The 69,733-nt window shown below is 48.9% G+C and overlaps 3 protein-coding genes and 2 pseudogenes across 10 annotated transcripts; 2 read left to right on the top strand and 3 right to left on the bottom strand.

The window, feature by feature from the left end:
* Nucleotides 1-399: 399 nt before the first annotated feature.
* LOC113935711 (major allergen I polypeptide chain 2-like) lies at nucleotides 400-2,685 on the bottom strand. Its single transcript, XM_027618071.2, has 3 exons — nucleotides 2,625-2,685; nucleotides 1,929-2,110; nucleotides 400-767 (listed from the first exon to the last, which is right to left on the bottom strand). Exons 1-3 carry the CDS (start codon nucleotides 2,683-2,685, stop codon nucleotides 687-689), a joined length of 324 nt encoding a protein of 107 aa, XP_027473872.1. The 3' UTR covers nucleotides 400-686.
* A 3,475-nt stretch (nucleotides 2,686-6,160) lies between these two features.
* Nucleotides 6,161-8,662, top strand: LOC113935710 (major allergen I polypeptide chain 1-like). 2 transcript variants are annotated; one of them, XM_027618069.2, is made up of 3 exons: nucleotides 6,161-6,355; nucleotides 6,494-6,681; nucleotides 7,684-8,662. In XM_027618069.2, exons 1-3 carry the CDS (start codon nucleotides 6,193-6,195, stop codon nucleotides 7,711-7,713), a joined length of 381 nt encoding a protein of 126 aa, XP_027473870.1. In that variant the 5' UTR covers nucleotides 6,161-6,192; the 3' UTR covers nucleotides 7,714-8,662. The 2 variants fall into 2 exon arrangements, with proteins under 2 accessions (XP_027473870.1, XP_027473869.1); XM_027618068.2 differs by having other exon boundaries at nucleotides 7,522-8,662.
* Nucleotides 8,663-35,349: 26,687 nt separating this feature from the next.
* Nucleotides 35,350-37,331, top strand: LOC113935429 (annotated as a pseudogene).
* Nucleotides 37,332-40,885: 3,554 nt separating this feature from the next.
* On the bottom strand, nucleotides 40,886-45,760 carry LOC113935430 (annotated as a pseudogene).
* Nucleotides 41,748-69,394, bottom strand: LOC113936244 (WT1 interacting protein). 7 transcript variants are annotated; one of them, XR_003524224.2, is made up of 9 exons: nucleotides 68,635-69,394; nucleotides 63,299-63,400; nucleotides 53,882-53,949; nucleotides 53,663-53,725; nucleotides 53,368-53,498; nucleotides 52,451-52,502; nucleotides 51,759-51,827; nucleotides 46,186-48,650; nucleotides 41,748-41,863 (listed from the first exon to the last, which is right to left on the bottom strand). XR_003524224.2 is itself a non-coding variant. In XM_027619304.2 (8 exons), the coding sequence occupies exons 1-8, from the start codon at nucleotides 69,308-69,310 to the stop codon at nucleotides 48,510-48,512; spliced, it is 1,302 nt and encodes a 433-aa protein (XP_027475105.2). In that variant the 5' UTR covers nucleotides 69,311-69,394; the 3' UTR covers nucleotides 43,195-48,509. The 7 variants fall into 7 exon arrangements, 2 of the variants coding, with proteins under 2 accessions (XP_027475105.2, XP_027475106.2); XR_003524225.2 differs by lacking the exon at nucleotides 41,748-41,863 and having other exon boundaries at nucleotides 43,196-46,554; nucleotides 46,896-48,650; XR_003524223.2 differs by lacking the exon at nucleotides 41,748-41,863 and adding an exon at nucleotides 43,998-44,054 and having other exon boundaries at nucleotides 46,033-48,650.
* Between the last annotated feature and the right edge of the window lie 339 nt (nucleotides 69,395-69,733).

Here is a 69,733-nt window from a genome sequence, read left to right as displayed (position 1 = left end):
CCACTCCCTTTCTCCCCTCCTCCTGAGCCAAGATTGCATGGCGGTCCTGGGTCCACTGGCAGAACCCAAGAACAGCAGTGGAACTGGGTGTCTCAGCAGAAAGGCCAGCCTCCTCAGAAGACATCCACCTAAGAAGCATAAAAGGGCGGATGCCCCTGGGAGACGGAGAGGACTTGTGATAAAACCACTCAGGTTATCGCCTGAGTCCACCCTCCAATGACCAGGGTGACATGTAAGGGGCTGAAGGCTCTGCAACTGTGGCAAATGCGGAGTCAGCAATAGGCTACGTGGACATTTTTATCCATCCAGAGTGGAGAATCCTGGGCTTACATATATGCTATTTAATCCACACACAGAATCCCCATTTTACAGATGAGAGAATAGCCCGAGAAAGAGGAAACTGCTCGCACCTGCTCCTGATTCGGCCTGACTCCAGTCCCCACGCTCGCAATGACCACACGTGTCACCCCCCGCCCCTTCGCCATGTCCCGGGACCTCCTGCCAGGCCTCGCACGCTCTCTGCTGAGCACACAGACATGGGGCATGCAGCGCTAAGCTGCAGTTATTTTATTACAGCCAGCCTGATAGAGACAGAAGGAGGTGAGGACAGCTATGAGCATTCCAGCTTCCGGTGTGAAGAACGGAGCAGGAGGACAGAGCTCAGATCGGGCATCTGGAGCCAAGATTCATCTCCCCAACAAGGTTATGGCATTCTTCAATGGGGCCACTGCTTCAGAGATGCATTGCTTGCCGGTGGTGATGGTCGCCTGGGAGACAGTAAGACGAGGAGGGACAGAAGACCTGAGCGCAAGGCAGAGCGATCCATCCCCTCAGGATCCCCCTGCTCCTCCTCCTCAGGGATTCAGCTCCATCCCCAGCAGGGACCTCCGGCTGGAGAGGGAGCTGCTATCCATCAGAAGAGGATGAAGATGACTCCCCAGTCGCCCCGACACAGGTGTCAGCAGGAAGTCTGAACAACCAGCGAGGGAGGCAAGGAGATCAGAAGATTCTGGAGGGTGTGATGGAGGCTACGGGTCCATGCGAAGTCTCCTGCCCCTGAGACTCGTCTGTCAGGTGTGTGGGACCTATTGCATGTGGATGCGGATGCGGTAAACAGTCTCACGGCCCTGTGCACCTATATTAATGCAAGAAATTCTGCTTCTTCATAAACCTCTCATTTTGCAGAACCAGCACTTAGGGGAAGAGAGTGGTGAGATAGACTAATCAAAACCTACATAACTGTGCAACAAGAACAATGACAGAAGAAGACGGTTCATCAGGGGATGTGCTGACCAGTCCTGGGGAGCAGGTGCCTGTAGCTAGAAGCTGCCTTGGGGGCCCCAGGCACCAAAAACTACAGAGTGCAACTTCTGGCTTTCGGCACTGAGACGATACAGATGGAAGTGGGACTCAGAGCCAAAGAACAGCCATCAAGGTGGGCAGTAAAACTGGCCGAAAACCAGAAGCCTTACAAGGCCAGGGAGTCCCTTCCTGAGAGGACAGTCGAAGGGCAGGTGGTCGGTTCCGACATTCCTAAAACAGCCGAGCACGCTCCTACACCTGCAGGAGCTGAAGTAAGGACCCTTGCTTTCCTGCCGAAAGTTAAAATTCTACTCCTGCAATGCTGGCTCCCCTAAAAATCACCTGAGTCACACACGTTCTGTGTCGCACCAATGTCAGTCCCCGATTTTCCAGCTGTAAGTAAATTGGCACGAGAGGGACACGTGCGGGAGAAGAGGCTGGATGTGCATGTGCTGTGAGGTTGCATACTCTCTGTGCTGCAGGATGGAGCAAAGTTGATGTGCTTGATTGGTTACAGCTCGCATCTGTCCGGTAGCCCCTGACTGCGCGGTCTGTTTGTACGTGCGCTATTACAATATGCTGCATGTGTGGCAGTAGGGTGGGGATGGGAAAGGACAGTAAATTACCATGACAGTCAGATCCAAGGCCTTGGCTTGGAGTCCCTTCTCATTGTAGCAATCCTGGATTTTTTCCATGGCTACTTTTTCTGGTTCAGTGACATTGACTAGATCAAGGCAGGCGTCCAGCGGTAACTTCCCTCCAGCGGCCACGGCACCAAAGATTACATAAAAAATAGGGCAAGATTTCACTGAAGACACAAACAGAAAACACCTCAACAAAAGAATCACCAGGGTAGGAGGTTCCTGTTTCCCCACCACTTGACAGGAATTCACATATCCAGGGTGTTCTGACTCACCTTCCACGGAGACCTACCCACTCCCAGGACTGCTTACATCCCAGACACAGAAACCATTTTCCAGGAGGCACTCTCAGCAGAGGGGAACAGTGTGAGGCGCCCCAGACTGCACTTTGACACATACCAGCCCGCCTGCTTCTGACCTTCCGTTAAGCCCCACTACCCCCAACAAACTCTCCCCTACTGTGTGTACAACTAAGGACCCCTCCACCTCCAAACCTCTCCCTCCAGTCCATGCCTGAAAACCTCAGGGGGTTTATGCAGGACCCCTGGGCAACGATCTTCCAGCTGCCCCCTAACTCTGTCCCTAGAAGCTACTTGGAGGTCACCATGGGGGGGGGTGAGGGAGTGAGACAGAGTGAGGCGAGGATCAGGAAGGCCATCTGTCCCTCTTTCCTACTCTCACCCATCTCGATGCCCAGCTCTTGGGTCACCAGCAAGGCCAGCACAAGCAGTGTCCCCTTCATAGTGCCAACCACTAGAATGTTCTGCTCAGGGCAGCGTTTCTGCTGCTTTTTAAACCACCAGCTCCCTGAGCCTCACCCACACCCCTCCTAGGAGCTCCAAAGGCTTGTGGGCAGGGACCTGGCACATGTGACTCCTTCAGCCCTTGGGCTGAAAGCCTTCTGGAGAGGATGTCATTTTCCTTTGCCAAAGACCAACTGGAGCTCACATTTCTAAGTGACTCCACCCTGAGCCAACTGCTCTGTTGTCCCAGTCCCAACTGTGGCCGCTGTTTCCTGCTACTCCTTCCCCCCAACCTATCCTGGCTCAAAGTGCAGTACTCTCCCAATCATAGGAGGGGTCAAGGACAAGTCTATACCACTACAGGTTGACAAAGGATCATCCAGCCTTTCCTGGGCCTAAGTTTAAGTCCTGGAGATAAGTATGGGGTGCTGGGCCCAACGAGAGCCTCTTGAACACCTTAACTGCTGCAGTCTCTGGATTGAGCACCCAAGGATGGGTGGACACCATTCTTGGGCCCTGAAGCACACCCTCCCAGGGAAGTCTCAGGATTCCAATAATGCTCCAATGTACAATCATGTCACCTGCTTCCTTCTCACCCCTTCTCACCCTTGCAAATTCCTGGGCACCTTCTGGACTCCCAGTGGGTCCAGCCTTGGCCCTGACTCGCCCCCTTCCATCAGTGAACCTGGTCCCAAGAGGAGCTTGGACTTAATAGCCCAACCAGAAACATCAGTGAGTAGCTGTGGAGTTGTACAGTGTGTCGCCCGTGTCCCCTGTGAGCTTGAGCTCTACAGACCAGAGTGCGAGGTCAACCAGAGGTGGCACTCTGTCGGCTTAAAATCCTTCAAGAGTTACTCTCAAGCTTCTACTCTAGGAAAGTGGTTTATTGGCACAAACAAGATGAGACAGTCCATGAAAATTCTAGAAGGAAGCTCCCAGTGGCCAAATCTGGAACAATTTAAGAAAGAAATGACATAGTATTAGATGATAACCCAAAGCATAAAATTATATCTGTGAGTCCATACTGATGTAAATAAATGATTTAATAAATAAGAAAATGAAGAGAGAAGAGACAGATATTCCTCACAAAAGCATTCCAAATAATACGCATAGATACTCTCTTCAGGAAGTGGAGCTTTTTGCCCTGTCCTCCTTGTGAGTGGGCTAGACTTAGCAACTCAATTCCAAAGAGTCCAGAAAGGGGAAAACCATGCAGAAACTTAGCAAACCCAACATTAATCAAATGATCAGGACTAATATAACCAGTGGTAAGACGTACTGATGTCACATATGCCACGATGTGATGTGACAATATAGCACTTCTCTTTGTAGTCTCCCCCAAAACCAAGGTCTGACCCCAGTCTAAATTATGAGAAACACAGCAGACAAAATCAGTTTGGCGGACATTCTATAACACCTGGCCAGTCTTCAAGACCATCAAGGCCATGGCAAACAAGGAAAGACTGAGAAATTGTCACAGATCAGAAGAGACTGGGGAGCCATGACAATTAATGCTGTTTAGGATATGGATTGGATTCTAGAACACAAAGAGGACATTAACGGACAAACTGGTGAAATCCAAATAAAGTTTGGAGTTTAGTTAGTAGTAGCATGCCAATGTCAGTTTCTTGGTTTTGACAAATCTTTGCAACTTTTCTGTAAGTCTAGTATTACCCCCAAATAAAAAGGTATTTAAAAAAAAAAAAAAACGACTTGCATTACTAAGGGACTGCATATACTACAAGACCTTGTCCAGAAAGTCCCCCTGACCTCAGCAAATGTCCCGGCATTCAGCGATATCTCAGATGGTTTTGTGGCGCCCAGTGGGGCTGGACGGACATCAGTGTCCTATGTCACTCCAGCACTCCAAACTCTGGCTTCATCAACTCCCAGAGCTGGGGAGAACCTGAAGGGAGTGCCTAGTGAAGGACAGCAGACATACCAACCTTGCCCAGGTGCCCCGACCACACTGAAATTCGGTCCCAGGAGAGAAAGAGCAAGCCATGTCCAATCTGGGGCATATGGTGCTCACCTTCCCAGGCTGATAAGTGCCCAAGAACCTCTGAGGGACATCCGCAGTGGCCCGAGCATGTCATGAGATGACCTCACAGGGATGGCCTCTGGGCATCATGACTGGAGCGGCTCCATGGAAGCCACCTGACAGCTGGAGCTCAGGACTCGGCACTTCTTTACCAAGAGCAGTTACCGGATGTGAATCCTTTTTGGCGTAAGGCTCTGATTGGGGTCAGAAAACTTTTGTCTTACCTTCAGCAAACTCTGTTCTGTCACAGATGACTCAGAGGAAAGGCCAGGCAGGTACCTCCAGCACGCAAGCGTAAGGGAAAATGTTCTTGGTTATTATCAACTCCGCAGAAATAGGATATTCCTCTCGTTCGTCTAACAAACATTTGTGCAGGACCCGCTACGTGTCCTTGACGTGGGGTGCAGCAGTGCACACAGCAGAGCCCTCACTCTCCCGGAGCTCGTTATACATCTGAGAGGAAGTGGAAGACATCAGCGGATGACAAAATGAAGCTGGGGAGAGCAGCAGGTGCTGTGGGGGAAGGGGCGGGGCTCTAAGGGGTCAAGCATGGGGGGAAGTCTCTCTGATAAAGTGACGTTTGAAGAGAGCTGAGCAATTAGGCCATGAATCCTGTACTTGGAGGAAGAGCATTCCAGGCAGCGGGGGCCGCTCATGCCAACGCCCTGCTGCGGGAGTACAATCTGGAACACAAAGCCCCCGACCACTGGCATGGTCAAGAAGCAGAAAGAAGACCAGTGAGGGAGGAGAGAATGGCAGGGAAAAATTCAGAGAGGCAGCAGGTCTTCGGTGGGGCACCGGGTGTACAAAGCACACAGGGCTTGTAGGCCGTAGAAGCAGCTCGGCTTTTCCTCAGATTGTACCTCTGGAAAGAGAACGGTGCGAACCGTATAGAGAAACTCAGAAGAAGAGGCTGGTCAGGGGAAAATGCTATTTCTGAGTCGGACGGAGGTACTGCCAGGCTAACCAGGTGACAGGACTTGCTCAGCATGGAGGGGAGGATTCAGGGCTCCAGAAACAGACGCAACAGACTGGCTCAAGGGAGGCCACTGAGCAGGTCAAGGACAGAGACGATGAAGGCAGGGCAGGAGCCACCAGAGAGTGGCCTTCCTTTGGCACTTACGCTATATGAGATCATTAGCTCAGCACTGGGTTTCCTGAAAAATCCCTCAGTTGGGATCAAACGGTCTTCAAGGTCACAGGTATGAGGCTGACATTGGCCATCATTCTGGAGGCCTGATTTGGGAGACTTTTTGCCCCTTTTCCCAGTCAACCTAGGAAATTTCCATTGTGAAACTTCTGGTGTCAGCTGCCACTTGGACAGAGCCCTCAGATGGGGAAGGGAGGCCAAGTTGGTGTCCTTTGTTGACTCAGGGACTTAGGATCTTGCCCATACATCCATCTCCTGCCTCCACAGCCCCCAGGCAAGTCCAAGCTGCAGCCCAGAGGGGCCTCCTGGAAAAGGATGTGTCAGGCACAGGCCCCTCCTGCCCCCTCCCCCCACCCCCAGGCCGCAGGGGGTATAAAAGGGCTCCAGGCCGGAGAGGGAGCCGCTGTGGCCTGCATCATGAAGCTGGCTGGTACTCTCGAGCTTCTCTGGGCTGCCTCGCTCCTGCTCTCGGGCCGAGGTGGGCGCCTAGGGCCACGGGTTCTCCAGGGGTTCTGACGCCTTCCTAGGGCGGTCGTGAGCCTGTCGAGGGGAGGAAGGGAGGAGCGTGACCTGGGAAGGTCTTTCGACGGAGTGTCAGCTTATCTTTGTGTTCCAGATTGTAAAATTTGCTCAGCAGTGAGTGATGATGTCACCTTGTCCCTGACGGGCACCACTGAAGCATATGTCCAAGAAGTGGCGCAATACCGAAACGAATCTATAATATTGGAAAATGCCAAAAGCCTGAAGGAGTGCGTTGATGGGAAAATGACAGTGGACGACAAGACAAATGCTGTCAATGTGCTGGTGGGTCCAGCTCTATGTGTGCCTGCCTCTGGCTCCTGTCTGGGGGCCTGCTCAGGGCGGGACAGGGCAGGGCGGGAGGGGGGGCGCCCAGTTTTCTTCTCCACCATAGACCTTCCCTGTGAATCCGGGATGAGAAAGACCTCATGGACGGGGAAGTAGAGAGGATGGTGTGGGAAAGAGTGAGCCCAGCCCTTGAGCTTTCTGGCCGGCCCTGGCTGCTCAGTGCTGCCCAGGTACCAGCCTGGGAGTCTGCAGGCCCTCCTGTGTCCTTGGCATCGCCCAGCCTCAGTTGTCAGGCCCTCAGCTCTGGCCTCCCTGACTCCAGCCTCTCCAGCACGTGAGCCTGGATCTTTAAACTGTTAGCATTGGGTCCTTCCTGTCTCCACACATGGGCTCCTTTACCTTAACTCCTCAAGTTCCCTATTCCATCCCAGCTAAGACCCTCATTTGTCTTCATTCCCTGGGTCCCAGAGATCCATTCTGTGCCTCACCTGCCAGGAGAGCAGAGGGGAGGGGAGGGGAGGGGAGAAGGCAGCTTCCACAAGCCCCCCTCTGGCCCTTCCCAGGCCTGAGATGCCCTGTGTGGAAAATCACAGCGATTCCTCTCTCTGCTGTCCCAAGAGTGGGAACAAGCTACGGCTTCAAGCAGCAAGTGTCCAAGGGGCAGCAGGAGGAAGCAGAACTGGAGACCCCCAGGTGCATCTGGAGCCCCGCCAGGACCTTCTCAGCCGCCTCTTTCCATTCTATCCACGAATGCCCCCCATCCCACTACAGTGACCCCTCTTCTTCACTCTGCTCCACTGGAGGAAGGGGCTCACCTGGGATTCTCTTGTGGTGCAGGAGATTGGGAGGAATCCACCTTTGCCTGCTCAGACCCAGAAGCCATCCTCCAAACAAACCCGCAGGCTCCTCCCCAGGAAGGGTCCAGTGAGTGTTCGGAAGAGCTTGATGTCTCTCGTACCCCTTGAGGCCTCACCAGGTTTCCTGACTTTCTCTTTGCAGAATAACATATATGCAAGTCCTTTGTGTTAACGGAGCCATCTCTTCCAGGAGCCCCAAGGATGTCACTTAACTGATCACTAACTAAGTAGTCTCAGCAGCCTACCATGTCCAGGTGTCTGAGTAAAGGATTCCAGCAATAAAAGACTTGCAATCCATGGACAGTGCTTGCTCCTTGGGCTGGGCTTTGGGGGCAGCAGGGTGTCACAGTGGGGACCTCCACTGTGCCTTCCCACTGTGGCTAGATTTGAATCTGCCAGATGTTCTTCCTCCATGGAATGCCATGGGTGGGGGGGGTGATAATTAGAAGAGCCGGGGTGGCTGAGCACTTCTGTGCCCCAGGACCCACAGGTGGCACAGGCCACCTTGCCCAGAGTGAGACCTGGCTCTTGGCCAATGGCCAGGCGCTCTGACCCCCAGGGTCTGGCTGGGGGCTGCTTCGGGGGTGGAAAACCAGCCCTGTGATAGCAGCTGGAGTCCAGGGGGCATAAGCAGGTTGTGAGGCAGAGACTCCTCCCATCACAGGTGCCCCAGGATGTGTATTCCACACTCTACCATTCTACACATGTAAAAGCTCTGGGGCTTTCATAAGGAGAGCTGGGCTCTGAGAGAGATGAGTTGGATGGGTAAAAAAAACATGGATAAAGACTCACCGCAGTCCGTGGCAAGTGCAGGGAGTAAGGGGTGCCCCATTGAAAGGTGAAAAGGTAATGAGTGACGGGCAGTTTGTTCTCACTGAGACACAGTCTCTCGACTATTGCTCACCTCCCACAGAACCCCCTGGGGACGGCTGGTACACAAGGCATCTCGAAGTTGTCCTTGTGCACTGCCTTCTTCCAACCCGTGGAATCTTTAATCTGGGGCCAGGGTAAAAAAATCAAGTGCAGGGGCTACTGGGTATTTACCCCAAAGATACAAATGTAGGGATCCGACGGGGTATGTGCACCCCAATGTTTATAGCAGCAATGTCCACAATAGCCAAACTGTGGAAAGAGCCAAGATGTCCATCGACAGATGAATGGATAAAGAAGAGGTGGTATATATACACAATGGAATATTATGCAGCCATCAAAAGGAATGAGATCTTGCCATTTGCAACGACGTGGATGGACCTGGAGGGTGTTATGCTGAGTGAAATAAGTCAATCAGAGAAAGACATGTATCATATGACCTCACTGATATGAGGAATTCTTAATCTCAGGCAACAAACTGAGGGTTGCTGGAGTGGTGGGGGGTGGGAGGGATGGGGTGGCTGGGTGATAGACATTGGGGAGGGTATGTGCTATGGTGAGCGCTGTGAATTGTGCAAGACTGTTGAATCACAGACCTGTACCTCTGAAACAAATAATGCAATATATGTTAAGAAAAAAAAAAAGAAGAGGGCGCCTGGGTGGCTCAGTTGGTTAAGCGACTACCTTCGGCTCAGGTCATGATCCTGGAGTCCCTGGATCGAGTCCTGCATCGGGCTCCCTGCTCAGCAGGGAGTCTGCTTCGCCCTCTGACCCTCCCCCCTCTCATGTGCTCTCTCTCTCTCATTCTCTCTCTCTCAAATAAATAAATAAAATCTTCAAAAAACAAAAAGAAGAAGAAGAAGATAGCAGGAGGGGAAGAATGAAGGGGAGTAAGTCGGAGGGGGAGACAAACCATGAGAGATGATGGACTCTGAAAAACAAACTGAGGGTTCTAGAGGGGAGGGGGGTGGGGGATGGGTTAGCCTGGTGATGGGTATTAAAGAGGGCACGTTCTGCGTGGAGCACTGGGTGTTATGCACAAACAATGAATCATGGAACACTACATCACAAACTAATGATGTATGGTGATTAACGTAACAATAAAAAATTTTTAAAAAATCAAGTGCAGGGGCGCCTGGGTGGCTCAGTCAGTTAAGCGTCTGCCTTCGGCTCAGGTCATGATCCCAGGGGTCTAGGATCGAGTCCCACTTCAGGCTCCCTGCTCAGCGGGGAGTCTGCTTCTCCCCTGCCCGCCCCCCCGCACTTGTGCTCTCTCTCTCTCTCAAATAAATAAAATCTTAAAAAAAAAAAAAAAGCGGGGCACCTGGGTGGCTCAGTCTTTAAGTGTCTGCCTTTGGCTCAGGCCAGGATCCTCCCTCTCCCACTCCCCCTGCTTGTGTTCCCTCTCTTCTGTCTCTCTCTCTCTCTGTCAAATAAATAAAATCTTAAAAAAAAAAAAAAACAAGTCAAGTTCAGATGCCCTTCTAAATCCTATTCTGTCTGACATCCAAACTTTGATGGCTTGAAAGGTGAATGTCAGAAACTTGAGGCTTTTGATCTCAGATTCTCACATGACCTTGCCTCTGAGATCATAAAAGCCCCGCCCCACTTGCACGTAGTCCCACCTAAGTTCACCTGAAGCTGTGGCAGATAATCCCCTCTTGGAGACATCGTCCCTCCTCAAACACCTGCATCTCCCTTCACTGTTCACTGGCCTTCCCCACCACCTGGGAGCTTGCTGAACAACTCTTAGGCTCACTCTGAGAGTGTGAAGGAGTTTATGCCCACAGGGAACCCTCAAACAATACAGATCCCAGCCTCCTCGACTCAGTTATGGAGGTGAATTCCACCCCGTCTCTGATAAGGTGCCCGGTGGTCTTGAGTCCCAGCTGCCCAGCCTTTTGGCTTTTCTCACTTTCCTGTTTCACTTCCCTGAGTTTCCTCACCTGAGCACCCTGAGATCACCTCCCAAATAAACTGCCTGCCCCCAAGTCCTCGTGTCTGGGTCTCCCTTGGTGGGAACACAAACTGACCAGGTGACCTACATCCAGCTTCCTGACCAAAAAGGAAAGGCAACCAAGTAGAGGAGAAGACGTTTGGTGAAGGCGGCAAGAGGAAAAGACTGGAAAAGCCTGAGGAGTTTCTTCCATACTGAGGCCATGAGGGGCTAGCCCATACTACATTCTTTCAAGAGAGGCACAGAAGACATAAGAATAAATCAGAAGGATATCTAACCCATTTTGGTCTAGGTGCCCAGGAAAAAAAAAAATAAAGCAAGGCCCGAGATTACTGGGGAAGCTCTAGACTAAGGGAGACACTGAAAGGAGCCCAGGAGGAATAAGGCAAAACGGGCTGCAGGCTGATCATTAAAGTCCAAGGAGACTGTGTACTACTGTCCAGTGTGGTGCACAATGTGCTCACTGCATCAGCCCAGGCTTACAAAACACCCCACCTCTCAGTAAATGCTATTAAGTGGAAAAAAAACAGTGAAAAATAAATTTCTGGTTCTCTTTTCCTTCTCATAGTCCCATGAAAAAGACAGTAAAAGAATTTAAAAGTATGAACCCACATGGACAAAAGGAATAGTACAGGGATTATCACCAGGTGGTTGAATATAACATGTTTTCAGAGAATCAGGTGCCTGGGTGGCTCAGTCGGTTAAGCCTCTGACTCTTGATTTTGGCTCAGGTCATGATCTCAGGGTCATGAGATCGAGCCCTGTGTCAGGCTCCATGCAGGGCATAGAGCCTGCTTCAGGTTCTCTCTCTCCCTCTCCCTCTGCCCATCCCGGGGTTTCTCTCTCTCTCTCCCTCTGTCTCTCAAAAAAATAAAAAATAAAAAATAAATAAAAATGACATGTCTTCAGAGAATAGAAAGCAGAGAAAGATGTGCTAACCCCAGGCAGAGAAAGCCACATCTAATAAGTAAGGGAAAAGCCAATTTTTTCTACAGAATCCCAAAGAGGTTTGGGCTTCCGAGGCGCTGGGGAGTGCAGTGGGTAAGAGTAAATAAAGCTGCAAAGCCAAAAAGAAGCAATGGGTGGGAAATTTCTATGTGGAACCACTGAAATCTCTAATCTCACTTCCCTATCCCTTTCATGCACAGAATGTCTGGATCCAGGCATTCCTTCCAAGAAAGAAGCTGGAGAGGCAGTATGATGTAATGGTTAAGAGCATGGACCCTAGAGCCACACTTCATGGGTTCAAAATTGTTTGCATTCAAAAGATCAATGATTAGAGCACCTGGGTGGCTCAGTCGGTTAAGCATCTGCCTTCGACTCAGGTCATGATCTCAGGGTCCTGGGATCAAGTCCCGCATCAGGCTCCCTGCTCAGCGGGGAGCCTGCTTCTCCCTCTCCCTCAGCTGCTCCTTCCCTTACTTGTGCTCTCTCTCTCTCTCTCTGTCAAATAAATACATAAAATCTTTAAAAGAAAAAAAAAAGAGCAAATAAAGAGTGAATGATTTTTCATGCTTGTTGACTATGACCCGAATGATGGCAATTGCTTCCTTCCCCCAGGCTCAACTCCCTACGTCTACTCACCACAGCTGCCAGAGTGAACTTTCTTAAACTTACATCTGAGCAGCCTGTTCTCCACTCAAACCCCTCAGGGATACCTGATCACCCTTCCCCAGGATGAAATGCAGACGCTTTGAAGATCGTTTGAGACCTACCTGCCTCTGGCCACTTTTCTCATCCATCACCCAAACCACCCACAGTGTTTAGAACATGACCAATAGTTTCAGGCCTCTAGGCCACAGCACATTCTGGCTCCTGCCTACACCTCCCTTCTTTACCTGAGCTGCCTGGCAAAGCCCCAGCCCATCCTGTCAGCTCCTGTTTCTCCTTCACTTCCCTCCAGCTTACTGTGGGGCATCGGTCTCTACACATCTCCCCTGGATCATGAGAACCAGTTCTCCTCTGGTTCCCTGGGCCGAGCAAAATAGCAGGGAAAGCTGAGGGAGATTTTAGGGATTTGGTTGCAACAGAGGCCCCCTCAGACCTCCCACGCCATCCAACAGCCTCCCAGGAGCTCTGGGCTAAACCTTTTGCCAGGATCCCTGCCAGCTCAGAGCTGGCCTCCTACCTCTCAATGACCCACTCTCTGGCTTTATCCAGCACTCCCAACACCTCCCTCAAGGCTCACCCACATCCTATGCATCCTACTTAAGACTCAACCTCCTGGCCCCAACCTGCCCACCTCATAGAGGTTATTTCCCCTCAAATGTTCGGGACCCCTAAGTGCTGACCTTGGCACTAGCATCTTTCTGGGATATGGCATCCTTCCTCCAGACTCATCCATTAAGCCCCCTGCCCAGGACAACCAGAAGCGACCTCCCAGAGTTCAAATCTCTCCATGTTACCAGCAACCCCTCAGAACCTCAGACTCAGGATTCTAGGCTATGGGAAAAAAACTGGCAGGAAGACCGCAAGAAGTGCTGATGTGCCTCCTCCAGTCAGCTGATTGGTTATTCACACACCGGTTGCTGATTTAGAGCACACATTGTATCCCGGAGGACATTCTACCAGCCCAGAAATGTGTCAGTGCCCAACCAGTGTACCTGAGTCTTCAAAAGACCAGGCAATCAAATCAACTGCTTCTGGTTGAGGGGGAACATAGCAAGACCAGTGACTTTAATGAACATGAGACAACTGGCATGCTTCATTTGTTGTAAAATGATGGTAAGCGAAGCATTTCCTAAGTCTAGAGATCATCTAAACTTTTATTGATCTGGTAGTCCCAGCAGTGGCCAGGGTAACAGGTGAGGCTGATACGATTCAAAGTGGTGCACAAGTGATGTTTTGTACCCACTCCTTTCTCTTTCTTCTCTCTGTCCCCACATCATCTCATAGATGTTCTTATATTAAAACACCATCTTTACGGCACTAACTCTCAATTTTATACCTCCACTCCAGATCGGAGTTCCAAACTCATAGCTAACTGCCTACTTGAAATCTCCTATTAGATGCACTCGAATATCTGTCCAAAGTCCAAAATGTAATTCCAAATTTCCCCCAAAATACCCTTTTTCCCCCTAACCATGGGAATTCTTCCCCATTGTAGTAAATGGTACCCCCAGAGCCCCTTTCCCTCACCATTCACAACAAACCTGCCAGGTCGCCTATCAAATCTCTCTCTAAAACATACCGTGTCTGTATTGTCTTCTCTCAGTAATACTCTACCACAGCCTTGGTGGAGAAAGCTCTCCCCAGATGAGGTCAAGGCAGTACCCAGCTGATAACCAGAGGCCAGCAGGGACCTCCCCAGGAGCCACTGCAGCATGGATGTGGGAATGAAAGCCAAGCGGTAAAACGTGAGCTGTGGAAGTGGAGACCAGAAGAATAGCCTAGTCTTGCTGTGAAGGGGAACAGGGTCAGTGTAATTGCCCCTCACCCCCGGGGAGGGAATAAGAGAGTCAGGGTCAACCTTTGCTCCGAAGGTTGCTAAAATTATCCCCAGTCAGAGTTAGGCCTCCGCCTCACCGTCCCACATGTATGATGCCCTCAATCACACCATCTCCCCCAAACCTGATGCAGCCTTCCTCCCCAGGCTCAGTGTGAACCCTCCACCCAAGGACCAGAGAACAGGCAAAGAAGGGGACGTATAGGGAGTAGAGCTAAGCAAAGCAGGGGCACAGAGAAACTGTGAGCAGAGCAGTGGAGGGATGGGTTCTGAATTGGCAATTTCCATGCCTCTGTCTGGCTTCAGGGACGACAGTACCTGTCTGAGACCCACAGAACCGAGGAATCTAGCCAGCACTCAGGCCCCATGGGCAGACTTGCACAGAGAATCAGAGGGAGCCTGGCTGAGCGTGCTGGAAATCTTCATCCCCTCTTGGCTCAACTCAAAGGTCACCACATTCCATAAAGTGGAATAAAAGGCAGAGAGTCTCAAGCAGGGTGACTTCCCTTGCTTCCAGCCACCGCCACCATCAGGGACCTCAGAGGTAAAGGTACAAACCCTAACCCTGGCCCAGGCACTGTCACAGAAAAGTCTGTCATCAGTCTATGTCATGCAACTGAGGTGACCTGTGTGGTGGTGAACTTCAGGCGAGTACGAGAGGGTTCCATGAGGCAGTCATGTGACCAGTCATGTGGCAGGTGTGTGATGGATGTGCATGACATGGGCAGTTGGGGACAAGCATGTGTACTGGGTGTGGGCTGATGGGACATACTTGAGCGGTTGGGCACAGACAGGTGAGTGTTTGGCAGGTACCCAAACACCACCCTCCGAGGTGCCGAAGTGCGTCAGGGCCACAATCCCCCCGGCCCTGGGAGGCCCAGAGGGGCCTCATGTCCTCAGGCAGCACCCCAGCTGTCCCGGAGGATGACCCTCCTGTCGCTGAGAACCCTCAGCTTCGGGAGGGCAGCCCAGTAGCGCTCTCCGGGACAGAGAAGGAAGGCAGACAAAAGGAGAAGAGCAAAGATCCAGCTCCCCGGGCCTGTGCTCATGGGCCTGGGCCACCCTGCAGTCCTCCCTGGTCCCACGCTTATCTGCTGCAGTCTTCCTTGTGTTTCTGTCACAAAGATGAAATCTGCCCTCAGCTCTGCCCTCAGACCTTGGCCTCTCATTCCTGCGGTCTGTTTGCAGTGCATTTCCCCCTTGGCAAGTCACTCAGACCATGTCCTATCAGGAAGAGTCCCCTACCCCGATCCTGCAGCCCCCACACCATTCAGCCCCACACCAGACCTCTCCCTCAGACACTCACAGAGTCAGCCAGACATCTCATCACAAACCCACAATTATAGTCAGGAAATCCACAGCCAAAACCAGACTGACAGTGAAGACTGGACTTGACCTTTCTCTGCAGCCTTTCCATCATAGCCAGCAGAAGAGCAAACACACCTCCCCTATTGACTGTCACCATTCTGGAATTTGGACCAATGACACAGAGCCAGAAAAAGAAGTGAGGCATATTAAGATCCTAATCCATAAAGCATCACTGCTATATAACAGCTTTTATAAATGGAAAAAAAAGTAATTATGCCCAAAGTAATCTAGAATTTGAAACCATTTCAAGTCAAAATTCTACCACATATTTATTCTCTTTTGTTATGTGATAAACTGATTCTGAAAGTTCTTTGAGAATAAACGTTTCAGAACATTCAAACCCTATACGAAAGAACTGAAGAAAGCGGCATAAATAGGAAAATCACAGGAAAGAGAGGCACACGGCCATCACATAGAAAAGATGTTCATCCTCATAAATTACCAAAAAATGCAAAATAAAGGGCACCTGGGTGGTTCAGTCGGTTAAGTGTCTGACTTCAGCCCAGGTCATGATCTCAGGGTCCTGGGATGGAGCCCCACATTGGACTTCCCGCTCAGTGGGGAGTCTGCTTCTCCCTCTCTCTCTCTGCCCCTCCCCCTGCTCATGCTCTCTCCCTCTCTCCCTCTCTCTCTCAAATAAACTCTTTAAAAAATGCAAAATAAGACATTTTCATCAAAATAGAACAGACTTTTTTTTTTTTAACTGGCAATTCCCAGGGCTGCCTTCATAGTGCTTTGCAGAAAGACAATTTTAAAGGGAAGCGATATTTACTTGTTTTCCAGTGGATGGTGAGATTCTCACATGGAAAGTGTTTGGAAACCACTACAGAGTGTTGGCTTGGCTGGAAGCATCTCTTGGAGCAGTTAATACTCCTTATCCAGTTCAGACCTTCAAGACCCCCGGGAACTGCAGGTCCTGGAATGCACGTTGAAGGGGGCAATCACAAAGTGAAGGCAGATATCTGCTTACTGCTTCACAGGCCAAGCCCCTTACCTCTCCAAGACGCCAGTCAACACCTCCTCAGAGCTAGCTATCCTGGCCTTCACTGCCAGGGTCCTGGCCACACTGAGCTAACAGGAAGGCAGCCCAAAGTAGAAACACGTCCAAGCAAAAGAACACATGGCACCATGTCAACACACCACTAGTAATAAAACCACTTACAGATGGTGGGCTAGACATCTCCACTTATGTCCTCTCCTACCAGTGACCAAACCCAATGGGGGATAAAAAAAAAATATTAAAACTGACCACCTCACATACCAAAGAGAATTAGAAGGGGCTCATTAGAGGATTTGCGATTTCAACAAAATGATGGAGAAGGAGAATAGTGGGAGAAGACCGAAGGGGGTGCTTAGCAGGACTTAAAGATAAAGTGCTCCAAAAAGGGCTAAGCACAGGGACACAGCTGACTGCTCCCACAGACTGTCATAGGGGCTGGCTGGGTGTGTCATAAATGGGGGAGTAAGTCCCCCCCCAACAGGTGTTTAAGGATCAGTTCAACATGACTGTGGAAATTATACTCAAAGAGACATATGTAATTAAAAGATTTATTATACTCACAGGAAACCAAATGGGAGAAGCATCAAGGGAACAGGCTCCACCAAGCAAGTGAAGAGTCAAGAGACACTAAGAACTCATAGCAAGAGCCTTTGAATGGCTTTGAATGATTTCAAACTACACTACAAATTACAGGAATCAAAACTATATGGTACTGGAACAAAAGCAGAATACAGGGCTCAGCAATAAACCCATGTTTAAACGGTCAATTAACCCACAGAGAGGAGGCAAGAACATACGGGGTGGAAAAGACAGTTTCTTCAACAAATGGTGTTGGGAAAACTGGACAGCTACATGTAACAGAATGAAACCAGACCACGTTCTTACACCATATACAAAAATAAACTAAAAATGGATTAAAGACTTAAATGTAAGACCTGAAACCATAAAATTCCTAGAAGAAATAATAGGCAGTAAGCTTTTTGACATCAGTCTTAGTAATATTTTGGGGGGATTTGTCTCCTCAGGTAAGAACAACAAAAGCAAAAATAAATAGGACTGAAATTAAAAAGTTTTTGCACAGTGAAGGACACCACCACCACCAACAAAAAGGCAACCTAGTGAATGGGAAAAGATATTTGCAAACGGTATATCCAATAGTGGATTAACGTCTAAAATACATAAAGAACTCATACAACTCAAGGGGGCAGCTAAGATGGCGGCATAGTTGGAGGATCCTAGGCTTGCCTTGTCCCTCAAACACAGCTAGATAATTATCAAATCATTCTGAATACTCAAGAAATCAACCTGAGAACTGACAGAACAAACTACACAACTAGAGGGAGAGAAGAGGCCACTTCAAGGAGGTAGGAAGTGCAGAGACGTGGTTTGGGGGAGAAATGGATCATGGGTGCTGTGGAGGGGAGGGAGCCCTGGTTGCAGAGAAAGGCATAAGAGAGAAGACCACGCAAGGATATGCACAAGGAGAACACTTCCCCAAAGCCATTGGCTCTGAAGAGGAGAGAGGCTGAATTTCGTCAGTTTTTGCAACCAGTGGGGCTCAAAGACTAGAATTTCAGGGGTCCCTGGGCTTGGCTGTGATAGGCCACTGAGGATGCTGCCCTACGCCTCAGCAGAGGCAAGCAAAACCCTGGGGCAGAAGGCACGAATTAAGGATTACCTAAGGGGCATGGGAAGAAACTGTACTTTTTGGAGAACATCTGTGAGAGGTGGCATTGCCTCTCCGGTGACAAAAGAACCAGCAGGTGCCATTTCCCTCCCCTGCCCCTCAGCATCGGTGCAGACATACCTGCTGATGGCAACTAACCAGGACACTGGTGGTTTAGCCTGCTTGCTAAATCCCACATCCCTGCATCTGGCATGCCTGCCCTTCTGGGTCAAACCTGCATCAGTCCTGGAGCAGAAAGTCCCTTTCCCAGAAGACCAGTGCAGGTCCCAGCCACCCCAGGTGCCTGAAGTTTAGAACTTTAAAAGGCAGCAGGCCTGGCTAGCGTAGAGCCCAGGGCATGCTGCACTGCTCCAGGCAGGCAGGCAACCCAGAGACGGACTGGATTCAGTGATCTGAAAATGCCCGTGACGCACAAGGGGATATTACTTGCTCCTCTGAAAGCGCTTCCCCGAGAGCAGCAAGCACAGACTCCTCTCTCCAGGGACAAAGGAGCAGGCTGGTACCATTTACCTCCTCCACCGCTTAGTGTAAGCCAACATCAGTAAACAGCACTGGCTGCCTACCCTGCTTATACCAAGCCCTGCACCCTGCGCTAGGCCCCTCCCCTGGCAGACAAGCACAAGCTTCCACACGCACCATGTCTACGGACCACAGAGTTCTGCAAAGCTTCAGTTGTGGTGGAAATAGCATCAGGTCTCTTTTAGCAAGCTGCCAAGGTCCAAGCACTCCCCCCTAGAGGCAAGAAGAAACTCTGTAGGGAACCGACCTGAGGGAAAGAGCAGCTGTAACAGCTGCTGGGGGCTTGCAGCACATACCAGAGACCCTTCCTGCAGCGCCAGGCCCTCGACAGTATACAACCTCTTCTTTGTAAAGCCATTACTCTCAGGAGCAGAAACATAACAGGCGTTTCTAACACAGAGAACAAAACAGAGACCTAGACAAAATGCCAAGATGGAGGAATTCATCCCAAAACAGAGAACGAGAAAAGGTCACGGCCAGGATCTAATTGAAATAGATATAAGTAATATGTCTGATCCAATCATAAGCAACAATCATAAGGATCCTAGCTGGGCTTGAGAAAAGCATAGAAGACATCAGGGACATCCTTACCACAGAGATAAAAAAGCTGAAAACCAATCAGGCTGAAATGAAAAATATAATAACCGAGATCCCACTGACTGGATGTAATGACCACAAGAATGGAAGAAGCAGAGGGATGAATAAGTGATATAGAAGATAGAATTAGGGAAAATAATGAAGCTGCACAATAGAAAGAAAAATCTTGGATCACAAAAGTAGACTTAGGGAACTCAGTAACTCCATCAAATGTAATAACATTTGTATAATAAGAGTCCCAGAAGAAGAGAGAGATAAAGGGGCAGAAGGTTTATTTGAGGAAATTATAGCTGGGGGCACCTGGGTGGCTCAGTTGTTAAGCATCTGCCTTCAGCTCAGGTCATGATCCCAGGGTCCTGGGATCGAGCCCTGCATCGGGCTCCCTGCTCAGCAGGAAGCCTGCTTGTGTTCCCTCTCTCGCTGTGTCTCACTCTGTCAAATAAATAAATAAAATCTTAAAAAAAAAAAAAAAAATATATATATATATATATATATACACTCATGAAAATAGTTGCATATAAAAATAAAATTATAGCTGAAAACTTCCCTAATCTGGGGAAGAAAAGAGACATCCAAATCCAGGAGGCGCAGGGAACGCCCATCAAAATCAACAAAAGCTGGCCAACACCAAAACATATTGTAGTGAAATTTGCAAAAAGAAGAGATAAAGAAAAAAATCCTAAAAGCAGCAAGACAAAAGAAGTCCTTAACTTACAAGAGAAGACCAATAAGGTTAACAGCACATCTCTCCACAGAAACTTGGCAAGCCAGAAGAGAATTGCATCTTATACTCAAAGTGCTGAAAGGGAAAAATCTGCAGCCAAGAATACTCTATCCAGCAAGACTGTCATTCAAAATAGGAGAGATAAAGAGTTTCCCAGACAAATAAAAACTAAAGGAGTTCATAAGCACCAAACCAGCCGTGCAAGAAATATTAAAGGGGACTCTTGGAGTGGAAAAGAAAGACCAAAAGTGACAAGGATAGAAAGGACCAGACAAAATCTCCAGGAACAACAAAACAAGTAATAAAATGGTACTAAATACATATCTCTCCATAATCACTCTAAATGTAAATGGACTAAATGCTCAAATCAAAAGACACAGGGTGTCAGAATAGGTAAAAAAAAACAAGACCCCTCTATATGCTGCTTTCGAGAGACTCATTTGAGACCTAAAGACACCTGCAGATTGAAAGTGAGGGGATGGGGCATCTGGGTGGCTCAGTCAGTTAAGCATCTGCCTTCAGCTCAGGTCATGATCTCTGGGTCCTGGGATCGAGCCCCATGTCGGGCTCCCTGCTCAGTGGGGAGTCTGCTTCTCTCCCTCTCTCTGCCCCTTCCCACTGCTCATTCTCTCTCTCTCTCTCTCTCTCTCTCTCAAATAAATAAATAAAATTTAAAAAAAAAAAGAGGGGCGCCTGGGTGGCTCAGTCGGTTAAGCGACTGCTTTCAGCTCAAGTCATGATCCTGGAGTCCCAGGATCGAGTCCCGCATTGGGCTCCCTGCTCAGCGGGGAGTCTGCTTCTCCCTCTGACCCTTCCCCCTCTCATGTGCTTGCTCTCTCTCTCTCTCTTTCTCGCTCTCTCAAATAAATAAAATCTTAAAAAAAAAAAAAAGAAAGAAAGTGAGGGGATGAAGAACCATTTACCATGTCAATGGATGTCAAAAGAAAGCCAGAGTAGCCACACTTAGACAAACTAGACTTTTTTTTGTTAAGATTTTATCTATTTATTTGATAGAGAGAGACACAGCGAGAGAGGGAACACAAGCAGGGGGAGTGGGAGAGGGAGAAGCAGGTTTCCCCACCTCCCAAGCAGGGAGCCCAATGTGGGGCTCAATCCCAGGACCCTGGGATCATGACCTGAGCCGAAGGCAGTCGCTTAACAACTGAGCCACCCAGGCACCCCCAGACAAACTAGGTTTTAAACCAAAGACTGGGTTTAAAAATAAATACATGGAAACAAATGAAAATAAAAACATGCCAGTCCAAAACCTCTGGGATGCAGCAAAAGCAGTCCTAAGAGGGAAGTACACAGCAATACAGGCCTACCTCAAGAAGCAACAAAAATCTCAAATAAACAACCTAACCTTACATCTAAAGGAGCTAGAAAAAGAACAACAAATGAAGCCTAAAGCCGGCAGAAGAAGGGAAATAAGAAAGATTAGAATAGAAATAAGTGATATAGAAACAAACAAACAAAACCCAGTAGAACAATGAAATCAGGAGCTGGTTCTATGAAAAAAAATAATAAAATTGACAAACCCCTAGCCAGACTTACTAAAAGGAAAAGAGAAAGGATCCACATGGATAAAAATCACAAATGAGAGAGAATAACAACCAATACCCCAAATATACAAACAATTATAAGAGGATAAAATGAAAAATTATATGCCAACAAGTTGGACAATATAGAAGAAATGGATATATTCCTATAAACATATGAACTACCAAAACTGAAACAGGAAGAAATAGAAAACTTCAGCGGACTGATAACTAGCAAAGAAATTGAATCAGTAATCAAAAATCTCCCAACAAACAAAAGTCCAGGGCTAGATGGCTTAGCAGGGGAATTCTACTAATCATGTAAAGAGTTAATACCTGTGGCACCTGAGTGGCTCGGTTGGTTAAGCATCTAATTCTTGGTCTCAGCTCAGGACTTGATCTCAGGTCATCAGTTCAAGTCCCGCATTGAGCCTACTTAAAAATAAGTAAGTAAATCAATCAATAAATAAGAGTTAATACCTATTCCTCTCAAACTATTCCAAAAAATAGAAATGGAAGGAAAACTTCCAAATTCATTCTATGAGGCCAGCATTACTCTGATTTCAAAACCAGACAAAGGCTCCACTAAAAAAGAGAACTACAGGCCAAAATCCCTGATGAACATGGACGCAAAAATTCTCAACAAAATACTAGCAAACCAAATCCAACAATACTTAAAAGAATCATTCACCATGATCAAGTGGGATTTATTCCTGGGTCACAAGGGTGGTTCAATATTCAAAATCAATCAACATGATACACCACATTAATAAAAGAAAGGATAAGAACCACAAGATCCTCTCAATAGATGCAGAAAAAGCATTTGACAAAGTACAGCATCCATTCTTGGTAAAAACCCTCAACAAAGTCTGGTACTGGTACAAAAACAGACACATAGATCAATGGAACAGAACGGAAAACTCAGAAATGGACCCACAACTATATGGTCAACTAATCTTTGACAACGCAGGAAAGAATATCCAATGGGAAAAAGAGTCTCTTCAACAAATGGTGTTGGGAAAACTGGATGGCAACATGCAAAAGAATGAAACCAGACCACTTTCTTACACCATACACAAAAATAAATTCAAAATGGATTAAAGACCTAAATGTGAGACTTGAAACCATCAAAATCTTAGAGGAGAACGCAGGCAGCAACCTCTCTGATATCAGCCATAGCAATTTCTTACTAGATATGTCCCCTGAGGCAAGGGAAACAAAAGCAAAAATATACTATTGGACTTCAAGGTAAAAAGCTTCTGCACAGGGGCACCTGGGTGACTCAGGTGGTTAAGCGTGTGCCTTCGGCTCAGGTCATGATCTCCGGGTCCTGGGCTTGATTCCCACATCAGGCTCCCGGGTCAGCGGGGAGTCTGCTTCTCCCTCTCCCTCTGCCTCTCCCCCTGCTTGTGCTCTCTCTCTTAAATGAATGAATAAAATCTTAAAAAAAAAAAAAAAAAGCTTCTGCACAGCAAAGGAAACAATCAACAAAACTAAAAGGCAACTGACAGAATGGGAGAAGATATTTACAAAAGACATAACTGTTTAGTATCCAAAATCTGTAAAGAACTTTTAAAACTTGGGGTGCCTGGGTGGCTCAGTTGTTAAGCATCTGCCTTTGGCTCAGGTCATGATCCCAGATTCCTGGGATTGAGCCCCACTTCGGAATCCCTGCTCAATGAGGAGCCTGCTTCTCCCTTTCCTGCTCCCCCTGCTTGTGTTCCCTCTCTCACTGTTTCTCTCTCTGTCAAATAAATAAAGTCTTAAAAAAAAAAAACTTATAAAACTCAACACCCAAAAAATAAATAATCCAGTTGAAAAATGGGCAAAAGATATGAATAGATATCTTTCTAAAGAAGACGTACAGATGGCTAACAGACATGAAAAGATGCTCAACATCATTGATCATCAGGGAAATACAAATCAAAACCACAATGAGATATCACGTCACACCTGTCAGAATGGCTAATATTAACAACACAGGAAAAACAGATGTTGGCGAGGATGCAGGGAAAGGGGAGCCCTCTCACACTGTTGGTGGGAATGCAAACTGGTGCAGCCACTCTGGAAAACAGTATGAAGGTTCCTTAAAAAGTTAAAAATAGAGATACCCTACATTCCAGCAATTGTACTATTAGGTATTTACACAAAGGATATAGAAATACTGATTCAAAGTGATACATGCATCCCAATGTTTAAAGCAGCAATGTCCACAATAGTCCAAATGTCCATCAACTGATGAATGGATAAAGAAGATGTGGTGTATACAATGGAATATTACTCAGTCATCATTTTTTATGAGGATCAGTGTGCAATGACATGGATGTGCACTGATGTGCAATGATGTGCAATGACATGGATGGAGCTAGAGAGTATTATGCTGAGCAAAATAAGTCAATCAGAGAAATACAAATACTCTGTAGCTCCAAGCATAACTTCACTCATATGTGGAATTTAAGAAACAAAACATATGACCATAGGGAGAAAAAATAAAAGAGAGAGGCAAACGAGAAAACAGACTCTTAATTATAGAGAACAAACAGGGTCGCTGGAGGGGAGGGGAGTGGGGGGAGGGGCTAAATGGGTGATGGGTATTAAGGAGGACACTTGTGATAAGCACTGAGTATTGTAAGCGATGAATCATTAAATTTACACCTGAAACTAATATTGCATGGTCTGTTAACTAACTGGAATTTAAATAAAAACTTGACAAAGAAAAGAAAAAAGGAACTCATACAACTCAATATCAAAAAGTCCATATCTAATAATGGTCAGAGGACCTGAACACACATATTTCCAAAGAAGACATAAAGATGGCCAATAGGCCCAAGAAGAGATGCTCAACATCACTAGGCATCAGGAAAATGCAAATCAAAACCACAATGAGAGATCACCTCACCCCTATCAGAACAGCCAGTATCAAAAAGACAAGAAATAGCAACTGTTGGCAAGGATGTGGAGAAAAGGGAGCCCTCGTGCACTGTTGGTGGGATGTAAATTGATGCAGCCACTATGGAAAACAGTATGGGTTCCTCAAAAATTAAAAACAGAACTACCATACAATCTAACAATTCCTCTTGTAGGTGTTTATCCAAAGAAAACAAAAAACACTAGTCCAAAAAAAACATATGTGCCTCTATGTTTATTGCAGCATTATTTATAACAGCCAAGTTACGGTACCAACTTAAATGTCCATCAATAGACGAATGGATAAAGAAGATATGGATGGTGTGGGGACGCCTGGGTGGCTCAGTTGTTAAGTGTCTGCCTTCACGTCAGGTCATGATCCCAGGGTCCTGGGATCGAGCCCTGCATCAGGCTCCGTGCTCCACAGGAAGCCTGCTTCTCCCTCTTCCACTCCCCCTGCTTGTGTTCCCTCTCTCGCTGTCTCTCTCTCTGTCAAAAAATAAATAAAAAATCTTAAAAAAAAAGATGTGGGGTGTGTGTGTGTGTGTGTGTGTGTGTGTGTGTGTGTGTATACATAGAATATACAATATAATATTACTCATCCATAAAAAAATGAAATCTTGCCATTTGTGATAACACAGATAGACCTAGAGGGTATTATGTTAAGTAAAATAAGTCAGAAAGAGAAAGACACTGTATGATTTCACTTATATATGGAATCTAAAAAACAAAACAAAAACAAAACAGAAACAGAACCAGACTTATGGATGCAGAGAAGAAACTGATGGTTACCAGAGGGAAGGGTTTTGGGAGGATGGATGAAATAGGTGAAGGGGTTAAGAGGTACAATCTTCCAGTTATAAAATAAAACATGGGGATATAATGTACAGCAATAGGGAATATAGTCAATAATATTATAACAACTTTGTATGGTGATAGAGTAACTCGACTTATTGTGGTGGCCATTTTGTAATGTAAATCACTATCAAATCACTATATTGTACACCTGTAACTAATACAATATTGTATGTCAATTATTCTTCAATTTAAAACAATGCAGGGGAATAAAAGAATAGATTTTCATGTGTGACCAAAATTAAGTTATCAGTTTAAAATAGACTCTTATGGCATTAAGAAGTTTTATGTAAGCCTCATGGGAACCACAAAGCAAAAACGTACAGTAGTTACACAAATGAAAAAGAGAAAAGGAATGAATCATACCACTGTGGAAAATCATCAATTCACACAGGACGACAGCAAAAGAGGAAGAAAGGAAAGGAACAAAGAACTACAAAATAGACAAAAACAACTAATGAGGGGCACCTGGGTGACTCAGTTGGTTAAGCGTCCGTCTGACTCTTGGTTTCAGCACAGGTCATGGTCTCATGGGTCCTGAGATCGAGCCCTGCGACAGGCTCCACACTCAGCCAGGAATCGGCCTGAGATTCTCTCCCTCTGCCCCTCCCACTGCACACACGCGTGCTCTCTCTCTCTCTCTCTCAAATAAATCTTAAAAAAAAAAAACACACAATAAGATGGCATTAGTAAGTCCTTACTCATAATTACTACAAATGTAAGTAAATTAAATTCTCCAATCAAAAGGCATAGAGTGGCTGAATGGATTTTTTTTTTTAAAAGATACAACTAGAGGGGGCTCCTGCGTGGCTCAGTCGTTAAGCATCTGCCTTCGGCTCAGGTCATGATCCACAGGTCCTGGGATTGAGCCCCACATCGGGCTCCCTGCTCAGGGGGAAGTCTGCTTCTCCCTCTCCCGCTCCCCTTGCTTGTGTTCCCTCTCCCGCTGTGTCTCTCTCTGTCAAATAGATAAATAAAACCTTTAAAAAAAATCTTAAGATATAAAGGAAAAATAAGCCATATTGTTTTAAAAAAAGAAAGAAAGAAAGATACAACTAGAGGAGCGCCTGGGTGGCTTAGTCGGTTAATCATCTGCCTTTGTCTGGGGTCATGATCTTGGAGTCCTGGGATCTGAGCTTCCTGCTCTGTGGGGATTCTCCTTCTTCCTCTTCCTCTGCCCCTCCCCATGCTTGTGCTCACTCTCTCTCTGACAAATAGATAAAATACTTTTTTAAAAAAAGATACAACTAGATACTGCCTACAAGAGATTCAGATCAGCTTTAAGGATACACATAGGCTCAAAGTGATGGAATGGAAGAAGATATTCCAAGCAAGTAGAAACCAAAAGAAAGTAGAGGTAGCTACACTTAATACAGGTAAAAGACCTTTAGTTAAGAACTATCACAAGAGGAGCGCCTCGTGGCTCAGTCGGTTAAGCATCTGACTTCAGCTCAGGTCATGACCCCAGGGTCCTGGGATCAAGTCCCACATCAGGCTCCTGGCTCAGCAGGGAGCCTGCTTCTCCCTCTGCCTGCCACTCCCCCTGCTTGTGTTCTTTCTCTCTCTCTCTCTCTCTGATAAATAAAATCATTTTTTAAAAAATTGTCACAAGAGACAAAGAAGGTCATTATATAATGATAAAAGCATCAATTTCATCAGGAAGATTTAACAGTTGTAAATATATATTCACCCAACATCAGAGCATCTAAATATATTAAGCAGAGGGGCGCCTGGGTGGCTCAGTTGGTTAAGCGACTGCCTTCGGCTCAGGTCATGATCCTGGAGTCCCGGGATCGGGTCCCGCATCGGGCTCCCTGCTCGGCGGGGAGTCTGCTTCTCCCTCTGACCCTCTCCCCTCTCATGCTCTCTCTCTATCTCATTCTCTCTCTCAAATAAATAAAATCTTTAAAAAAATAAATAAATAAATATATTAAGCAGATACTAACAGCTCTGAAGAGAGAAATAAGCAACAATACCATAATAGTAGGGAACTTCAATACCCATTACTTTCAACAATGGGTAGATCATCTAGGCAGAAAATCAATAAAGAAACATTGGACTTGAACCATACTTTAGACCAAATGGACCTACCAGGAAATACAGGGCATTCCATCCAACCAGAAGAATACACATTCTTCCCAAGCACACACAGAACATTCTCCAGGATAGACCATATATTAGGTCACACAACAAATCTTAGCGAATTTAAGAAAATTGAATCATACCAAGTATCTTTTCTAACCACAACTGAATGAAACTAGAAATTGGTAACAGGAGGAAAGTTGGAAATTCGTGCAAATTACACAACCATCTCTGAACAACCAAAGGGCCAAGGATGAAATAAAAACAGAAGTAAAAAAATATCTTGAAACAAATGTAAATAGAAACCCAACATACCAAAACTTGTGGGATGCAGCAAAAGCAGTTCTAAGTGTGAAGTTTATAGCAATAAACACCTACATTAAGGAAAAAGAAAGATCTTGGGGCTCCTGGATAACTCAGTCGGTTAAGCATCTGCCTTTGGCTCAGGTCATGATCCCGGGGTCCTGGGATCGAGCCCCAAATTGCGGGGGGGGGGGTCCCTGCTAAGCAGGGAGTCTGCTTCTCCCTCTCTCTCTGCCCCTCCACTCCTGCTCGTGCTCTCTCTCGCTTGCTCTCTCTACAGATTGACAGCATGACTGGGAGAAGGGGCAGAGGGAGAAGCAGACTACCTGCAGGACAGGGAGCCCAGCACGGGACTCAATCCCAGGACCCTAGGATCATGACCTGAGCCAAAGACAGACACTTAACCAACTGAGCCATCCAGGCACCCTAAATAAATAAAATCTTAAAAAAAAAAAAAAAAGATCTCAAACAATCTAACTTAACACCTAAAGGAACTAGAAAAAGAACTAAGTCCAAAGTTAGCAGGAAAAGGAAGGAAATAAAGATCAGAGCAGAAAGAAATGAAATGGAAACCACAATCAATGAAATTAAGAGCTGGATTTTTGAAGCAATAAACAAAACCGACAAACCTTTTGTTAGAGCAGGACCAGGTCCCCTATGTTGAACTAGCGCACAGACCAGGTTGAAGCCGAGCCCAGCTGATCAGGATGATCATAGAAAGGCCACTGGCCATCTCTGTCAACATGCCGGGAGTGTGGCTCTTCCTGCTTATCATTCTTTTTTTTTTTGATTTTTTATTGTTATGTTAATCACCATACATTAGATCATTAGCTTTTGATGTAGTGTTCCATGATTCATTGTTTGTGCATTATACCCAGTGCTCCACGCAGAATGTGCCCTCTTTAATACCCATCACCAGGCTAACCCATCCCCCACCCCCCTCCCCTCTAGAACCCTGTTTGTTTTTCAGAGTCCATCGTCTCTCATGGTTCGTCTGCCCCTCCAACTTACTCCCCTTCATTCTTCCCCTCCTGCTATCTTCTTCTATTTTTTCCTTAACATATATTGCATTATTTGTTTCAGAGGTACAGATCTGTGATTCAACAGTCTTGCACAATTCACAGCACTCACCATAGCACATACCCTCCCCAATGTCTATCACCCAGCCACCCCATCCCTCCCAACCCCCAACACTCCAGCAACCCTCAGTTTGTTTCCTGAGATTAAGAATTCCTCATTATCAGTGAGGTCATATGATACATGTCTTTCTCTGATTGACTTATTTCACTCAGCATAACACCCTCCAGTTCCATCCACGTCGTTGCAAATGGCAAGATCTCATTCCTTTTGATGGCTGCATAATATTCCATTGTGTATATATACCACTTATTTATCCATTCATCTCTCGATGGACATCTTGACTCTTTCCACAGTTTGGCTATTGTGGACATTGCTGCTATAAACATTGGGATGCACGTAACCCTTCAGATCCCTACATTTGTATCTTTGGGGTAAATACCCAGTAGTGCAATTGCTGCGTCGTAGGGTAGCTCTATTTTCAACTGTTTGAGGAACCTCCATACTGTTTTCCAGAGTGGTTGCACCAGCTTGCATTCCCACCAACAGTGTAGGAGGGTTCCCCTTTCTCCGCATCCCCGCCAACATCTGTCGTTTCCTGACTTGTTAATTTTAGCCATTCTGACTGGTGTGTGGTGGTAGCTCACTGAGGTTTTGATTTGGATTTGCCTGAGGCCGAGTGATGTTGAGCACTTTTTCATGTGTCTGTTGGCCATTTGGATGTCTTCTTTGGAAAAATGTCTGTTCATGTCTTCTGCCCATTTCTTGATTGGATTATTTGTTCTTTGGGTGTTGAGTTGGATAAGTTCTTTATAGATTTTGGATACTAGCCCTTTATCTGATATGTCATTTGCAAATATTTTTTCCCATTCTGTCGGTTGTCTTTTGGTTTTGTGGACTGTTTCTTTTGCTGTGCAAAAGCTTTTATCTTGATGAAATCCCAATAGTTCATTTTTGCCCTGGCTTCCCTTGCCTTTGGCGATGTTTCTAGGAAGAAGTTGCTGCGGCTGAGGTCGAAGAGGTTGCTGCCTGTGTTCTCCTTTAGGATTTTGACGGACTCCTGTCTCACGTTTAGGTCTTTCAACCATTTGGAGTCTATTTTTGTGTGTGGTGTAAGGAAATGGTCCAGTTTCATTCTTCTGCATGTGGCTGTCCAATTTTCCCAACACCATTTGTTGGAAAAAGAGACTCTCTTTTTGCCTTTGGACATTCTTTCCTGCTTTGTCAAAGATTAGTTGACCATAGAGTTGAGGGTCCATTTCTGGGCTCTCTATTCTGTTCCATTGAACTATGTGTCTGTTTTTGTGCCAGTACCATACTGTCTTGATGATGACAGCTTTGTAATAGAGCTAGAAGTCCGGAATTCTGATGCCACCGGCTTTGCTTTTCTTTTTCAATATTCCTCTGGCTATTCGGGGTCTCTTCTGTTTCCACACAAATTTTAGGATTATTTGTTCCATTTCTTTGAAAAAAGTGGATGGTATTTTGACGGGGATTGCACTGAATGTGTAGATTGCTCTAGGTAGCATTGACATCTTCACAATGTTTGTTCTTCCAATCCATGAGCATGGAACGTTTTTCCATTTCTTTGTGTCTTCTTCAATTTCTTTCATGAGTATTTTATCGTTTTCTGAGTACAGATCCTTTGCCTCCTTGGTTAAATTTATTCCTAGGTATCTTATGGTTTTGGGTGCAATTGTAAATGGGATCGACTCCTTGATTTGTCTCTCTTCTGTCTTGTTGTTGGTGTATAGGAATGCCACTGATTTCTGTGCACTGATTTTATATCCTGCTACTTTACTGAATTCCTGTATGAGTTCTAGCAGTTTTGGGGTGGAGTCTTTTGGGTTTTCCACATACAGTATCATATCATCTGCAAAGAGTGAGAGTTTGACTTCCTCTTTGCCGATTTGGATGCCTTTGATTTCTTTTTGTTGTCTGATTGCTGTGGCTAGGACTTCTAATACCATGCTGAATAGCAGTGGTGAGAGTGGACATCCCTGCCGCATTCCTGATCTTAGGGGAAATGCTCTCAGCTTTTCCCCATTGAGAATGATATTCGCTGTAGGTTTTTCATAGATGGCTTTTATGATATTGAGGTATGTACCCTCTATCCCTATACTCTGAAGAGTTTTGATCAAGAAAGGATGCTGTACTTTGTCAAATGCTTTTTCTGCATCTATTGAGAGGATCATATGATTCTTGTTCTTTCTTTTGTTAATGTATTGTATCACGTTGATTGATTTGCGGATGTTGAACCAACCTTGCAGCACAGGGATAAATCCCACTTGGTCATGGTGAATAATCCTTTTAATGTACTGTTGGATCCTATTGGCTAGTATTTTGGTGAGAATTTTTGCAACCCTGTTCATCAAGGATATTGGTCTGTAATTCTTTTTGATGGGGTCCTTGTCTGGTTTTGGGATCAAGGTAATGGTGGCCTCATAAAATGAGTTTGGAAGTTTTCCTTCCATTTCTATTTTTTGGAACAGTTTCAGGAGAATAGGTATTAATTCTTCTTTAAATGTTTGGTAGAATTCCCCTGGGAAGCCATCTGGCCCCAGGCTTGTGTTTCTTGGGAGATTTTTGATGACTGCTTCAATTTCCTTAGTGGTTATAGGTCTGTTCAGGTTTTCTCTTTCTTCCTGGTTCAGTTTTGGTAGTTGATACATCTCTAGGAATGCACCCATTTCTTCCAGGTTATCTAATTTGCTGGCATAGAGTTGCTCATAATATGTTCTTATAATTGTTTGTATTTCTTTGGTGTTGGTTGTGATCTCTCCTCTTTCATTCATGATTTTGTTGATTTGGGTCATTTCTCTTTTCTTTTTGATCAGTCTGGCCAGGGGTTTATCAATCTTGTTAATTCTTTAAAGAACCAGCTCCTAGTTTCGTTGATCTGTTCTACTGTTCTTTTGGTTTCTATTTCATTGATTTCTGCTCTGATCTTTATGATTTCTCTTCTCCTGCTGGGTTTAGGCTTTATTTGCTGTTTTTTCTCTAGCTCCTTTAGGTGTAGGGTTAGGTTGTGTATTTGAGACCTTTCTTGTTTCTTCAGAAAGGCTTGTATTGCTATATACTTTCCTCTTAGGACTGCCTTTGCTGTATCCCAAAGATTTTGAACAGTTGTGTTTTCATTTTCATTGGTTTCCATGAATTTTTTTAATTCTTCTTTAATTTCCTGGTTGACCCATTCATTCTTTAGTAGGATGCTCTTTAGCCTCCATGTATTTGAGTTCTTTCCGACTTTCCTCTTGTGATTGAGTTCTAGTTTCAAAGCACTGTGGCCTGAAAATATGCAGGGAATAATCCCAATCTTTTGGTACCGGTTGAGACCTGATTTGTGACCTAGGATGTGATCAATTCTGGAGAATTTCCATGGGCATTAGAGAAGAATGTGTATTCTGTTGCTTTGGGATGGAATGTCCTGAATATGTCTGTGAAGTCCATTTGGTCCAGTGTTTCATTTAAAGTCTTTATTTCCTTGTTGATCTTTTGCTTTGATGATCTGTCCATTTCAGTCAGGGGGGTGTTAAAGTCCCCCACTATTATTGTATTGTTGCCAATGTGTTCCTTTGATTTTGTTATTAATTTCCTTATGAAATTGGCTGCTCCCATGTTAGGGGCATAGATATTTACAATTGTTAGATCTTCTTGTTGGATAGACCCTTTAAGTAGGAAATAGTGTCCTTCTTCATCTCTTATTACAGTCTTTGTTTTAAAATCTAATTTGTCTGATGTAAGGATTGCCACCCCAGCTTTCTTTTGGTGTCCATTAGCATGGTAAATGGTTTTCCACCCCCTCACGTTCAATGTGGGGGTGTCTTTGGGTCTAAAATGAGTCTCTTGCAGACAGCATATTGATGGATCTTGTTTTTTAATCCAATCTGATAGCCTGTGTCTTTTGATTGGGGCATTTAGCCCATTTACATTCAGGGAAACTATTGAAAGATATGAATTTAGTGCCATTGTATTGCCTGTAAGGTGACTGTCACTGTATATTGTCTGTGTTCCTTTCTGATCTATGCTGCTTTTAGGCTCTCTCTTTGCTTAGAGGACCCCTTTCAATATTTCTTGTAGGGCCGGTTTCGTGTTTGCAAATTCCTTTAGGTTTTGTTTGTCCTGGAAGCTTTTTCTCTCTCCTTCTATTTCAATGACAGCCTAGCTGGATATAGTATTCTTGGCTGCATATTTTTCTCGTTTAGTGCTCTGAAGATATCATGCCAGTCCTTTCTGGCCTGCCAGGTCTCTGTGGATAGGTCTGTTGCCAATCTAATGTTTCTACCACTGTAGGTTACATATCTCTTCTCCTGAGCTGCTTTCAGGATTTTCTCTTTGTCTCTGAGACTCGTTAAGTTTTACTATTAGATGTCGGGGTGTTGACCTATTTTTATTGATTTTGAGAGGGGTTCTCTGTGCCTCCTGGATTTTGAGGCCTGTTTCCTTCCCCACATTAGGGAAGTTCTCTGCTATAATTTGCTCCAATATACCTTCTGCCCCTCTCTCTCTTTCTTCTTCTTCTGGGATCCCAATTATTCTAATGTTGTTTCGTCTTATCGTATCGCTTATCTCTCGAATTCTGCCCTCGTGATCCTGTAGTTGTTTCTCTCTCTTTTTCTCAGCCTCTTTATTTTCCATCATTTGGTCTTCTATATCGCTGATTCTCTCTTCTGCCTCATTTATCCTAGCAGTTAGTGCCCCCATTTTTGATTGTGCCTCATTAATAGCTTTTTTGATTTCGACTTGGTTAGATTTTAGTTCTTTTATTTCTCCAGAAAGGGTTTCTCTAATAACTTCCATGCTTTTTTCAAGCCCAGCTAGTATCTTTAAAGTCATGATTCTGAACTCTAGGTCCGACATCGTACTAATGTCCGTATTGAGTAGGTCCCTGGCAGACGGTATTACCTCTTGTTCTTTTTGCTGAGGTGATTTTTTTCGTCTTGTCATTTTGTCCAGATGAGAATAGATGAATGAGAGAACAAAATGCTAACAGGGTAATAACGTCCCCAGCAAATATACTCTATACAAATCAGAAAAGACCTGAAACCAGGGGAAAAGAAAGGGAAAGAAAGAAAAAAGAAAGAGGAGAGAAAAAAAAGAAAAAGATAAAAACAAACAAAAACAGAGCAAAACAAAAAAAAACAGAATATGATCACTTATGATCAGGCTAGTGCATAGATCAGTGCCACACACTGGATTTTGGGCGTATTTTGTTCTGTTAGAAGAAAGTGCCTCCTAAAATTTTAAAGGAAGAAAGACTTATATATGTACAAAATAAGGGTTGATACAATGAAGGGATGGAAGATGATTGTAAAGATGAAAATTATAAAAAATTTTATAAAAGGAATTGATAAGATAAGAAGTTGTTTGAAAAAAGAAAGATTTAAAAAAAAAAAAGGAGAGAATGTGATCCGGCAGCAGACTAGAACAAAGCCATACACCAGTGATTAGGGTATATTTTGATCTGTTAGAAGAAATTGTATCTCAAAATTTTAAAGAGAGAACAACTTATATATATATGCCAAAAATAAGGGTAACTACTATGAAGGGATAAAATATGACTCTAAAAAAGAAAAATAAAGAATGTTTTTTTTTTTAAAAAAGGGATTGATAAGATGTTGGTTGAAAAAGGGAAAAAGAAAAATTCAAAAAAAGAAAAGTTAAAAAAATTAACTTTGAAAAACTAATGAATCATGGTAAAAAAAAGCCATGAATTCTATATGCAGTATTCCCCTAGCGCTGGAGTTCTCCCGTTCTCCTTGATCAGTAAACCTGGTCTTGGCTTCCTGGCTGTTCCTGCTGATCTTCTGGGGGAGGGGCCTGTTGCCGTGGTTCCCAAATGTCTTTGCCGGAGGCAGAATTGCCCCGCTCTTGTCGGTCCGGGCTAAGCAATCTGCTCGGGTTTGCTCTTGGCAACTTTTGTTCCCTGCAAGCTCTCCGTACAGCTTTGGAGGACCAGAGTGAAAATGGTGGCCTCCCAATCTCCGCCCAGAGGAGCCGAGAACTTGGGGCCCCGCTCCTCAGTACAGCCCGAGAGAAAAGCAGTCAATCACTCCCGTCTCCCCGGTCTCCGGCTGTACTCCGTGCTCACCTGGCCTGTGACCGAGTGTTTCTATCTCTGGCTCCCGACCCCGTGTGGAGTCTCCAAACCCAGCAGATCCCTGCAGTGCGCTCCCGCGCCGCTCCTCCCGGGGGGAGGGAGGGGAGTCTCCCCGGCTCTGCCGCTTGTTGGGTCCCTGCTGGAGGAGCAGTGGCCCGACTGGGCCACGGATCACAGTTTATGGCCACCCCGAGCTGAGAGCCCACACCTCGGCTCCGTCTCTGCAGCCGACTTCCCCGCTCTGATACCTGGGAGCTCTGCCGCACTCAGGCACCCCCGGTCTTTCTGTGACCCCGAGGGTCCTGAGACCACACTGTCCCGCGAGGGTTCCACCCCCTGCTTAGCCACTGGAGCGACGTCCCTCAGCAGAGCCAGCTTCTAAAAGTTCCGATTTTGTGCTCCGCTGCTCTAGCACTTGCCAGAAGCGGCGGACGGAGGCCCCCTCCCCCGCCATCTATCCTCCCGAATATCGCCTCGGATTCACTTCTCCGCACGTCCTACCTTCCAGTAAGTGGTCGCTTCTCTGTTCAGAGAGTTGTTGCTACTCTCTTCTTCGGTCTCCTGTTGAGTTCGTAGGTGTTGAGAATGGTTTGATCCCTATTCAGCTGAATTCCTGAGACCAGACGAAATCCAGGTCTCCTACTCCTCCGCCATCTTGCTCCGCCCCCCCTTCCTGCTTATCATTCTTTATCGCTAGGTGGCCATCAACCATCCTAAGAAGCAGGAATGAAAGTGGCACTTTCTCCACTCCAGGGTTCCATAACATAATCTGAAACAAGATGGAGGGCGTAAGGGGCCTTCACAGCTCACTTCATCTCTTCTACACATAACAACATCCAAAGCACCTACACCTGGATTTTTCCAAACAACTTTTATGTCTTCAGAGTCTTTCTTAACCCTACGGAACAAAAAGTTGCCACTGAGTAGAGCCCAGTATAGGGGCTGTTTTCTTTTCTACTCCCTCTCCCCCAATATAAAGATATATTTTAAAGCTTTAGCTGGAGTAAAAAAAAAAAAGAAGAAGAAAGACTCAAAATCAGAAGTGAAAGAAACAAACCCCTAACATCATACTCAATGGTGAAAAGCTAAAAGCTTTTCTTCTGAGATCAGGAACAAGACGAAGATGCCCACTCCTGTCACTTTTGTTCAACACAGTATTTAAAGTCCCAGCCAGAGCAATCAGGCAAGAAAAAGAAATCATAGGCATCCAAATAAGAAAGAAGTAAAACTGTCACTATTTGCAGATGACATATACGGAAAACCCTATACACTCCTCCAAAACACAAAAATGATCAACAAATTCAGTAAAGTTGCAGGATACAAAAGAAATGTACCAAATCTGTTGTGTTTCTATACACTAATAAACAGAAAGAGAAATTAAAAATCCATTTATAATTGTATCAAAAGGAATAAGATAAATAGGAATAAATTTAACCAAAGTAATGAAAGACTAGCACACTGAAAACTAAACGAAATTGAAGAAAACACAAATAAATGGAAAGATACCCTGTGTTCATGGTTCAGAAGAATATTGTTAAAATGTCCATTCTACCCAAAGCCAGTCTATATACGTTCAATCCGGTCTAGTGGCCACAGCATGGTCTCAGGGCTGATGAGGCAACAGAGGTCACGGTGGAGGTTGGCTCAGCCTGGCATTTTGAGGAACTGCTGCACCTGAGCCAAGTCCCTCCTGTGTTTTATTTTCAGGCACCATGGGCACCATGGTATACCCAGATGAACATCGTAACGGCAGAGTTAGCCAAAGAACATCCCCAAGTGTCGTCTATAAAGTTGGAAGCTAAAGCTGTTCCTGATACATCTTTAAAAAATGAAATTAGCCCCCAACTTTCTGTTTTTCAAGAATTTTCCGAAAATTGACCAATTAGATGATGCACATACCCCAGAGTTGACCAAAAAAGTTCAGGGACATGCATCTAGGTGGTTCCTTTTGTTTTTTAATTTCTTTTACAGATTTTATTTATCTGACAGAGACAGAGAGAGCACATGAGAGCACAAGCAGGGGGAGCAGCAGGCCAAGGGAGAATCAGACTCCCCGCTGAGCAAGGAGCCCAATGTGGGATCATGACCTGAGCCGAAGGCAGATGCATAACTGACTGAGCCACCCAGGTCCCCCTAGGAGGTTCCTTTCCACCCACTGGTAATGAGCATCCTAAAGATCTCAACCTAGGCCTGAAGAAATTCACCCCTATTGCCCCTTGCATGTTGTTTATGAAAGGAATTCTTTAGGAACCATGCTGCAGTTTCAGCAAGCAGATGGCAGAAATTCTTAACAAACACAATTTTTGGTTTAGCAGTTTTGATATCCTCTCAGATGAAGAAGTTCATCAGGGCCTCAAAACGTATTCCAATTGGCCCACCTATCCCAGCTCTGTTTCTGGAGAGCTCACAGGAGGACTTGATTGAATTAAGAAGCTAGAAACATCTGAAGAACTAGATACAATTTGCCCCAAAGCTCCCAAATTAGAGAAAATAAAGCTTCTGTAATGCTCTTTATGAAAAGCAACAGGAAGCAAAATGTGGATGCAGCTAATAAATTCTGGAAATACTAAATAGTACTGGTGTTGAATATGAGATATTTGATATATTGGAGGATGAAGAATTTCAACAATTAAAAGCTCAGTCAAATTGACCCAACATATCCTCAGCTGTGAAAGAGGAACTTGTTGAACATCCGCATATTGTTAAGAAACTGAAAGAAAATTGTTCTTTACTGCTTGTACTGAAAGGAGAAAATAAATGAATGTTAAACTTGGCACCCAACTGTTGCAAAAAATATTTAATTACAGTGGAGCAGTTCATGACTTAGTCCTCAGAAATGGACTAGCAGTAGAAAAATGTTTCTTAGGGCGCCTGGGTGGCTCAGTCGGTTAAGTGTCTGCCTTCGACTCAGGTCATGATCCCAGGGTCCTGGGATTGAGCCCCGCATCGGGCTCCCTGCTCAGCGGGGAGTCTGCCTCTCCCTCTTCATCTGCCTCTCCCCCAGCTCATGCTCTCTCTCGCACACTCTCTCTCACAAAAATAAATAAATAAGATCTTTAAAAAAAAGGGAAAAAAGAAGGAAGAAAAATGCTTCTTACCCAGTTACACTTTGTGTAGTTCCAAAAGTTGTGCTAAATAAATTTGCTTTTTTCACCAAAAACAGAATGCAATAAACATCTTCAAATTCAATGTAATTAATAACTAATTAAATCTTAATCACTATCAAAATTCCAATGGCATTTTCACAGAAATAGAAAAAGCAATCCTAAAATTCATATGGAAGCACAAGAGACCTGAGCAGCCAAAGCAATCTTGAGAAAGAAAGCTGGAGGCATCACAAGTCCTGATTTCAAACTATACTACAAAGCTGTAGTGATCAAAACAGTGTGGCACTGGTATAGCCACAGACACACTGATCAATGGAACAGAACCCAAGGCCCAGAAATAAACCCATGTATGTACAGTCCACTAATACTTGACAAAGGAGCCGTGAACACTCAACAGGGAAAAGATGGTCTCTTCAACAACTAGTCTCAGGGAAATGATATTTACGTGCAAAGGAACGCAATTGGGGGCCTATCTTGTATCACTCACAAAAATTAACTCGAAATGGATTAAAGACTTAAATGTAAGACCTGAAACCATAAAAATCCTAGAAGAAAACACAGATGTTACAGAACACTCGATGTGCAACATAGGAGAGAGAAAAAAGGTCAAAATGCTGGAACCCTGAATTTGAGTTGGAAGTATCAGTATAGGGGCACCTGGGTGGCTCAGTCGGTTAAGCGTCTGCCTTTGGCTCAGGTCATGATCCTGGGGCCCAGGGATCGTGTCCCCCCATCAGGCTCCCTGCTGAGTACGGAGCCTGCTTCTCCCTCTGCTTGCTGCTCCCCTTTTTTGTGCTCTCTCTTGCTCTCTGACAAATAAATAAAATCTTTAATAAAAAAGGAAGTATTAGGGGCGCCTGGGTGGCTCAGTTGGTTGGGCGACTGCCTTCGGCTCAGGTCATGATCCTGGAGTCCAGGGATCGAGTCCCGCATTGGGGGGTCCCTGCTCGGCAGGGGGTCTGCTTCTCCCTCTGACCCTAACCCCTCTCATGTGCTCTCTCTCTCATTCTCTCTCTCAAATAAATAAGTAAAATCTTTAAAAATATACATATATATAAAGGAAGTATTAGTATAAACTCATGATGTATTTTATCCTTAAAAATGTGACATAGATGAATTCATATATAATATAGATTAGATGTAACACAGCAGAGGCAAAAAGGAAGAGGGCGAGTAAAAGTGCTATGCTCTTGAATTTGGGTTATACGTAAATTGTTACAACCACTTTGGAAAATGACTTTACAATATCTAGGAACAGGAAATATTACACATACCATACGACTCACTGGCATATAACCTAGAGAAATTCTTAAATAGATGAACCAAGATAATAGTTATAATAATGCACACAGATATGCTCTCTACAGAAGCTATCAACTAGAAAGGACCCAAATAGCCAACGACAGTATGATGGTTACATCCCTTGCGCTATGCTCATCAATGGGAGATTACCCAGCAATCAGAATTAAGGACTCCAGCCACACACAAACACATGCATGAATCTTTCAAATGTGAGACTGAGCAGAAGTAAACACAGAAGAAAGCCCACAGGGTGATTCGAGTAATAGAAGACAGTCCCAAAGCTTCAATACTAAACAATAAATTGTTTAAGGCTACCTGGTGGCAAAACAATACAGAAAAGCACAGGGGTAATTAATACATCACTCAGCAGGCTGGTTATTCCTGAGGGGGTAACTACAGGGGGGTGTGCCCGGAGCAGGGCCCATGTGGAATTCAGCTAATATATATTCTTTTTCTCAAGCTAGGAAGTAGATCCCCTGGCATGTTTTCTTTAAATTGTACTTACATGTTTTCTAGCCTCAGCATACATGATATATGTCTCAATATAAAATGAAAAAAGAGGGCGCCTGGGTGGCTCAGTTGGTTAAGCGACTGCCTTCGGCTCAGGTCATGATCCTGGAGTCCCTGGATCGAGTCCCGCATCGAGTCCCGCATCGGGCTCCCTGCTCAGCAGGGAGTCTGCTTCTCCCTCTGACCCTCCCCCCCCATGTGCTTTCTCTCTCTCTCATTCTCTCTCAAATAAATAAATAAAATCTTTAAAAAAAAAAGAAAAAAAGAAAAGGAAAACCATGACTCCAGTTGAAACTGGAGAGCAGCACGGAACTAGGGAGACTGTCAAACGTGCTTGAACATGGGGGAGGGGTCTCGAACATGCTTATGAGCCACTCCCCCGGTGACAGTGGCAAGGAGACGTGGACAAATGCAGACCCGCGAGTTTCTGTTTGAGAACGTGGGACCACAGTTCCTCTTGATGAAGACATGGGCAGGGTCTTGCCCCAGCTGTGAGTAGGACAGAGAAAGGAGACAATCAGGACCAAAGGGGGCTGAGCACAGCACCGCGGGGTGAGGGAGCGCCTGCAGCACCGGAGGAAGGGGAGAACCGCAGAACGGCCATGAGACCCAGGGGAGGACTTGCACGGAGGGCTGCTCAGAGGGCCCTGGTCCTGGAGACCCACCTGCCACAGGGACATCCAATGGACATGGTCCTAGCAGTGAGGTCTGCAGAAGGTCTGCAGCTGGCTCGATGGTCCCTTCTGAGGAGGGAGCTGACCCGGGTCAGGGACACTGCTGTGACCTCAGAGCCAGACGAATGTCTGCCTGGAACTGCCAAAGCAGGGGCCTGGAGGTCTTCGCGCATCCTGCCCCGTCTCCGGGTCTCCGGGTCGTGTGGCCTCTTCCCAGCAGGTGGTCCCAGCTGGGCAGGGGCAGGTTTTAGGACACAAGGTGGGCCCACGCATGTGCAAAGTCATACATAGCATCGCTGAAGGGACACAGACACTGTCCCACAGAGGGACCCACGTACAAACTCCAGACACGCTTTATCCTACGTTTGCCCACCTGAGCAGTAACAGCAACTTGCTTTTTTCTCAGGCTGCTGCAAACCTTTCATTACAAATAATTAACCCTCCCCATAATTTCTCAAACAGTAACAAACACCACTTCACGCCTCCAACAGAGCAGACTGGGCATTACTACATGGCTGTACATGGCAGGTTGTACTTCCGGAACCGACCCTCCAATATTTTAAAATAAAGTGGCTTTGTGGACTTTTTTTTTCTTTTCTAGTATTGTAAACATATGCTGTTTGATATTATCTGAATGGGATTCAAAACATTTATTTTTGCAAACAGAACACAAAGCTTTTGGGGCAGGCATCGAAGGAGAAAAAGGAAGTCTTGCTACAAAACTATGCCCAAGCCAGACCCCACTTAAAATCTGCCAGCATGAAGTGGAGAACTTCGGGCCACTGTTCCATCGGGGTTAGACGGGTTTGATGGCACTGAAGCCACACCGCCTCCTGGGTCTTCAATCTTGCCTTCCTGTGAGGAAGACGAAAATGGGTATCTCCCTTTCTCCACCTCCCTCTTTGATCTGCTGCACAGCACCCCAGAAAGCCACCATCACGTGGTCAGAAGTTCCAGAACAAGACAATCGCAGCAACTTCTGTTGGTCCATCAGAGGCTCCAGAATGGAATGCTTTCCTCAGGGGGCAAGTCGGTACCTCTGAAACTTCAGACCCATCTGCCCGTCCAGGGAGTAGAGCAGCAACGCCTTCCAGCCCCAAGCAGCACTGACCTCATTCTATGCCCCCAGGGACACTGGGCAGGCAACCCGGTCTAAAGGTCCCGATCGTACCAAAGTGTCCTCTGTGCCAGATGTGAAAGGCTGCACTAAAGAGGCTGGTCGTCTGCAGCTGGCCCAGCTGCACCCAGGCAGAGTGCACTCAGTTTTCCACCCTCCTTGGCTCATTGTCCACTTCCGGCTGTCGTCATTTATATGGGCTGTGTTCCCTCGGGTACCAAGCTGCCTCTGGATCCAGGATCTCGGTGCAGCCTGGGCCCTCGCAAGCTTTTCTGCCAGTCTGGCTCCTTTAGCTCTGTCTGCAGCTATTCGGTCACCCTCGTTCATTTGCTTGAAGATCGCCAACAGCGTCTGCCGTCCTGACGTGCATCTTCAGGGACATCGAGCTGGTCGAAAAGAGAATCTGTGCATTCCTCACACAGGGATGATCCACATCTCTCTGGCCCGACAGGAAGTCAAAAGGGCCCCCGGTGACCAGTCTCTGGCTCAGGTTCTCCATGGAGCCACCACCAGATGCCTCCCCAGTCAGCGCAAAGTTGTTGGCACCTTCCGTATGCGTCATGGTGGCTGGGGGATGATGAATCTGCGAGACACACCATCCTGGTGAGGTTCAATAAATGACTCCTCTCCCTAGGCAGCCCCTCCCTCCGGGGTCTCTCCTGGTTTCCCCTGGAGCTGGGAGCTCCTGGGTGGTGATGCGATCCGTTTCCGGGGCTGGCTGCTGCACTGACTCCCGAAGCTGGCGTGCCTGGTGCTGCTGGGCACCTCCAGCCCCTCCATCCTTCGGGACCTGGAGGCAGCACCCCCAGGCCAGGCTTCCCTGGTGGCACCGTGGCCTCTAGAACTGTTACCACCCCATCTTCAGCTGCTTCCCCATCCGCCAGACAACAGTAACTCACTTTTACTGAGCATTTGTTATGCACCTGTTAGTGTGCCCAGTGCTTTACGTGTACCGACCCATTCCCTTCACCAGCATCCACCAGCATCCTTGGAGCCAGATGCTGGACGAGGGGCTGGACCCAGCTGTGACTGCTGCAGTCCCACACCCTGTCGCTTCGGAGAGTGGGGTCTGGTGGGCAAGACAACCCTGGGATGCCCATGGCAGGGGGGAAACATGCTCTTACAGACATGGGCAGGGAGCTTCAAACAGGCCTCCGCATACTAAAAGAACTCTCCCTGCCCCAAGTCCCCTGCCCCTGCTGCACCTCTTCCCAATACACCTGAAAGAGCTGGCTACTCTTGATGCTTCCTCTTCCTTCCGTCCCTCAGCTCAGGGGGCTCCGGCCTACTTGTGCCCCATTGCTGCCCTGCAACAGCTTTATTCAGGTCACGATGATCTCCATCTTTCCAAAGCCCCTGCTGCAGACCCTGCCCTTTTTCTGCAAGGGTTCTCCGATGCCACCTTAATCCACCCTCCCTACCCGGCCAGCCCACCTCACCAGCCACTGCTGCTCCATCCCCCTTGCCAAGAGTTAGATGTGGGGCCCCTTCCCTTTTCTGTCTCACCCTCCTTCCCCGTGATCTCAGCAATGATTTCAAACACCTCTCAATCGCCAGCCCTGACTTCCTCCCTGAGCTCCAAACTTAAATATCCAACTGCCTGCTCCACGTGACAGACACAGTGGTGCCTGTCCTTTGCCTCCATATGGCAAAGCAGAATTTTCCATCTACACTCCCACACGGAACCTGTTCTACCACACCTTCCCCTCCAGGGAACGGGGAATACATCCACCCAGGTGCTCAGTCCAAAAGCCAGTGAGTTATTCTTTTTTTCCCCAATCAGACCAAATATAACAGTCTTTAAATACATTTTTTTTAAGGAAGGGAGAGGGACGCCTGGCTGGCTCAGTCAGGAGAGCATACAACTCTTGATCTCTCGGGGTCGTGAGTTCAAGCCGCACGTTGGGCATAGAGATTACTTTAAAATAAAATCTTTAAAAGTAAATAAATAAATAAGAAGAGCGAGAAGGAAAAAAGAAGGGGACAGGGAGGGAAGGTGGGCCCACCTCACAGCTAAATGCAAACTTTCCCCCCTGACTCAGCAGCGAGACCCCACCACTCCCAGCCAGGGCTCCTGTGGTCCTCCCCTAGGACCGTGGGGCTCCTCACCCACATGAGTGGCTCCTGACCCCCATACATGACAGGGTGGATCCCCTCTCTGCCTCCCAGTCCATGTGGTACTGGCCTGGTCAGTCTGTCTCCTCACAGACAGAGCCTTCTCTGCGCACTCGCCTCGGCCAGTGGGCCTCATCCATCACTCCCCGTAAGACCTCTTCCCCACATTGGAGGAAGGCCCCCTCCGCAGGGTCATAGTCAACCACATGGTGGGTGACAGCTGAGAGCTGAGCCGAGCTGGGAAGGCCGAGACTCGACGCCCCCATCTGGCTGCAAGGACAGCGGAGAGTGGCTGAAATCGACCCCAGGCAGAGGGCCCAGCGGAAGAGGCTTGCGGCTGGCTCAGGGGGAAGAGCGTGTTTCCCAAACAATCTGGGATTGAAGCAGGCTGAGTAAACACTGGGCCTGCTGAAATGCCCCTCCTGGACTCAAGCCCCACCCTCAGGGTCCGCAAGGCTGACCGAGGACAGGGACACGGATGGACCAGGCACTGTCACAGAGAACTGAGCCGGCTGCGTCACACAGGTGCCTGGGCAGATGCGTGCTAGCAGCTTCAGGCCCGGGAGGTGGAGTCTGTGAGACAGTTACATACCCCGTGGACAGGGCAGGTGGTGTGGCACGCGGGTGCACCTGCACAGGTGTGGAGAGGAAGTGCACTGCTGTGGGGCAACAGGAGTGACAGGTGAGCATGTGACAGGCACACCAGCACCACTGCTGGCCACTTCCTTGCCAAGTACAGATGTTTCAGGGCCACAGTCCCGCCAGCCCAGGGAGGCCCGGGGAGGGGGGCCCATGTCCCCTGCAGGACAGGAAAAGGTCAACTGTGACACCCCCACCCCCAGGCTCTGGGAGGGCAGCCCAGCAGGGCGCTCAGGGCCAGAGAAAAAAGATGGAAGGGGAGAAGGCACCCTGCCGCTCCAGCTCTGTCCCTCTTGGGTTCTCCAGGTTCCCCGGGACCCCACACCCTCCCTGGGCTCCGTCTCCAGGACCCAGGCACCTGGTGAGTGCCCACTGCCTCCGGATGGGCCTGCTACCCCAGGAGACACTGTCACACAGAATCCCTCCCCGGATGGCTCCGGAGGAGCTTCCCCACCTCCTCCTGGGCCACACCGACCCCTCCCATCTCCGAGCCCCACATCTCGGCCAGAGCATGCACCCCTCTCCCAGCCAGGAAACCCCCATGCCCACTCAGGGTGCGCAGAGCCCCAACACCCACACACCATGCACGGCCAGGTCCTCCAGAGCGGCCCTGGGTGGAAGGTCACCAGCAAACTCCCAGACCTGCCCTCAGATCCCAACCCACAGCCCTGCTAGAGCCCCTGCAGGTGGAGCCTCCTCCTACCCCCACAGCTGCTGCAGCCCTCACCCCTCCTGGGGAGCATCTGCTAACTAGAGGCGAGATGCGGGTTGAGGTGGGAGAAGCTGGTGGTGAACAAAGCCCCACGCGTCAGTCAGCACCACAGACTACCCCACTGACCCCAAGTCATTCCTTGGCCCACGTTGCTCTCCAGAATTCTGCTTCCATGGGTGTCCATGCCCTGCCCCTCCCAGGTCCCATGAACACTGCCCCAACTGCCCACCCCTTCTAGCTCCTGCAGAGCAAGCCCACAGAAGGCACTCAAGTTCCTCTGTAGCTCAGCACGCTCTCATCTTTGTTTCCTGGCCAGAGAGCAGCAGGAAACACTGACCAGGAGGGGTCAACACCATCCCCTGCTCCCTCAGGACCGTGAAGGCACCCCAAGCCCAAGACCCACTCCCAGAACCCACCATCGCAGACACCCCCACCCCAGGCCTATAGTCAAATACAGGATTTGGGCCTTTTCTGTTTGTGGGCTGGCCTCCACAGGGTCTCTGAGGCTGAGAGCCCTCCAAATCACTGGGGGCACCCCACGTTGTAGGAATGAGTGGGGAAAGGACACCAGGTTCTCTTGGCCTCATTCAATTAATTCAACCGCCCTCCCTTTCTCTCTCTCCCTCTTGCTCATTGTCTCTCAATATCCTTCTCAATCTCGCTCCCCACCATTCTCTCACTCGATCTGTCATACAATGTCTCTCTCTCTCTCACCATCTCTCCTGATCAATCTCTCATGCTCTCTCTCAAACATGCACTCACTCACAATCTTTCTCGGTATCTCAGGGATTCTCTTTCACACGCGCGCGCGCGCACACACACACACACACACACACACACTCACAGCAGGGACCCAGCACTCAAAGGTCTGTGCCTCTAGGCACCCCAGCACAAAGGCACACCTGGAAGTGTACCACCTGGGACACCTCTGCACACACCCGATGTGCAGTGTGTATAGTTATCTGTGCAAACCCCTATTCTTGGGTCTTTACATCCCACCTCCGGCTCCTCCATCGGGCAACTAAGGCTGCACTCAGATTTGCAAACCAATGTGGTAGTGGGGTCCTGAGTTGAGACCCCCAAAGGCCAGGGCAGCATGGAGACAAGAGTGAACGGCCCAGACAGATCCCGGCCTGGAGAGCACACTGTCGAGTGAGGAGACAGACAGCAGTATGACACACCAAAGTACAGCAGTGATCAAAGGCAGTTAGGTGCCAACATCCAGGGAGATATCCTAACGGCAGGTGGCTTTGGCACCCAGGGCTGGAGGGTCATCGGCAATCTACCTGGCTCAGAGTCTGGCTCTCACACCGCTCCCTCAGCCTCAACAACCATCAGGTCAGCATAACTCCTGAAAACGGACTGGAAGATGCTGCTTTGGGAAAATGAGCTTGGAGAGCAAGGACCCCAGATTCCGGGTTTTCAGTGCCGTGTGATACCTGGAAGCCTGATGTATTCCTGTGGCTGAGAGCTCAAGGATTTAACCCGGAAGGAAAGCGGATCCAGGCAGAGCCAACAGCGTGTGCAAAGGCTCTGCGGTAAAAGGGGCAGTGGCGGTCACCAGTCCTGACTGAAGCGACACAGAGCCCTGGAGCCCAGAGAAAAAGAGCCAAGTGCAGACAGAGACAAGGCCACTGCCCCCCAGGGCCACGCATTCCTTTGCCCTGACTTTCAACAATGCATGGCCCAGGAACTCGGAGTGGGCTCCACAACGTGATGACTCCCCCCACGCTGGATTAGGGAGACGCAGTAACCAGGCTGGAGCAGGTGTGGGTGGTGACCTCCATGGCTGAGAGGTCAGGGGTCATCTGCACAGCACACACAAAGGAAGAGAAAAGAGAACGGGTGAGTTTGCAGCAAGGAGAGACCAAGGGCAAAGCAGCAGCTTTGACGTCAGAAGCAAAAAGAGAGGACAACCAGAAGAAAGCTTTGCAGTAACTGGCTAGAAAGCAAAACCACCCAGCTCAGTAGTAAGAGAAAGCCAGAAACAGCCTCCCGTTCCTGAAATGTACTCTCTTGCCCCGTTGAGATCACTGCCTCCAAGAAGCCACCCTGATCTTATCAAAGTCCCCTTCTCAGAAAACACACACTTCCCCCATCCCAGGACAACCTCTGCCTTTATACAGATACTTGGTGAACACCAAACTACCCGTGTACTTGCTCCCCTCAGTCCGCCAGGGGGCCCCACAGCTCCAGGCCTCAGTCCAGCTGGCCCCCAACGGCTGCCGCTTCCTCTCCAATGAATCCCAAAAGGCAATCTGGGACAACGTTCTGTTCTGATTCCTACAGCCTTGCTTCCCCAGCTGTGATCCTACAAGCAAAGAGACCACATCTAACAGGGGAGGGCAAGAGCAGTGGCCAGGAGCAGCTTACTGGTGACTCAGGCACAAATGAACTTAAGTCAAAATATCCCACTGATGGGTTATCATGATTAGGGGTCTCTTGCCGCAGGAGCCACCCACGGGTACAAATCCAACATAAGCCATCGCTGAGAAGTCCCAGCTTCCCAATGCTGATGTGTCTTTCAGAGAAAGAAAATTAATCTGCATTTCCCCAAACCACATTTCATTAGGTCACTGCTCTTCAGACACGGACACAAAACCCCACATTATTCCGAAGTCTGAAAAGCAAACACATATTGAGATTTTAGAAGGATTTATACAAAAATAGTTAAAATACAACATTTTTACAGCCTGAAAACTAGCTATATGATCTCCCAATAGGACATTTGTGTTTCTTGTAATTTGTCTAAGAAATAACAACCGTGGGCCAAGTTTTTAGAAGAAAACTATATTCTTTTAAAGAAAATGAAAATATTCTCAAAGGAAAAACTTAATTTAAGTCAAATCATACGCTTTTGTCGTGGAGCCTGATACGCAGAGCGTTCCTGCAACAGGTGTTCGCCCTGCCACGCGGACAGGGCGCCCCCTCGTGGTCTCTCTTGACCGAGAGCCCTGTGGCTGGAATTTGCGTGAGAAGGTTCTTTTCCCAAGGCTGAAGGATGGCGAGCGGAGGGGGCCGGAGGGAGGGGTGGTCCCCAAGCCTGGAGCCAGGGATGGGGAGACCCGGGCGAGATGGTGGCTGAAAACACCCATCAGAATCCCGGTGACCAAATCCCACTGTGGCCAAAGGCAGGGCTCCTCGGCAGGCCCCCGCTCCCCAAGGGTGTCATTCTTCACCCCCTCCTGTGACCCCACCCGCACAGGACGCCCTTCCCACCCACCAAAGGCTCTTATGAGACACGCAAACACGCGTGTCCTCCGCCAACCCCCGCCTGCCAGACCCCACCCCTGCCCCTCCAGGAGAGGTCTGAGACGGGGCCCCTTCTGAACCGGGAAACGGAGGGCCAGTGAGAGGAAGGAGGAGGGCGGCCCTGCACCCCGCGCCCCTGCACGCGGTCTGGGAGCCGGCCCGAAGCCGCGGGGCGCAGGGGTCCGGGAACAGAAGGCCGGCGTGGGGCGGCGGGGTCGGGGGGTACGGGGGTGGGGGAGGCCGGGCAGGGCCGGGAAGGAAGGAAGCGGCCGGAGGAGGCACAGACGGTGAATAAATAGAAGCAGCTCCGCCGCGGGGCCGGCCCCTCGGACGACAGCTCGATGGCATGTGGGGGGTGGGGGGGGTTAGCGGGGCAGCCGCGCCTCCGGGACACGGAGCTGCGACACTGACCTGGTCACCCATCCCGCCCGGGCGCGCTCTCTCACGCACGCACACGCACACGCACGCACACGCACGCACGCGCGGCCCCCGCGGGGCTCCCCCTCCGCGCTCAGAGCTCCGTGACGTGCACGGCAGGTGAGGGAAGGGGGCCTGGCCGGAGGCGCCTCAGGTGGCAGCGGCGGCACAGCAGGTGGCCCTCCAGGGGGTAGCAGCGGCGTCCGTCCTCCCCGCTCAGCTGCAGCCCGCAGTCCTAGGGAAGAACACAGCCCCAACCCCAGAGTCAGCGAGGGGGGTTACAGGAGAGTAATGGGGTGGGGCGGATCTCTGGGGCCCCGTGCAACGTCTGAAGGACTTTGGCTTTGGGGGCGGGCGATCTGGAGCCCAGGGTCAGCCACAGCCAACCGGAAATGCCCCTTAGACTCCCAAAGGAGGCAGTGAGGAGGGAGGTAGCCGGACACCAGCCTGAAATCTGCTGGAATCTGCGGGAGGGCTGGGCAGGCCACAGGGGGCATCAGCCCAGAAATGTGGTATGGCTTTCAACAACAACCGATTAGGGCGCCGGGGTGGCTCAGTCAGTTGAGCCTCCGACTCTTGATTTTGGCTGAGGTCATGATCTCAGGGTGGTGAGATGGAGCCCCGCATATGGCTCCCGCCCAGCGGGGAGTCTGCTTGTCCCTCTCCCTCGGCTCCTCCCCCTGCTCACTCTTTCTCTCTGCAATAAATAAAATCTCAACAAACAACCGGTTATGTCTCCCCGGGGAGTGCAGATAACTAGAAAAGAGAAGCGGACCCACAGCTGAGCCGCAGAGGCTCCCACATGAAGCGGAAAGTAGAGGAAGACCTGAGCCAGAGGGATTTGAGAGGAAAATAAAAATTAGGAAAACCAAAAATGGATGGTCCTAAAGAAACAGTGAAGAGAGTCATGGAGGGAGGGTCGGCGTGCAGAAAGCCGAGAGGTCAGGACAGTGACAACTGAGAAGTGTCTCCTGGATTCTACCACACAGGGGTCACCGGTGACTGGGGGGAGGTGGGGAGGTCAGATACCTGACCCCAGCACCTTAAGAGACGGAGGAGAAAAATCGGGAGAGATCAGTAAACACGGAGTTGTGTTTTCTGTCCCGTACCTTACCGTTTTACCACTGCAGTATACTTTACAGGTGAATTGTCTCCGTGTTAACAAGTGGTGAGATTCTTACTGGACCTCAGTAAATGACTGGCAGGAAGCGGGAAGGGCAGCATGGAGGGTGCGCTGTCAGGACTGGGGCAAGGCCAACTGCCCAGCTTCTTCCTTCCTCTGCCCCCCAGCCCAAGGAGACCCCTTTGGTCACACTCTCACCACATCCAGAGCTAACCTGCTTTGACATTTGTTCCCAGAAGGCCCTGAGACCAACACCTGCCCCGCTCCACACAAGTCACATTCCAGGAATGTCCCTGTCCTGCTACCGGACCCTGACCGGGCCCCGCCGCTACCCACCACGCTCCAGAGAGGGGCCGAGCACGAAGGCCTGGAGACCCTCACTCCTGGCCAAGGGTCTCCCTGGGGACGGCAGCCCCAAGGCTCTGGCTGTGCATCACCTGAAGCTCACCTTGTACGTTGGCTCTCAGCATCAACCTTCCCTGTGCTTAGCGGTCGTCCCCAGGAAGCAGACAGGATGCTCTGTTACGTCAGAGGGGACACTGTGGCCCTTCTGTAGGCCATGTGGGCTTCTGTTCCTCCTTCCCTGGTCCCCCAGCAGGATCCCAGTTCCCACTGGGCCACCTGCCCCACCTGAGGCCACCTGGTTCCAAGCAGACCCTTGACTGCTACTGAAGATTTCTCATGGACACCGCTTTTCACTGGGGCCCGAAACCCAACGTGCTTTTCTCGGTTTCTCTCCTACCTCTGTTCACTCATTCTTGGCGCCCCCATATGGCTGCTTTGCCTCCATGCACCCCCTAAACATTGGTGTTCCTTGGGCTATCCTGAGCCCCCGCTCCTGCCCCCACAGCTCTCTCTGGAAGACTTCATTCACTCCCCTGGCTTCACCTACATGTTCATGATGAGACTCAGGTGTCCAGCCATGACAGTAACAAGGACTGAATCTCCCATCCTACCTTTAACAATGAAAAACCAGGTAAAAGATATGAAACACTGATTCTCAGACCCCAGATGACAGACAAGGCAGGTCAGTGATCTCTGAGAGAAGGGAGATTCATGAGGTGAGCCCTACAACTGCCCCAACTTACTACCTGAAGAGATTGTCCAGGCTACCCAAAGAGGGCCCATTGGTCTCCTTGCATTGAGAATCCGGGGAGGCCAAGGCAATGAGAAACCACAGGGCAGAGTATCAGAGAGGAGAGAGCTATGTGTGCCCACGACTCCCAAATTCCTACACTTGCAGCCAGTCTTTGAACTCCAGCACATCTAGCTGCCCCAAGGACAAAGTCTTTTGAGACAGCACGTCTAGCTGCCCCAGGGACATCTCCACCCAGAAGTCCCCAGTGTCCCAAATGAGAGCCTCTCTTCCTTCCACCTCTCGCCCTCACTCTTTCCCGGAGCCCTAATGGACACCTCCTAAGCCCCAAACTGCCCCATCCAGTCATGGCCCAAGTCCAGTCCCTTTTAACTACCTGACCATCACACAACTCAGTGTTCTACCCTGAACCCAAGACCACAACCTTGACTCCACCAGCCTCCTCAGGGAACCCCAGCCCCACGCCCTCTTCCTCTATTCATTCTCTGCATGGCAAAGAGCACCCTTTCCAAAATGCTCATGCCATCGTGTCATCCCTCTCGATCATTCTCCACCATCCTCAGGATAAGTCCACACGCCTCAGCTGGTATATAGCCTTATGTCCCCAGCTCCTGCCAACTTCTCATGACTCAAAACAACACAGTCACCTTTGCACCTAAGCACATTCTGCTTCCACTGCCTAGAAATGCCTTTCTTACGGCCTCCTTGGGTAACTCACTCATTTTGCAAATCTTAGCTTGGGTGTCACTGTCTCCAGAAAGCCTTCCCTGATTCTCCAAGGCCTCCTATGTACTCTGACAAGTCACCTTGATAGCAATACCAACCCTGTACAGATACTGTGCGAGCACTCATCACTGCCGTAACAGTGGGGACTCCTTATTTTTATTCTCTGTACATCCCCAGCACCCCCACACACTGTAAATCCTCAGTAAATAGGTGACTGAATGGAAAACAGGGGCTGAGAACATATCTTGGGGAGAAGGGAGAGGGCTCCCTGGGGAGGGCAGGGCGAATGGGGCAGAATCATAAAGGAGGAGGAGGGCCCACAGAACACAGAGAAAAGGAGCTCCCGGTGGAGGGGGGCTGCCCCAGCCACCAGCACTCCCCGGGGGCCCCAGGCTCACCTCACAGTGGTAACACTCCACGTGGTAGTCTCTGTCCATGGACACCACACGGATGGTGGTCTCACAGCCCTGGAGGACGAGATGGGGTTTGCACACAATCAGCACGCTGGGGGTTGAGGTGCACACACCTACACAACACGGTCTTGTCATGGCAGACGTGCATTCACGCCCACTTTGCTGCTTCCACGGGCAGGCACACGCCTGGACATCCTCCCGCAGCTACGCCTCATGACAGCACGCACACGCATCCGCGAGAGCGGTCACGTGGGTGTCACTGTGTGTACACACGTTCTTTTCCATTCTTTGCAGTCAGGAAAGACCATGGCCAGGCCTGCTTCCCCAGGCACGCCGGCTTGGGACAGAACCAGCACGTGCGGGAGACACAATGCCGAGAGAGCCGCCCCACCCAAGGATGTCTCCTGCCTGGACTGCATCCTTCCCTCGCCTGCTCCCCCCACCACCTCAGCCTGCACCGCTAACAGACCCTGGGAGCGATCCTTCTGTCCATGGGCAGTGAAGCTGAGGGCCAACTTTCTAACTCATGCAGGGATGCATGGGCACTTATGGGCCTGAGGGATATGGGACAGGAGCATCTGCTCATCCCTCCCAAGACCTGGGGCCAACCTGAGCAGAACCAGGCCGAGGCCGGGCTGGGCCAGGCACCTGATCATCTCCCAGTGAGTGGTTCCTACCTGTGCAGGGAGGATAGGACGGGCACAGGAGGCACATTTTGGTGCAAAAACCCTGGAAGAATAAAGGAAACCAGAAGTGACCAGCTGAGTGGCCAGAGGCCAAGGGCAGCAAGGCAGACCGACCCACGGTAGCCCCTTGACATGGCCCAAGCATCAGGACCCCTTTCCTTGTGTGGACACACTGGGCTGGGCGCCACCTCTGTGGTGCCTTCTTGGCCTTTTATCTGGCTCGCCAACTCACATCCACCCCATCACCTCCTCCAGGATGGCTTCAGGTTCTCCCTCCCCTCTCCCTCACACTCCCTGTGAGTTCCCTACCCCCTAATGTCCAGGTTTGGGCCTCCCCTTGCTGAGACCCCTACAAAGCCTGGCTGCACACTGAGTTCCAGGGATCTGTGCGGGGCTCCCACCCCGTGCAAGGCAGTAGCACAGGACCAGGGCTCAGAGGGCCAGGCCTGGAGACCCAGCAGGGCAGAACGATTGGCTGCTCATCACAGGGATACCAGACAGGCAGGGAAAGGATGGCCACAGAGACTCCAAGCCCCCACCCCAGGCAGAAGAGGCCCAGCCTGCCACTGGGAGCAGAGGGGCAGATGCGGGTGGGGCAGCCTGGCGAGTCCCCCGGCCCCCACTAGGAGGGGGAACATGCAGGCAAAGACAAGGAAAGTAAAGAGACGGCTGGGGGCTGAATCACGCAAGAGAGGGCTTAAGGCAGAGATCCACACCTTGCCGCAGCCACTGAGTGCACCAGGGGAGGCTGGAAGTGGCAAGGCCAAGAATGGAGAGAAGACAGACAGGCCCGTTGGAAAACTGCTTCCGGAGGAGGCAGGAGACATGGCGGGAGTCCCACCTGCCCCCCGCCCCCACACTGGCTACTCACGTGTGATGGCCCCCCCACCCCCACACTGGCTACTCACGTGTGATAGTCTCTAACGCAGTAGATGTTGTTCTCCAGGTCCACGGTGAAAGGCACCCCGTCCAGGCACTCGTTGCACACTGAGCACCGGAAACAGCCTGGGTGGTAGGACTTCCCAAGGGCCTGCAGGATCTGGGGGTGGGAGGCACTGAAGGGTCAGTGCAGATGGAAGGCTCAGCACAGCCCCCGGAAGAGGCTCTGGCTCTGAGCCCTTGGCAGGTCTGCAACAGGTGAAAGGGTGGGTCCTAAGACCACCCGTGGCAGGGGGGCTCCAGGAGGCTGGGGGAGGTTCTCACCATCTCCATGATGAGGTGTCCACACACGCTACACTTGTCAGCTGTTTGCTGGAACCCGGAGTACTGAGAGGGGACAGAGGGTCCGGAAGGTCATGTGACAAAGGGGCCCTGGCTGCCCAGCCAGCACCTGCTTCCTGGCCCCGGGCCTCCACGTGAAGCAGGAGGGTCGCCTCCCCTGCTCCCACCCATGGCGCCGGCCGGGCACCCGCTCTGACTCACCAGGAAGTCCTCCTGGCAGTAGACTTTCTCACCCACGTTGTAGAACGCCTTCCCTCGAAGCCGTCTGCCTACAAAGGACGGGGATGGAGAAGAGGGTCCGTGGGCCCCTGGAACCCGGGGATGGGGCCCCGTTTCCATTTCTCAGGACTCGCCTCCAACAGATGAGAAGCAGATCATGGGCAAATTTTAACATTTCCCTTTAATATTAGGTTATTACTGTGCTAATAATAATTTTTTTTTAATTAAACAGAACATGGGGCGCCTCGGTGGCTCAGTTGGTTAAGCGTCTGCCTTCCGCTCAGGTCGTGACCCCAGGGTCCTGGGATCGAGCCCCACATCGGGCTCCCTGCTCAGCGGGGAGCCTGCTTCTCCCTCTGCCTCTTACCCCTACTCATGCTTACTTTCTCTAGTGCTCTCTCTCTCTCTCTCTCAAGTAAATAAATAAAATCTTAGAAGAAAAACCCTACTAGAACTAATAAATGAGTTTATCAGGGTTCTAGGATAGGTGGTCAGAAGGTGAAAACCAAATATCTTTGTATATTGCAATAACAAATGATGGGAAAATGAACTTGCAATATTTAAAACTGCATTCCTAACAGCATCCCAAAAACCCTGCAAAAAACTGAGGGATAAATTTAATAAAAGACGTGTGTGACCCTCACCCTGCCAAACCAGACTTGGCTGAGAGAAATTTCGAAAGACCTCCGTAAAGAGAGCGCTGTACTACTGCTGGAAGACGGTTCTCCGCTGGGACTCTCACATTTCTGCCCATCTTACCGAGGACCGGCAGCGTTCATTCTCAATTACCTCCCCGAGGACATTTGTGAAACATGCTGCTTAGAAGACAGAGCTAGCTTATCTCCCTCTGAAGTAGAAAGCAGGTTTTGTCTGCTGTCCATTATAATACAGATAATGTATTCCTGAGAAACAAGGGACAGAGAGCTTTGCTGACTGCCCACTATAAAACATCAGGGTTCCCTAGCCTTGACATAGACCTGCTACATGTGCAGCATCCACCTGGGCCCCTCTGCATCACCCCTGTGGGACTCGAGGGCATGCAGAATGATTCAGAGGTGAAGCTCATCCTGTCTGCAGGGCTATAAGCCTCTGCCCCAGGGGGCTCGTGTCTTCAGTCAGCATCAGCGAAACAGTGGCAGATAAACATGTCAGCTTACAAGTAGGGAGAAAAATCTCAGTCCTTGACAATCATCTTCATGGCTTCAAACATCTTGATATTAATTCTCCCCAAACTGATCTAGACTTCAATGCCACACATTTAAGATCCCAGCATTCTCATTTTTTTGCGGAAACTGACATGCCAATTCTAATTTGTTTTTTCTTCTTTCAAAGCCTTGTGTTGAGGGCTGACTTCCAATTCTAAAATTTATATAAAAATACAAAGAACCTAAAATAGCCGAATAATCTTGCAAAAGATCAACAATGCTTGGAGACTTACACTACCTATCTGAAGACTTCAAATAATCAAGACTGTGTAACATTGGGGTAAGGAAAGACAGAAAGATCAGTGAAACAGAAAAGAGTGCAAAAATGGCCCATAAATATTTCAATAAACACACAAGTGGGAAAGCAAAGTCTTTTCAGCACATGGTGCTGTGACAAGTGGAGAAAAAAAAAGAAATACGAAACAAAAATGAAACTCAATTCCTCACCTCACACTACACACAAAAGTATATAATGAGGGGCACCTGGGTGGCTCAGTCGGTTATGCATCTGACTTTGGCTCAGGTCATGATCTCGGGGTCCTGAGAATGAGCCCCATGTCGGGCTCCCTGCTCAGCAGGGAGTCTGCTTGTCCCTCTCCCTCTGCCACATCCCCCCTCCCAGCTCGTGCTCTCTCTCTCACACTCTTGCGCTCAAATGAATAAATAAAATCTTTAAAAAAAAAAAGTATAATATGAAGTGGGTTATCAACCTAAACATAAAAATGAGAAACCTAAGAGGCACCTGGCTGGCTCAGTCAGTGGAGCATGTGACTTTTGATCTCCGGGTTGTGAGTTCAAGCCCCACACTGGGTACAGAGATTACTAAAAAAATAAATAAACTTAAAAATATATAGACAGATATAGATATCATTAAATATATTTTTAAATTATCTATAAGAAAATAGGGGCGGGATGCCTGGGTGGCTCAGTCAGTTAAGCGTCTGCCTTTGGCTCAGGTCATGATCCCAGCGTCCTGGGATCGAGCCCCACATCGGGCTCCCTGCTCAGCGGGAAGCCTGCTTCTCCCTCTCCCACTCCGCCTGCTTGTGTTCCCTCTCTTGCTGTCTCTCTCTGTCAAATAAATAAAATCTTAAGAAAGAAAAAGAAAGAAAGAAAGAAAGAAAAAGAAAGAAAGAAAGAAAGAAAGAAAGAAAGAAAGAAAGAAAGAAAGAAAGAAAGAAAGAAAAGAAAGAAAGAAAGAAAGAAAGAAAGAAAGAAAGAAAGAAAGAAAGAAAGAAAGAAAGAAAGAAAGAAAGAGAAAGAAAGAAAGAAGAAAGAAAAAGAAAGAAAAGAAAATTGGGGTGCCTGGGTGGCTCAGCTGGTTGTGTCCGACTCTTAATCTCAGCTCAGGTCTTGATCTCAGGGTCATGAGTTCAAGCCCCACACTGGGCTCCATGCTGGGCTTGGAGCCCACTTAAAAAAAAAAAAGTACTATGAGAAAATATTCACAAAACACACATCTGAAAAGGACTTGTACTCAGAATATATATATTCTTACAACTAAATAATAAAAGACTTAAAGTAACTCTCAATTCAAAAGCTGAGCCAAAGACCTGAACAGACTTCATAAAAGAAGATACAAATGGCCAAGAAGCAGACAAAAAGCAGCTCAACCTTATTAGTCATCAGGGAAATGCAAATTAAAACCACAAGATACCACTTCACATCCATTAGAATGGCTAAAATTAAAAAGACGAAAATGCCAATGGTTGGCAAACATGTAGAATAATACATCCCTAACATTTCTAGTGGGAGTATGAAAATGGCACAACCCCTTTGGAAAAGTATGGCAATCTCTTATGAAGTTAAACATACACTTAGCCTATGACCCAGAAATTCCACTCCTTGGAATTTACCCAAGAGAGAAATGAAAACATTTGTCCACAAATGACCCGTACGAGAATGTTCACAGCACAATCTATCAGTGTGTGCATCTACCACAACTTGTGGTAGATTCAGACAATAAAATCATACTCAGCAATAAAAAGGAGTGAGCTACTAATAATATGTGGATTAGGGGCACCTAGCTGGCGACTCTTGATCTTGGGGCTAAGTTTGAGCCCCACGTTGGGTGTAGAGATTACTTAAAAATAAAATCTGTAGGGGCGCCTGGGTGGCTCAGTTGGTTAAGCGACTGCCTTCGGCTCAGGTCATGATCCTGGAGTCCCGGGATCGAGTCCCACATCGGGCTCCTTGCTCAGCAGGGAGTCTGCTTCTCCCTCTGACCCTCTTCCCTCTCGTGCTCTCTATTTCTCATTCTCTCTCTCTCAAATAAATGGATAAAATCTTTAAAAAAAAAATAAAATAAAATCTGTAGGAGTGCCTGGGTGGCTCAGTCATTAAGCGTCTCCCTTTGGCTCCGGTCATGATCCCAGGGTCCTGGGATCGAGCCCTGCATCGGGCTCCCTGCTTGGTGGGGAGCCTGCTTCTCCCTCTCTCACTCCCCCTACTTGTGCTCTCTCTCTCTGTGTCAAATACAGAAATAAAAATTTTAAAAATAAGTAAATAAAATCATTTAAAAAAGACACAGGGACTTAAAAAAAAATAACGTTTAGCAAAAAAAAAAAAAATTCAGCCACAGAATAGTATATAATCTACAACTTCATTTATATGAAGTTCTAGGAGAGACAAAACTAATCTATGGTGGGAGAAATCAGAACATTGATTGAGCAGGTGTGATGGGAAATACTGGGCATCAACTAAAAAAGGGCAAGATTAGAGTTCCTAGGATGTTAAAATTTTTCTGTATCCTTGTTAGGGGTGTGAGATACATAAACATATACATGTATCCAAAGTCTTTGAACTACATACTTAAGATCTGTTTGCTATACCATCTGTAACCTGAACTCAGTTACACACACACACACAAAGATAAACTTGAAACATTATGTGCCACAGTAAAGAAGTGCTGGAAGATTGATGGAGACTTGCCAAAATACTCATAAGAGAAAAACAATTTTGCCCCCTATTCAAGTTTAAAACTTTTCTTACTAAAGTTTGAAAATACGCCCTGGGGAAACCCCCCTCTACACAGACCTCACCCAATTCCCGCAGACAGACCTCCACAATCAAAAATGATGAAAACGTGAAGAAACAAGGTATCACGGCCAAGAGTGAGGAGAAACAATAAACAACTGAGGCAGGACTTCAAAGACATTAGATATTAGGATTATTGGATACAGAATACGAGTATTTAATATGCTTACAAAATAAAAACAGATGTCCGAAACCTGACACTACAAAGACTTCTTGGACAGGACGTTAAAGGCGGTAACTGAAAACAAAGATAAATTGGACTTCACTAAGAATTTCTCTTCATCAGAAGACATCGTTAAGAAGGTAATGAAGCAAGAATAGGTCAGGAAAGGAATTTACAACACATATATCCAACACAGAACCCGGTATCCAAGATGCATACAGAACTCCTATAAATCAATAAAAGTCAAACAACCCAATTTAGAAATGGGCAAAAGACTTCAAAAGTCACTTTACAAACAAAGGCATTCAAATGGCCAACAGACATAAAAAGGTATATGAGCCTCCACTACTCATCAGAGAAATTCCCATTAAAATCTCATTAATAGGGGTGCCTGGGTGGCTCAGTCGTTAAGCGTCTGCCTTCGGCTCAGGTCATGATCCCGGGGTCCTGGGATCGAGTCCCGCATCGGGCTCCCTGCTCCGCGGGAAGCCTGCTTCTCCCTCTCCCACTCCCCCTGCTTGTGTTCCCTCTCTCTGTCTCTCTCTGTCAAATGAATAAATAAAATCTTAAAAAAAAAATCTCATTAATATACCACGCCACCCCCACTAGAATGGCTGAAGACTGACAATGCTTCATGCTGGCGGGAATGAGGAAAAACTGGAATTCTAATACATTGCCAATGGGATAATAAACTGCTTCGTCTACTACGGTAAAGTGCTTAGCAGCATATATTAGAGTGACTCCAGGACCCAGAAACTCCACTGCTAGAAAAGTAAGTATAGGAGCGCCTGGATGGCTCGGTATGTAGAGCATGCGACTCAATCTCAGGGTTGTGAGTTTGAGCCCCATGTTGGGTGTAGAGATTACTTAAAAATAAAATCTTAGGGGAGCCTGGGTGGCTCAGTCGTTAAGCGTCTGCCTTTGGCTCAGGTCATGATCTCAGGGTCCTGGGATCGAGCCCCACATCGGGCTCCCTGCTCAGCGGGAAGCCTGCTTCTCCCTCCTCCACTCCCCCCTGCTTGTGTTCCCTCTCTCGCTGTGTCTGTCAAAATAAATAAATAAAAAATCTTTAAAAAAATAAAATAAAATCTAAAAAAAAAGAAAAATAAGTATAAAGATCTGTCAATGGACATAGACACAATACAACAGTTTTATTTATAATCACCAAATTATGGTGATCATCAGTACAGCTTAAAAGTCATGTACTGATGACTGGAAGGGGCATAAGGTAATCTTCTGGGATGATGGAAATGTTCTGTACCTTGATCTGAATGGTGATTACATGGGCACATAGACAGGTACAAATGTATCAAGCTGTAATACACTCAAGATTAGTATGTTTTACACTCTTCATGTATTTTCAATCGTGATAAAAAGCAAGACACTATCAAAAATGTTGAGGCAGATTTGAAAAAAGGACCAAAAAGAACTTCTAGAAAAAAAAAAAAATCCAATCAATGAAATGAAAAACTCAGTGAAAGAGTTCAATAGGAGATTAAAGACAGCTGAAGAGAAAAAAAATGATCTGGATCCTGGCTTCTGGAAGACAGATCTGAGGAAATTAAACAGAATGGGAGACAGAGAAATGGATAATATGAGAGGAAGAGATTAAGAGACACAATAGAGGGGTGCCTGGGTGGCTCAGTCGGTTAAGTCAGGTCATGATCCCAGGGTCCTGGGATAGAGTCCCACATCTGGCTCTGAGCAGGGAGCCTGCTTCTCCCTTTCCCTCTGCCCCAACACCCACCCCCCGCCACGCTTATTCTCTCTCTTTCAAACAAATAAATACAATCTTTAAAAAAAAAAAGACACAAAAGAATGAGAAAGTCTAATACTCCTACCTTGAATTCTAGAAATAAATAACAGAATGGGAGAGAAGCAACTTTTGAAAATGAAATAGCTGAGATCTTCCCCAAATTGATAAAAGACCTGAATCTTCAGAGGCACCTGGGTCCAGGCTCAGTCATTTAAGCCTCTGCCTTCAGCTCAGGTCATGATCCCAGGGTCTTGGGATCAAACCCCGCATTGGGCTCCCTGCTCAATGGGGAGTCTGCTTCTCCCTCTCCCTCCCCGTTCTTGCTCTCTCTCTCAAATACATAAATGAAATCTTAAAAAAAAAAAAAGAGTCCCATGCTCTATCGACTGAGCCAGCCAGGCATGCCTACATTAATGAATTTTTTAATGTGAATCCACCCTAGGATTCTTCAAATAAACTCAACTTGGACATAATGTATTATCTTGATTAAACACTGGTGAATTCAGTTCCGGAGGAAAAAAGACGGGAATAAAATAAATAGTACCAAAAAAAAAAAAAAAAAAAATCCCAGAACTGAGGAGGCAAATCTCCAGTCCAAGAGGGCTCTGTGTGTGCCCAGCGCACCCACAATGGCTAAAAGCCTACACTAAACATAAATAAGATATCCTAAGTCAGGCTACTGCTGTATTGTACGACGTCAGAAGCACCACTGTGTTATATCTACGTAAATGGCGCCACCGTGTGCAGAACACAGCCATTTCCAGAGGCCATTATAGCCAGGATTTGTGCAACATGACAGACCTCCTCCCAAGAGCTCCCCAAAGGAAAACGTGGATCACACACACACAAACGCGAATCAGGATGGCGTCAGAATGTAGCCGCAACAGTGGCTGCTGGAAGACGAAACCATGACTTCAAAATGCTGAGGGAGAGGTGCCTGGCTGGCTTAGTCCTCGGGGAGTACGACTCTTAATCTCAGGGTTGTAGGCTCAGGCCCCATGTTGGATGTCGAGATTACTTAAAAATAAAATCTCTAAAAAAATAAAAGGTTGAGTGAAAATTGTTTCAAATTTGGAAATCTATTCCAAATCTAGTACGAGGGTAGAGTAAAGGCATTTCAGACATAGCAGAATTCAGAACACTGACCTCCCACATGCCCTTTCTTAGAGAACGATAGCAAAATCTTGTAGGCAGTGCTTCACAGCTTTGATTCCTTCCTTCTCCAAGTTGTTCAGTATCCAACCTTACCTCAGCCAACCTGGCTCATTCAAGGGAAACCTGAATCCACTCCCATTATCCATGGATGGGCTTCACTAGTATAAAGATAACTCCTCTTCCCTTATTACGGTATTATTCAGAGACTCAGGCAAGTCAGTCAATCATAGGCCTCCCCACCACTCAAGAAATTGGGTCAGGAATGGATGTGTGAGATGCTCTGGCCAATGACATACAAAAAGATATTTGCTAGGTGCTTTCTGGGAAAGAAGTTTCTAAAAACATAACTAGAAGAGATGCCCCCTCTTCCTCCAGACTAGTGGGGTATCATAGAAGTCTCAGACATTTCACCACCATAAGAGAAGTTGCCCTAAGGAAAAAGCCAAACCCAAGGGAAACCCAGCCAAGCTACTCATAGGGCCTGAGGCACTAGATCAATCCCAACCTGAAGCCAGCCCTATCTCTGCACTCCCAGTTCACTGAGCCAAAAAATATTTTCCAAGTTTAAGCCTCCTCAGCACCTTCTCTGTCATCCCCAGCAAAAAGCTTCCAGGAAATAGTGGATTCAATTCAGGGAGTATACACAGGAAGACACAGAATGGGCACTCCACAGGGGTCCAGAGGACAACCAACTCAGACTGAGTCTTCCAATGGAAATTCAGTAGGATGCCTTATATAATGGAGCCTGGGGTGGGGGAGAAGATATGATGAAACAAGCCAATACAAGGGGGAAAAAGGTTAAAAAAAGAAAAAAAAACTCCAGGAAAAGTAAAAGACTATAAGGGGGGAAAAAAGGGGGGGGGATGTAATCACAGTATAATTCTTGGCTCTGCAGTGAATTTTTAAATAGTCAAAGTAACATAAACCTGGATGACTGACTTAACTGCAATTTATGATGGGAGTACACTGAGAAAACCGAAGAAAGAGAAACGGGTAGTGTAAGAACCTGTTCCTCATCTGTCATAGCAAAAGTAAGGCCAAAAGTGACACATCCCTGCTTGCGCTAAATAAATAAATAAATAAATAAATAAATAAATAAATAAATAAATAAAATCTTAAAATTAAAGAAAAAAGAGCAACGTATGCTTGTTATGGATAGAAAGGTGTCTACTAGATCTAGAAATTGCTAAAAAAATATCAAGCGGTTGCTGCTGGTGAATGGGACCAGGAGTGGAAAAATGAGCGGTTTTTTGCTATTGCAAAAATAGCTTCTCGGGGGGCGCCTGGGTGGCTCAGTTGGTTAAGCAACTGCCTTTGGCTCAGGTCATGATCCCGGGGTCCTGGGATCGAGCCCCACATCGGGCTTCCTGCTCAGTGGGAGCTTGCTTCTCCCTTCCTCTCTGCTGCTCCCCCTGCTTGTGTTCCCTCTCACGCTGTCTCTCTCTCTCTCTCTCTCTCAATTAAACAGATAAATAAAATATTTAAAAAAAATAAAAATAGCTTCTTGGGACTACCTGACTTAACACTGTGCACGAATTACACTTCTATAAAATAAAATATTAAAATGCTTAGTGTAAATAAATGAAAGACATTTGCTTGGGGACAAAGCCTGAAGGAATGGTAGTAGAATTAAGAGTGTAGATTTATTAGGTTGGTTGGGTAACAGCTACTTTTTTCTTTTTACAACTTTGTCTACTTACATTATAACATTTATAGTTTATACTGTGTGTCAAATTGGGAGAAAACGTACATTGCAGGGAAGAGAAGTATCAGCCCCACACCCACGCAGCCAGGAGACATCAGCAGCCTGCACAGGAGGGAGGCCCCAACGCCGAGGGCCCCAGGGGCAGACCTTCCCTATGGCCAGGAACCTCTCCTCCCTGGTTCCACACCTCCCTCCCCAGGGCCCAGCAGATCTCCCAGGGGTCTGGGCCTCCCGAACAGTCCAGGTCCGGAAGGAAAGGGGCTACAACTCAGCTTCCTCCACGCTCCACCTGGGCCAGAGCTGGGTGGTCCTCCATCTGCTTGGGACTTAGGTGCAAGGGGGTCCGTGGTGCAAGGCGGCCAAGGAAGAGGTTACCTACCACAGGAGTCGCAGGTGAAGCAATCTGTGTGATACAGGCTCCCCATTGCCTGGCACGCCTGCCTTGCTCCGTAGATGCCAAGCCCACACTGGATGCAGATGCCTAAGGGAAGAGAGGCAGGAGAGAGCCGAGGTTAGCACCAGAACTGCCCTGATGCTGCCTGACCGTGGGCGAATGAACTTCCCAAGGCCTCCGCCGCTCAGTTACTAATGGCTGACGTGGGAACAATACGGGTATCCTGGGTTTTGTGCTCGTGGTTGTTTGAGGACTCAAAGAGGTAAGGAGAGTACCCAGCACAGAGTCAGGGCTCACCAATACCATCCTTGCCAGCAAAATGTTAATGACATGCGGGGAGTCTGGGTGGCTCAGTTGGTTAGGTGTCTGACTCTTGGTTTCGGCTCAGGTTGTGATCTCAGGATGGTGAGATCGAGCCCCACGTTGGGCTCCGTGCTCAGTGCAGAGTCTGCTTGAGATTCACCCTCTCCCTCTGCCCCTCTCCCTGCTCCCATGTGCTCGTGCGCGTGCTCTCTCTCTCTCTCAATAATCTTTTTTTTTTTTTAAGATTTTATTTATTTATTTGAAAGCAAGAGAGAACAAGCAGGGGGAGCAGCAGAGGGAGAGGGAGAAGCAGGCTCTCCGCTGAGCAAGGAGCCTGATGCGGGGCTCGATCCCAGGACCCTGGGGTCATGACCTGAGCCGAAGGCAGACGCTTAACCGACTAGGCCACCCAGGCGCCCCTATTAATGACATGTTAATACTAGAAAGTCATTCTGAGCCCCTTCACCAGTGACCTGTTCTTGGGTTTGACACAAAATCCTTTCCGCTGTCTCTGAGCCAGAAAGAATAAAGAGCACACAGGCATAACCAGGGCAGGGTCACTGAGCTCCCCCAGCCCTGCTTTCCTCATCTGGAGCAGAAGGTGAATCTATTCTTTTGTTTAACCAGCATGTCGGTCGACATTGCTGCGCTACCACATACCCCACAGTTTAGGTGCTGGAAATTCTGCCATGCACCAAGGGTCCCCAGCCTCGAGGAGCCTCTGCGCCCGTGGAGGCGGACAGATGACAAGAGGTAAATAAGTGCTATGGAGGAAAATAGGGCTGACTAAGTATCTACCTGAGTGTGTGAGTTTTAAATAGGACGATGAAGGAGAAGACCCCGGTGACAGGGTGACATTTGAGCTACGGTCTAGAAGAAATCAGGGAGGAAGGTGCCATGCAAGCATCAGGGATTCCTGGAGGGAATCGAGGACCACCCCTAGCAGCACAGTGCCCAGCAGGCAGGGAAGGGGAGGTAAGGAAAAGGGTGACCAGCAATGCCAGGGACCCAGAACGTAGGCCGCCAGCCCGGAAGTCCCCTTCAGTTACCCAGGGTCTCCCACACCCCCCAGGGCATGAAGATGGGCTTCTAGACCTTAAGTCTGCTGCCTGCTCCAGGACATGCTGCCCTCACCATCTCTCTCTCCTGCTTTCTCCCAGATCTCTCTCGTTAGCATTTAACCATGGCTGAGCCTCTCGCCTATCACCACTGCCCCAAGTCAAGAAAGCTCAGTCCACACTCAGCCGTCTCCTGACTGTGCAGACCTCCAGGCTTTCTGTCCTGACCCTGCTCTAGAGGTGGACCGGCTCCTCCTCCTTCCTTTCCAGGATCTGACCCACACCTAACTTTCTGGTTCTTCTCCCGTCCCAGCCCTAGTGGGAGCTCCCTGCACTGTCCTGGGCCTCCCATTCCTCGGCCTCCCCAGGGGAGGGAGGGCCAGCTCGGATGTCCTCAAAACCAGGCAGGCACGCCAAGGCGGCCGAGGGGGACCCAGGTGAATGGAGAACCAGAGCCTCGGCTGTGGATGGATACTGGGTGGGAACGCAGGCCCAGAGTTGCTAAGGGGTCAAAATTTTCCAAGGAAGCTAGAAATCTAGATTTGTATGTGAAATCTTTCCGCCCTCAATTACTAACTTACATGTTTTGAAAATGCAGATGCCAAACACACCAGGCCCGCAGGTCTCCAACACGCGGCTGTACCCGGGCTGCCCAGGGTCCCACCCACGGCTCAACGCCTCACCCCCTGCCAAGGGCTCCTGGCGCTCTGCCCCAGCCCAGACCTCTCCCGAGTCACGGATCCACCTCCCAGCAGGCCCCAGACCACTGCAGATCCGGAACAGAGCTCTGGATTTCCCACAGAACTGCTCTTGCCTCTGGGTTCCGGCTCGGGAAACAGCACTTGCGTGTAGCTGGGTTTCAGGAAGCATGTAGGTCTACCCTCTCTTTGTCACCTCCAACGCTGAATCTCAGCTCCTCTGTTCCCTGATTGCCACTTCATTCCCTTCCCCTCACTTCCAGTGGCCTGATTCAACGTCACCAACTCTCATCCCAAAGGCCATTTCAAGAGCGTCCTCAACGCCCGGCCCCCAACAGTCCATCCTGCAAACTGCTGCTAGACTCATCTTTCTAAAGTGAAAATAACCAACCGCCTCCCCCTTACCCTTGTCCATCAACTCCGAACACCTGACCTTGTCACTTTCCTAAGTTACCAGAATCCGTGGTGAAGAGTGAAAGTCAGTTGCCCCGTGGGAAGCAGCACGGGAGCCGGGACAGGAGGGGAGGCTATGACTCTGTAGGATTCACTTTTGCTTCTGTTTGCTTTTTTTTTCCTAAATACGTGCTTGCATCACTGTAATAAAAAGACACCGAAGAAAGAGAACCAGGAGCACGGAGTCCACACAAAATTCAGGGAGTACAGCATTTCGGAGAGAGTGGACGCCACCTGTGGGATGTAACAGTGAGAGGCCAAGGCCTGGCAAACACCGGCTGGGCTCGGGCGTCACCAGGGTCCTGTGCAAGAGTCGGCTCAGTCCCATGAGGGGAGACTGCAGGCAGGAAGGGTGAGCATGCAGCGAGCCTTTGTGGCCATACAAGAGTGGGTTTGCTTCTTCCTCGCCTTGTTTCTTTTCTTTTCTTTTTAATGGAAGACCCTTTGTATATCATTATAACCAAAGAAAAAGGGCCAGTGGAAAGAGGAAAGCCGAAGGTGGAGGAGTTGGGGGTTGGAGGTGAAATGACTGTGGTCCTCAGCTCTGGACGTGGACTTGACACCCAGAGGGTAACAGGCGGCCTGCAACTGCGGACCTCAACTTTCTCAGCAAAGTCGAAAGCAAGCGCAGGAGCCAGAGAGACAGGAAGATTGTTGAGGGAATAAAAGAGGGAACGGACCAAGGCTTAGGGCGACGGGTGGTGCCCAGAAGATCACAGGGGGTCAAGACCATCACCCCACCCCCCACCCCCAGTATAGCAGCAAAAAAGGGTGCTGGGGCACTGATTCGGAGTTGGGGGTCTGCGGGGCAGAGGGGATTCGAGGAACCAGTGAGACCAGGTGGCAGTCAGAACTGAAGTCTGCCTGAGGATGGAAAAACAGGGTGTGGCCCTGGGAGGAGGTGGCTCCAGAGAAGGGAGGGAGGTCACCAAAGAGGTTCTGGGGAAAAAAAAAAAAAGGTTCCGGAAGCCCGAGGCTGTTGGCTGGCTAAGGGCGGTGGAACTTGGTGAGGAGACAAGGGAACGTTCCAAAGATGTCAATGAACGGAGAGAGGGGCCAGGAGGTCAGCAAATGTCAAGGCCAAGGAGAAGGGGGGATGGCACAGAGAGGAAGAAACACACGGAGGATGGGGAATATCAGACAGCCCTTTTGAGCTCATGCTACCTGCCGACTTCCTTTTGCAGAACCATGCATTATTCAAGTTGAACTGAATGAAACTGCCCCTTAAGCTCCCAAAACTCAAATATCAGCACTAAGTTATCAGCAATTCAAGCAGATAGTTGCCCATATTTTTATAAATTAGGAAAATGTTACCTAGATTTGGTTTCCCTTGGAAAAAAGAAGACCTACCATCCCTCGCCTCCCACTCCTCGGTGGCTCCCTTGGGCCCCTTTAGAAAGGATGACCCACCAGCTTCAGCCCTTCACTCTCCCACTACCTGCTTGGGTCTGGCCAGCTCAGCTTCACACAAAGAGCCATGAGCAGCTGCGGAGGCTCACAGAACCCCCCCCCCCCCCCCCCCCGGGGCCCTGCAGTGCAGGGAGACAGGACACAAGCAGCCTCGCCTGGAGAGAGCACAGGAGTCGTTTTCTTAAGAAGACCACCGCAGCTTCGGCTCCTGGCACCTGCCCAGCAGGAGAGGAAACAGTTTCCTGACCCATCTCCGCGCTCCCAAGCCACCCGACCGACAGCCGCAAGACCTAACAAACCACACATTCTCACCCCAACTCTCCAGATGGGCCTGAAACCCTTCTGGGCGAGCCCCATCCCAAGGGCAGACCGACCCTGCGGCCCAGACACTCCCTTGAACACCTGAGCCCTCCCAGGCTGTCACCCTGGGCGCAGAGTGGAACAATGCACATCCTTGCTCGCCTCCCTTGGCCCACATTCTTTCTCCTGCCCGGAATGCCCCCACCTAGTCTGTCACATACAGCCTCCTCCTCCCTCAAGATCCAGTTCAGGGCGGTCCTGAGCTGCTGGCTGGAATGAACGCATGAAAGATACAAACCCCTGGACAGCCTCGGTCCTGCTGGGCATGATAAGCACTCCCACCCGCGCCCGCTCAAAGCCAGGTGCCTCCGCCTTCCTCCTTATTTATCCGTAAGGGAGGGAGGGACCGCAGTTAAGAGTTATCCAAAGAACTTTAGGGATGGGGAGGCCAGGGTCTGACTGGGAAACAGAGGATGTCAGAGACTGGTGCGCTTTGTAACTGCTGCGAAGCAGGACTCCCTTTGGAAACAGCCCATATACGCAGCACAGCCCAGAGCGAGGACAGCCCAGTGTGACCGGCTTGGTCCCCTTACACCTCAGGGTGGGCTTCCCCGCCCTCACACACACTGCCTCCGGTCACTGCCATTACCAAAGCTTCGGGTCAGGAGGGTCCCGTGGCACCTGGCCCAGTCCACCTCCCTGCTCCTGTCCACTCCCCACACTGCTGGGAGTTACGGGCACACCAGCACGGCGGGGTCCTACACTGCCGATCACAAAGCGCAATGCAGGATGAGCGGAGGCAAACGCTAAGGATGAAGAAGAAATGATCCGAAAACGGCTAATTCCGCCTACCGACAGGACTTGTTCCTCAACTGAAGAGCAGTGAGTGCACCAACTCATTTGGCCAGAACCCCTTCCTCGGCCGGAGACTCACAGGCGAAGTCGCCGCTCTAAATAAACCTCGGACCCTGCGGCTTTCACTCACCCCCCCCCACCCCGCCCAGCCCCACCGAGACACGCTTTTCTCCGCGCGGCCCACCCCGACGGCGGCGGGGGGCTCGGGCCGGGCGCGGAGGGCGGCGCGGCCGGGCTCGCTCACCGAAGTAGTCCCGCGCCGTGCGCGCCTCCAGCGCCCGCTCCAGCTCGCGGGTCAGCGCCTCCAGCCGCCGCTCCGCCGCGCTCGGGCCGCCCTCTCGGCCCGCGGGCAGCTGCAGCGAAGGCAGAGGAAAGGGGGCCGGCCCCGCAGGCTCCGGGGAGCGAGTGGGCGCGGGACCCGCGCCGGACAGGAGCAGGTCGGCGTAGGCGCCGGCCGAGCCGCGGGAGCCGAGACTGGACACGCTGGAGCGGGCGCTGCCCACCGACGGCGGCCCGGGGCCGGGGCGCGGGTCCGAGCGGCCGGAGCGCGGGCTGCCGTGGCGCTGGTCGTAGCCCAGGCTGATGCCGCTGGAGCGGGCGCTGCCGCAGCCGCCGCCGTCGGAGCCCGCCAGGCTGGCCCGCGGGCTGCCCGCAGGCTGCGCGCTGAGCTCGGGGGCCGCCGCGCGTCGCGGGCCTCGCTCCCCACGGCTCAGTCCGTCCGGCCCGGCCTCGGGGCCGCCGCCGCCGCCGCCGCCGCCCTTCCCTCTGCGGCCCAGCGCCTGCGCCGCCTCGTCTCCTGGCCCGGGCCGCGGCCCCCGCCGACCCCGGCCTGGAGAGTCGCCGCCCGCCTCCAGCTCCCGCAGGGCCAGCCCGGCCAGGAGCAGGGCCGCCTCGTCCGCAGCCGCCCGGGAGCGCTGCATGGCCCGGCCCGCCGGCCCCGGCGCGTCACCTCCGCCTCCGCTTCCCGCCGCCGCTCCGGCCGCGCCGCCGCATCGTCCGCCCCAAGCCCGGAGCCCGCCCCGGGACCCCTGGGCGCGGGGCGGGGCGGGGCCGGCGCCGGGCCGGGGTCGCTCCGCCGGCCACGCGCGGTCCGGGGGCCGCGGCGCTCCGCTGAGTGGCGCGCGCGGCGGAGGAATGCGCGCTCGTAGGCGCCGGGCCGCGCCCCCTCCTCCCGGCGGCCGCGCGGGGGGCGGAGGGACTCCTTTGTGGGGGCAGGAATGCGAGGAAGGAGACGGCGCTGCGGCCTCTGGAATGTGGGGGGAGTGGCGGCGGCGGCGGCGGCGGAGCGGCGGTGGCCGCGCTTCGCCGGGAGCTTGGAGGGGCGCGGAGGCTGGGCCGGGACG

This window comes from Zalophus californianus, chromosome 17 (genome assembly GCF_009762305.2).
Source record: "Zalophus californianus isolate mZalCal1 chromosome 17, mZalCal1.pri.v2, whole genome shotgun sequence".
In the NCBI taxonomy this organism is placed as follows: Eukaryota; Metazoa; Chordata; class Mammalia; order Carnivora; family Otariidae; genus Zalophus; species Zalophus californianus.
This window is presented reverse-complemented; position numbering and strand designations above follow the sequence as displayed.

What these genes read in the sequence shown, in the direction of transcription:
- LOC113936244 (XM_027619304.2), bottom strand. Translation starts at nt 69,310, where the DNA reads ATGCAGCGCTCCCGGGCGGCTGCGGACGAGGCGGCCCTGCTCCTGGCC. An exon ending in GTCCTATCCTCCCTGCACAG is followed by an intron (nt 51,828 to 52,450) that starts GTAGGAACCACT and finishes CTCGTCCTCCAG; the next exon opens with GGCTGTGAGACCACCATCCG. An exon ending in TGGAGTGTTACCACTGTGAG is followed by an intron (nt 48,651 to 51,758) that starts GTGAGCCTGGGG and finishes GTTCTTCCCTAG; the next exon opens with GACTGCGGGCTGCAGCTGAG.
- LOC113935710 (XM_027618068.2), top strand. Translation starts at nt 6,193, where the DNA reads ATGTGTCAGGCACAGGCCCCTCCTGCCCCCTCCCCCCACCCCCAGGCC. An exon ending in GCTCCTGCTCTCGGGCCGAG is followed by an intron (nt 6,356 to 6,493) that starts GTGGGCGCCTAG and finishes TTTGTGTTCCAG; the next exon opens with ATTGTAAAATTTGCTCAGCA. An exon ending in CAAATGCTGTCAATGTGCTG is followed by an intron (nt 6,682 to 7,521) that starts GTGGGTCCAGCT and finishes CTTGTGGTGCAG; the next exon opens with GAGATTGGGAGGAATCCACC.
- LOC113935711 (XM_027618071.2), bottom strand. Translation starts at nt 2,685, where the DNA reads ATGAAGGGGACACTGCTTGTGCTGGCCTTGCTGGTGACCCAAGAGCTG. An exon ending in AGAGCTGGGCATCGAGATGG is followed by an intron (nt 2,111 to 2,624) that starts GTGAGAGTAGGA and finishes TTGTGTCTTCAG; the next exon opens with TGAAATCTTGCCCTATTTTT. An exon ending in CCTTGGATCTGACTGTCATG is followed by an intron (nt 768 to 1,928) that starts GTAATTTACTGT and finishes ACTGTCTCCCAG; the next exon opens with GCGACCATCACCACCGGCAA.